Here is a 72,089-nt window from a genome sequence, read left to right on the forward strand (position 1 = left end):
ATATATGCAGGCCCAGGAGGGTGCCTCTGCTTTTGTATTCTATCTGGGCATTATTGGTTACTAATAGATGGGTTTTCCTTCTGCATAAGGGTATCACTGTGAATTTGTGGAGACTGGTTTGGATTTTCCATTGTTTTTCGTAATTATTTACCCTTTCTAATTCCCGCCTGGTGTTGTCGACCTGTAACGCTCGCGATTTTCCTTGATGTGTTGTTATTTGAGTGATGTCATCTGCATACATAATATCTTCGTTACCTATGCTAGTGGGAGGCGGGGTGTCACTTGTGTAGATATATATTATATAGGGTGGGGGAGAGGACCTTTGCCTGAGTGGGAAGGTCTCTTCCCCCCTCCCCTCCCTCCCCTCCCACCCTCCTCTCCCCTCCCCACCCCTCCCCTCGTCCTCATACTCGCATCCTCTCTCCAACTTTCCATCTTAATGGTTGCTCCACTTTCCTTTTACTTGGTTTGAGAGACAAAGTGAGAGAGGTAGCAGGGACAGAGTCTAGTCTTCAACATACCTCCTTCCTTCCTCATTGTCTGCATAATGTTTCATCGGCTGTGAACACTTGCAGGCTTATTATTTACTTTTTCATGTTCATAATCAGTTTGTAACTTACAGTATATATTTGCTCGGTGTGTGTGTGTGTGTGAGAGAGAGAGATCATTAACGCGCTTGTCAACATTACTTTGCAACACAGGTGGTTGCATAATATATGTCATATGGACAAAATATGATTGAGTAAGCCATAGTTCTCACACACATTCATTTATCAAATAAATAAACTTAGTTGTAACAGAAGTGCTTGTGGTCATATTTCGTGAGTAAAGGAACGTGACCAATTGACGCTGTTGACATGGAGCTACCTGTGATCTCACTGATGATTAGACTTGACTGGTCAGCAAACTTGTCTTGTATCTCCCAGTTAGTTCTATTAAAACAAAACAAAACTCATGTACAGGTGGAGTAATCCTCTCAACCAATAATCACCATAACTCCTACTTTTGTGTTCACAGTGAGTCGTGGTATTTTTATTCGATATATTTCCTCAGATATGTGACACAGATAACTGAGTTTGTCAATCACTGGGAATGAGTTGTATTGAGAGGGTCGTGAATCAGTAGGTGTGGGAGTGTGTGGGAGTGTGAGGTAGTGTGGGAGTGTGGGGTAGTGTGGGAGTGTGGGAATGTGTGGGAGTGTGAGGTAGTGTGGGAGTGTGAGGTAGTGTGGGAGTGTGAGGTAAGTTGGGGTAGTGTAGAGTGTGACCACGACAGGTGAGGTACTGCTGCTGTGGTGTTGTGACAGGCTGTGTGATATATAGACAGATAAATAAAGGTCTAGAGGGAGGAGTAGGGTGTGGTGGAGAGGTGTAGGGTGTGGTAGGGTGTAGTGGAGAGGTGTAGGGTGTGGTAGGGTGTAGTGGAGAGGTGTAGGGTGTGGCATGATATATAGAGAGCTGTAGGTTTTGGCAGGGTGGAGAGGGATGTGTCAAAGTGTAGAATGATGTATGGGGTGACAGGATATTGAGATAGGTGTTGGTTATGGCAGGTTGAAGGTGTAGCTGGGTGTAGAGAGAGAGAGAGTTGTGGTGGGTGTAAGGTGTGGCTGGGTGTAGGGTGCGGCTGGGTAGGTGGGAGGGGTGGTGGAGCTGCGGGCAGAGACTGGGGTGTATCACTTGTGGCCAGGTAACACCGTTGGTTCCATCTGCCTCATCACACCAGCCTGGCAACCCATGCTCTCTCTCTCTCTATCACAATATCTGTCTGTCTGTCATCTATCTTTATCTGTCTGTCATCATGATAAATGTCGTTCCGCTCGATAACTTTCCGCCTGTCGATTATATACAGTTGGGATTAGGTCAGGTAAAGGGATAGGTTAGGATTAGGTCAGGTCAGGTCAGGTCAGGTTAGAGTTAAATTGGGGTTGTGTGTTAACCTATTGGAATGCCATTGAGGAATAATGTCAGCGGTGGATTCTCAACAAGCGCAGTTCGGTGCCATATTTATCTTCTACGTCCTTAGGTTAGGTCAGGTCAGGTCAGGTCAGGTCAGGTTAGGTTAGGTTGTTGTGTGTTAACCTGTGGAATGCTGCATCGAGGAATAATGTCAGCGGTGGATTCTGTAACAAGCGCAGTTCCGGTACACCATTTATCCTCACACGGTCACTCTCATCTACAAAACACACACCAAGTTCAGATTGCTTGTGTTTACTTGTCTTAACACTGACCAAATACATTGAACTTTTTATAGATAGCGTGTCAAGGTCCAGGTAATGTCTTGTGTAGTATGGGAATGCAAAGGGAAATGCTGGACTGTGGTTTTAGACTATGGAATGTTGCGCGAATTTTTATCCTGAACGCGAAAGTTATGGCTGCGTTAAAATTGTTTTGTTTGTTTGGTTGGGGTTGTGTTGTCATGTGGCCTCTGTTTGTGTTGTTGTATGGGTGTTGTGTGTGTGTTTTTTTCCTTGTGGGTTTATTTACATGTGGCCTCTGTTTGTGTTGTTGTATGGGTGTTGTGTGTGTGTTTTTTTCCTTGTGGGTTTATTTACACGATTTATCAGGCTGACTTCTTCCTGTTATCACGTTCCCTAACACACACACACACACACACATACTATAATCACCTTTTCTACATTACTCTGAAAAATAGTGTAAAAATTACACGTTTGTTTGTTTGTTCAGTAAAAATAATAATAAGTGTGTGTGTGTGTGTGTGTGTGTGTGTGTGTGTGTGTGTGTGTGTGTGTGTGTGTGTGTGTGTGTGTGTGTGTGTGTGTGGAGTGAGGGAGGGACTGTGGCGGGTGTCTGGCATCTAGGTTGATGGATGAGGGAACGCTGCTTTTGGCTCACCTACACTTGGGTCTTCCATACAGCCCACCACCACACCCTCCACATCTCTCCCCCCTCCCCACACCTCCCCTCCCCACACCCCCCCTCCTCCCCACACCTCCCTCCCTCCCCACACCTCCTCCTTCCCCACACCCCCTCCCCACACCCCCTCCCCACACCCTCCTCCCCACACCTTCCTCCCCACACCACAGCCTCACATGTTGCTTTTTGTCGCCACCTGTTGGGCTGTTCAACTTGGGCAATGTTTATCTATTTATTTTTTATTTATGCTGAGTTTTGGGTGATGTCCAATCTAGAATCTGTGTGTTTGGGTGTTTGTCGTTGTTTTCCCTCTCTCTGTGTTGATGATATTTTGATAAGACTGATAAGAATACGTGTCATAGAACATCAATTTAAAATGCTGTTATCTCAAAGGTCATATCTGTTCTTGTTTGGTTTGTACTGTACGTGTTGGGATGACTGATGCTTCCTTTACTTGTCATATGATTTTTTTCTTTGTTGTTATATTAAGGGTTTGTTTGTTTGTTTGTTTGGCTGGTTGTATTTGTTATTGATCATTGTCTTAATTTTGTCCTTCTCTCTCTCTCTCTCTTGTTTGTTGTTCTGTTGTCGTGTTTCTTAATTGTGTTTTGTCATTGTTTTCTTTCATGTCCAGGTGTTTGTTGTGGTGCTCTGATTGGCCTCCTACTGATCCTCATTCTTCTGATTGGCTTCCTACTGACCTTAACTATTCTGATTGGCTTACTACTGACCCTCACTATTCTGATTGGCCTCCTACTGACCCTCACTATTATAAGCTACGTCGAACAGTGGGACATCCAGCTCACAAAAGAGTATACGCAAATATACGCACATTCCGCCCTTGATAAACGCTGATTAGGGGCGGGAACACAGTGTCAGTCAGCAGCCAGTGATGAAATGGTTCAACCTCGCAATTTATCGTCGGTAGAAGATAAGAGACTTTAGCTACCACGGTGTAACAAGGTGTGTGTGTGGTGGGGTAGGGGGGTCACTAGGATGGTGGGCTCAGGTGTGGTGGGTAGGGGGGTCACTAGGATGGTGGGCTCAGGGGTGTGGGTGGGCTCAGGGTGTGGCAGGGGCCTGGGGAGGTTAGGGTATCAGACGTAACTTGGACAAGAAAGTGCAGGTGCATCAGGTGTATGGTTACCTGTAAGGATGACCGTGGGGAGATAGTGGTGACTGTTATGTATTTCTTTTGTATATAGAGGTAGCGGATGATGATTTACCGATTTTTTTTTTTTTTTTTACTCCGCTGTAGAGGTTTGTTTTACCTATTGATACTTTCTATAGTTATCCTGGAATGTGTAGTCTAATTATAGGTTATCTTGGGACTGCAGGAAGAAGGACACGACTGTTTTTGAAGGGGATTGGCCGAACATAGAATGGGAATGTTAGATCTCGTGTGAACACCAACACTTGTATATATCGCTATTGTGTATGGGAAGCGTGTGGGGAGAGCGAGAGTCTGGTAGATGATTGGGTGGTGGAGGACTGCTGTGTCAGTGGCCGAGCCCTGGGGTACTAACCCACCCAAGTGAACCGGGTCGCCAGTCAAACGGGCCCACGTCCTAATAGGCCCTAACGTAGTAGACCCCGAACTATTAGGATTCAGGCCGCAGTAGGACTGAGGCACCATTACAACTGTGTCCAGGTCATCGTTAACCGCAGGTGTTGCTTATTATACTTGCCTTCCCTGCGCCATGGCTTATGTTTACTTAATAATGTTGCTCGCCAGGATGTACTCTGTAAATATATCATCGTTGGGTGATTTAATATCATAACTACCTCCGAGGTCTGTATCTGGCTGTTAGAAAACTTGTACATTGTGTAATATGTACCTCAGTGACCCGTGACAAATTTAGAAAGTCTGTTTATCACTCCATATGATCTCAAGACACAGGTGAGATAGTGAAGGATTCAGGAGGCGTCGGAACACCATGTCTTGTGATAATGATTCTCTCTCGCCTGTGTCGCTCCTTCTGCCCTTAATATCATGGCGAGGAAGGGTGCAGACTTAAAACATTGTGTAGACGCTATCAAGTGGCACTTAAAGAGTAGGAGATGAGTCATTATTTGGCCTAGAAACATGAGCCAGAGAACACACACAGACAGCCTTGCGACGGGGTACAAATACACTCCCAGTTACTGACGCAGCCACGCTCCTACTGATCGAGGTTATGTGGCACGCCGGTCGTCACCTCACTGTTTACGTCGTACATGAACACGTGCACCAGGTGGAGGAGGCACGTGCAGGAACGCTGGGGAGAAACATCCACTGTGTTAATGATGGGAACACCCCACCACAGGAACACGCCCTCCCTCCCTCCCTCCATATTTGTGTCTCTTAGTTTTCACACGTGGGGACTGGTCTTCCTGTCCCTCCCCTCCTCCGCCCTTCTTCCTCTTTTATCCGTCTCTTTGTGCCTCCCACATGGGTCTATTCTTCTCTCTCCCTCCCCCTCCCCTCCACCTCTTCCTGTTCTTCCTCCATCTCATCTCTGGGTGTCACTGGTGTGAATATTTTTCCCTGGCCCAAAGGAAACTAAATTATCACAGGTCAGATTTATGTTCATCAAAGTCACACTGGTGAGAGAACCAACTTGTGTTTGGAAAGATCATTATTGACAACTTTCGTCAGCTGTACAGGCAATAACTGACTTAATTTGTTACATCTATTGATACTTTTAATTGCTATTGCCTTACCTGTGAAATTAATTGGATGCCCCACTTCTCACAAGAGTGATTTATGGAGACATCTGGCGTAAAGTTTCGGGAGTGAGTGTGTGTGGCCGCGGCAACAGCAGGAGTGGCCAGTAGGGAGGAGGTACCGAAGCGTGTCCCTTTGACGTGTGCAGAAACATTTAGCTGAAGTAGTGGCGACGGTGGTCTAGTTCCCAGACTTCTCTTACTCTACTATTATCATCATCATAACGGCTACACTCTGGCTCCTTCCTCTACTGTTGTTGTTTTTTCTTGTTGTTTCTATTAGTACTCTAACTCTGGACATGCACTTCCCGTTCACCGCCTGACTTAGGTGGTAGAAGTGACGGCAGGGTTGGTGGTAGTAGAGGTAGTAATGGTGGTGGTCCCATCTGTTCACCTGGCGTGTTTTAGGCAGGATAATGGTAGTTAATTTCTCCCATCTAGCACACCTGGGAGGGACACTATTACCTAAGAGTCGTGTGCTCTTTACCCCCCCTCCCTTTTGACTGTAGGTGTAGGAACGCATCTAATCAACTCACTTTTATTACACGACAGATGACAGTAACATTTCGCTGGTATGGTTCAGTAACTTAGGTGAGCTGTTTCATCTCTAGCTGTTGGGGAGAAAGACAAAGCGTTCGACTCTTGAGAATATAAACCCCGACCTGTTCACTATGTTGGTCTGCTGTTTATTTGAGAGAGAGAGAGAGAGAGAGAGAGAGAGAGAGAGAGAGAGAGAGAGAGAGAGAGAGAGAGAGACTATATACTTTCATGTCAGATTGCCTTTGAGTGTGTACCCGCGGGTGTCCATCTGTGCGCTCGTGATCAGATATGGTTTGTGACACGTGTGTGTGTGTGTGTGTGTGAGGAAGGAATGAGGAGTGAGTAGGTGGTGGAGAGACTAGGACAAAGGAGGTTATCCAGATGTTCACTCAGAAAAGCAAAAAGAGAGAAAGAAAGAGAGAGATCCGCCTAAACCCAAATCTTCGTCTAAAAAGAGTGTTTGATGGGGCTTCTGTCATTCCCGAGAGAGAAGACAGACGAGGGTGTATTTTCACGTCGCTTCACCAGCAGTTGTCGCGTTTTGGCAGAGTCTCCCATCCCTGACAACACGACTACGAAGACCAGCAAATTGAAGGAATGTACCAGCAGTCTTGGCGAGCGAATTGATATTTTTAGCGTGCGAAGTATCCAGCGTATAGAGAAGAAACACTATTGAACGATTTATTTACCTTTAGTAAGAAATATAGCTTCTGTGCGACAGTTTTTGTGAGCGAATTATTAATTTTAACTTGAAAAAAATATCCAATTTATAGCATATTTTGTGAATTATTGTATAATTATAAGTATTGAACCATTGTGTCGTTACTTCGTGTGGATACCTGACAATAGCAATGATTCGTGTTTACCACCTTGACGTCTTGTGCTCTCTGGGTGCTGCTGCTGTGATAGGAGGCGGGGGGGTGGGTGGGGCTATGGGTCCAGATGGCCCCATAGAAGGTGACTGAAGTAATGAGTAAGGTTTAATTGGTGAATGATGAGTATTGAAAGGCTGGTATAAACATAGGGATGAGTAATGAACATGTGGTGATAGACTGATACGCTGAGTAAGCCTTAATAGGTGAGGAATAGTAGTTGTGATAGACCCATGAAGGTAGACTGAAGTAATAGGTTGAAATGGGTAGGTACTGTACGTATAGAAAGTAGTGAGTGACAGGACTGATAGATGAATATTGTGGTTGTAATGAGTGAGGGGGAGGGTAAGGACAGTCGTAGCAATAATATAATAGTGATAAAAGCAGGAGTATACAGTATATGCAATAAGTACAGGGTAGGTTAGGTTAGGTTTAGGTTAGGTTAGGTTAGGTTAGGTTAGGTTAGGTGAGGTGAGGTGAAGTGAATATATTATTTACTATTTCTTTTACTGTTCCTCATGTCTCGAGTTATTACTTCTCTTCTCTTATGACTCGTGGCTGGAGAACAATAAACTCAGGTTGGTGAAGGTGTGGAGGCCGGTGTAAGGGAGGGTGTAATTATTATGCAGGGATGAGTTTCCTTGTCGGGACGAACAATCGCGGGAGATTCATCCGTGTCATCGATTTTCAACACTAGCCGTAGTAGGGAGGGGGACCCGGCCCACCTCCAGTCTTGGCTGTGTCCAAGAGGCGGTGGTGCTGCCTGCCGCTGCTATTAAATTAGGAGTGGCTATCAATGGGTGAGGGAGGCGGGTGGTGCAGCGATGGCTCGAGGGTTAAATAGGGTGTTACAGATAAGATAATGGTGGGCGTGGCTCTTCGTTGACGTAAACACGAGGGGGCGTGACTCCCCGTGACGTAAACACTATGGGCGTGGCTCTTCGTTGACGTAAACACGAGTGGGCGTGATTCCCCATGACGTAAACACTATGGGCGTGGCTACCCTGGTGTAAGATATGGGGGCGTGGCTCCTGACCTAAACACAAGGGGGCGTTGAATGGCAGTAAATCGCCTTTTATTAATGGTCGTTCATACTCTATCGACAAGTGACACCCGTTCGTTTATTATGATTGACTGACTCGAGGCATTGTTTACACACTGTCAACACCTGTGACTGTGAGGTGGTCAAGAATAACCAAACTGGCAACTTTACAGCAGGAAGAACAGATTGCGAGGTCATCTTGTTACAGTAACTTCTAGAATATGTGATTACATTTCACTGGATTATAAAGCCACTGCGCATTAAACACTTCTTAATATAATTTATTTATTTGTATTAAATTCTGCGCATCTATACTTATTACAAAATTGCGCATATTAATACTTTACACCTGACTATTGTATTCTCTTCAATATGATGACTAAAACTTTAAATTATATACTTAGGTTGCAGTTTTCAATTTGATTTATTTGTTGATAATTGATTTTTTTCACTAAATCACAGAGTTACAAATTCCGTCATTATTTTTTGTTCATTATTATCTGAGATCATAATTATTATGGTGATAAAAATCCAAATTCTCGGTAATAAATATTAATTAACGTGTTTGTTATTACTGTGTTTTACTTCATGTCACGAGTTGCTTAATTATGGTGAGGCAGAGTGCGTGTGTTTACGAGGCAGTGTTTGAGGGTGCGCGTGTGAAGAAGTAGGTGTGGGTAATGTTACCACCCTCGAGGTACAACTTGACACAATGATAGGTCTACTTAATGGCGTGGGAGAGGGCGTGAGGTTGACTCCAGGTTGTCGTGTGGGTGTGAGAGGTGGCTGGGTGAGTTTCGGTGGTAGTGGTTGGTTGAGTTTTGTTTATGGTGGTGGGGATGTTGCTTATGGTGATGGTGGGGAAGGGGTGGGTTAGTTGGTGGGGGAGGAGAGGTAAGTAAGACACAATGGTCGTTGCTGTTGTGAACTTTCAATTTGCCGTCTCATCTCCCATCAATCTTGGCCTGAATGATATGTATTGGTGATTATATCTGTGAAATTATCTCCTGTTAGTGAGTTGTGTGGTCAGGAATGTCTTTGTTTAGTGTCTTTGTTATACACGCGTTAAAAGATAATCTGTAGTTGATCCTTGACGTAGTTTTTAACGTATTTGGGTGCGTTGTTGTGGAGAGGTTATTGAGGAGAGGTAAACGAGGAGTGTTTATGCCAGTCTGTGCTTCTGAGCCTCGAATATGTTGTGTGTTTATATATATAGATGTGATATATTCCACACAGGTAAGAGTTACAGGTGTTCCGAGCCAATGTCAACACAGGAAATATGCCACAATATTTCATTACTATTTATTTAGTGTTTCCTTGAGTTTGTTTCTGGACAACAACATCGTGCTAGGAAGTGGTTGAAGGGGTCGCTGACTGTCTGTATGGCGTTTTAGTTTATGTAGTAGAAAAAGTAGTAATGCACGGGGCTTTCACATGGGGGCCGATACTTGCCAGGACTGGTCACTGGCCCCGGGTGAAATGCGATATCTTAACCCACACACCTTCAGGTAAGCTTGAGCAGTACCTCTTGATTACCACCAAGGACAGGTACAGTCGTCTTCACATCTACCTGGTACAGTGACTGGCGCGTTTTGTGAAATGTGGCACCTCTGTGGAAGGCTTCTCTAGTATCATTAGTCGGGCTATTATTGTGAGGTTTCTTAGGGCCATTCCGGGAATCTTAATACGATGTAAACAAACACAGAGTTGCCACATATCACAAAACGCACCAGCCACTGTACCAGGTGTAAATGCAAGGGACTGTACCTCCTAAAAAAAATACAAAGATTGTAAACATGAGGTATAAGGTAGCTGGGTACACAAGTTGGCATTGGTGCAAAGACGAAGTCGTCTGGTGTGAGGTCAGGTCCAGGCGTGTTGGCTCGATAAACTAAGTGTCTTTTCTCCTCTAAACCATATTTGGCCCGTTTTTTTATTTATCTCTGATGGTCGATTATAGTGCCAGTTGAGAGGTGGTTTATTAATTGTATGTTAATTTCTTAATAATAGTTTAAATTATGCTTCAACGTGATAAACTATTGCTGGAGTATTATTTGATATATCAATAGGTTAAGTGAAAGACAACATGGCTGCCTTCCTCAAATAAGAGTTATTTTTTAGGCCATCCAGTTGTACCCATGTTAGTGTACCCCCTGTGCGGACGGTAGCAACACACACACACACACACACACACAGGTAGGACTGTACAGAGGAGAACAGCGTTATACCAGGTAGAACTGTACAGAGGAGAACAGCGTTATACCAGGTAGAACTGTACAGAGGAGAACAGCGTTATGCCGGGAAATACTCGACTGAGAATCCAAGCGACACACCCACCTGTAACTGAGAATTTTCCCCTTGATAATGTAGAGATAAGATAAGCCCTCAGGAATGTTATCTATCTCACCAGTTGTGCAGGACGTCAGGTAATACTTGATAAAGTTATAAAGATTAAAGTATAAATAATGTGTCAGATATATAGACAAGTATTCTAATTGCAATAAAAATATAATTGAGCTTCAACTTTAATAGAATATACAGTATAGTGTAGTGATATAAGTGATGTGACCGTAAGTGGGAGATGTTAGTACAGTACTTGTAACCAACTGTAATGTTCTCTACTGTAAGCGCGTGGTGGTAGTGTTCGAGCAGCAGACAGGCAGTATTCCCAGGACTGGCCACAAAATAGCTGGGTGGAGCTGGCCACTTTTTTATGAGTTTTTCCACAGTTCAGCCGTCAGCCGGTGACAGACTGATGGTCGTGTTGACTTTTTTGTGGTGGTGGCTGGAGGCTGACCTGTTAGCCCGCCCAGGGAAGGAGATGACAGATGCTGGCTAGAATTCTTATCATTAACATATATTATATATATATATATATATATATATATATATATATATATATTTTCTTCATATATTGAGTTGTATATTCATATTTCAGTCGGCTGCAGTAAATTATAGCTTAACCTGTATTGTGACCATTAGTGTTATATTCTTGAGGTAAAACTACATTGTTCGTCTGGGATGTGTTGCTTACCATATAGATAACCAGTGTTTTTCAGTGTTATGGATACACTGGGATATGGGGTTGGTTGGTTTCACTTTATCTGTTTATATGGTTCAGTGTACTCTGCGGTGGTGGTTGATGGTGGTGGTGGAAGATGTCCAATAACAGGTGGTCTGTCAGTATTCTGCATTTCCCTGCGTCCGAGTGGTCTAAGGGTACCAGGTGGTGGCTCTGTTAGGTCAGCGGGTGGTGCTTCACCATCCAGGTGTGGCTCTGTTAGGGTCAGCGAGTGCTTCACTCATCCAGTTGTGGCTCTGCAAGGGTCAGCCAGGTGGTACTTCACTACCCAGGTGTGGCTCTATTAGGGGCTGAGGTGGTGCTTCACTCATCCAGGTGTGGCTCTGTTAGGGTCAAAGGTGCTTCACTATCCAGGTGTGGCTCTGTTAGGGTCAGGAGGTGGTGCTTCACTATCCAGTTGTGGCTCTGTTAGGTCATGAGGTGGTGCTTCATACCCAGGTGTGGCTCTGCAAGGGTCAGCCAGGTGGTGCTTCACTATCCAGGTGTGGCTCTGTTAGGGTCATGAGGTGGTGCTTCACTATCCAGGTGTGGCTCTGTTAGGTCAGGAGTGTGCTTCACTACCCAGGTGTGGCTCTGCAAGGGTCCAGCCAGGTGGTGCTTCACTACCCAGGTGGCTCTGTTAGGGTCAGCGAGGTGGTGCTTCACTATCCAGGTGTGGCTCTGTTAGGGTCAGGAGGTGCTTCACTATCCAGTTGTGCTCTGTTAGAGCCAGGTGGTGCTTCACCATCCAGTTGTGGCTCTAGGGTCAGCCAGGTGGTGCTTCACTTCCAGTTGTGGCTCTGTTAGGGGTCAGCCAGGTGGTGCTTCACTATCTAGTTGTGGCTCTGTTAGGGCAGCCAGGTGGTGCTTCACTATCCAGTTGTGGCTCTGTTAGGGTCAGCCAGGTGGTGCTTCACTATCCAGTTGTGGCTCTGTTAGGTTACTTCTATATAATTCCCATCAGTGGTCAGGCTGGTTATGAGAGAGAAGAGAGATTCAGGAATTATGAAAGTGAGGATGAAAAATAAATTAAGGTGGACGACAGAATAACATGGAATTGAAAGACCAAATGGAGCAGATAGACAAGTACATATAATAAAAGATACGATTATCAGTATTTTTGTATTTTTTCCCGGTAGTGTATTTTGCCTGTAGCTTCCCTCGGAGAATGTGTCGGGGCTGGATACTCTTCCTTGGCCTCGTCATTCTTTTTTTTTTCCTCCTTTCCTTTCCACCCCCCTACATCCCTGCGTAAGGTGAAGCGCAGAAGCGTTTATAGCGCCCAACAGGGAAGCATGCTAAGTTCATGCTTGCCGTTGTGTAGATAATAAAATAGGTTATTCTGTCTTATCGGGACCAAAAGGGCTGGCATGGTATCCGTTTTCGGGAGGACGCAAAAACATGTCAGGCTATTTATAGTGTTATCTGGAGAGGGGGTGGGGGCGTGGCCTGTATGACGTGACGCAACCGCTCAGCTGACTTGTGACGTCACTTCCCACCGCCGCCGCTACTTACCAAAACATATTTAATGCTCTTTGCTATCGGAGGTGAGGGAAATGTTGCACCAGTGTTGCTCTCTCGTGAATCTGCAACTTTAGAGAGAGTAACTAGAGGGGAATACGTTTACATACATGGCTTACTGGTTCACCTGAATATTAAACACCCTGGTTATTTTTTCTTGTGATAGATTAAACATTCTAATGCTAACCTAACCTAACCTAACCTAACCTAACCTAACCTAACCTAACCCAGCCTAGCCTATCCCCCCCACTAAGTAGCTTTATTGTGTTAAATCATCATGTGCATTAAGCTGGGGTGTCTAATGTTCAGCTGATCCAGATTATTGTTAAATGAAGGAACTTGACACCCGCCACAGCCCCTCACCCACCACAGCCCCTTACCCACCACAGTCCTTTACCCACCACAGTCCTTTACCCACCACAGTCCTTCACCCACCACAGCCCCTTACCCACCACAGCCCCTCACCCACACAGCCCCTCACCCACCACAGCCCCTTCACCCACCACAGTCCTTTCCCACCACAGTCCACCCACCACAGCCCCTCACCCACCACAGCCCCTCACCCCACCACAGTCCTTCACCCACCACAGCCCTTCACCCCACAGTCCTTCACCCACCACCCCTCACCCCTCACCCACCACAGCCCCTCACCCACCACAGTCCTTCACCCATCACAGCCCTCACCCCCAGCCCCCCCCACCCCCTTACCCACCACAGCCCCTACCCACCACAGTCCTTCACCCACCACAGCCCCTCACCCCACAGTCCTTCACCCACCACAGCCCCTTACCCACCACAGCCCCTTACCCACCCCACCACCCTTCACCCACCACAGCCCCTTCACCCACCACAGTTCACCCACCACAGTCCTTCACCCACCACAGCCCCTTACCCACCACAGTCCTTCACCCACCACAGCCCCTCACCCACCACAGCCCCTTACCCACCACAGTCCTTCACCCACCACAGTCCTTCACCCACCACAGTCCTTCACCCACCACAGTCCTTCACCCACCACAGTCCTTCACCCACACCCACCCACCACAGCCCCTACCCACCACAGCCCCACCCACCACAGTCCTTCACCCACCACAGCCCCTCACCCCCCAGTCCTTCACCCACCACAGCCCCACCCACCACAGCCCCACCACCACAGTCCTTCACCCACCACAGTCCTTCACACCACAGCCCCTTCACCCACCACAGTCCTTCACCCACCACAGTCCTTCACCCACCACAGCCACTTACCCACCACAGTCCTTCACCCACCACAGCCCTTACCCACCACAGCCCTCACCCACCACAGCCCTTACCCACCACAGTCCTTCACCCACCACAGTCCTTCACCCACCACAGTCCTTCACCCACCACAGTCCTCACCCACCACAGTCCTTCACCCACCACAGTCCTTCACCCACCACAGCCCCACCCACCACAGTCCTTCACCCACCACAGCCCCTCACCCACACAGCCCCTCACCCCCACAGCCCCTCACCCCCACAGCCCCTCACCCACCACAGTCCTTCACCCACCACAGCCCTCACCCCCACAGTCCTTCACCCACCACAGCCCCTCACCACAGCCCCTACCCACCACAGCCCCTTACCCACCACAGTCCACCCACCCACCCACCCACCACAGCCCCTTCACCCACCACAGCCCCTTCACCCACCACAGCCCCTTCACCCAACACAGTCCTTCACCCACCACAGTCCTTCACCCACCACAGCCCCTTACCCACCAGTCCTTCACCCACCACAGCCCTTACCTACCACACCCCTCACCCACCACAGCCCCTCACCCACCACAGCCCCTTACCCACACAGTCCTTCACCCACCACAGTCCTTCACCCACCACAGTCCTTCACCCCACCACAGCCCCACCCACCACAGCCTTCACCCACCACAGCCCCTCACCCACCAGCCCTCAGCCCCTCACCCACCACCCCCCCCACCCCCACACCCACCACAGCCCCTCACCCACCACAGCCCCTCACCCACCACAGCCCCTCACCCACCACAGCCCTCACCCACCCTCCTTCACCCACCACAGCCCTCACTCACCACAGCCCCTCACCCACCACAGTCCTTCACCCACCACAGCCCCCACCCACCACAGCCCCTCACCCCACCACAGCCCCTCACCCACCACAGCCCTCACCCACCACAGCCCCCACCCACCACAGTCCCTCACCCACCACAGTCCTTCACCCACACAGTCCTTCACCCACCAGCCCCTCACCCACCACAGTCCCTCACCCACCACGGCCCTCACCCACCACAGCCCCTCACCCACCACAGCCCCTCACCCACCACAGCCCTCACCCACCACAGCCCCTCACCCACCACAGTCCTTCACCCACCACGGCCCCTTACCCACCACAGCCCTCACCCACCACAGCCCCTCACCCACCACAGCCCCTCATCCACCACAGCCCCTCACCCACCACAGCCCCTCACCCACCACAGCCCTCACCCACCACAGCCCCTCACCCACCACAGCCCCTCACCCACCACAGCCCCTCACCCACCACAGTCCCTCACCCACCACAGCCCTCACCCACCACAGCCCACCACCCACCACACCCCCTCACCCACCACAGCCCCACCACAGCCCCTACCCCACCACAGCCCCTCACCCACCCCTGCACCTGTACTGATATACCTGAATAAACCTTTTGGAGCTGACTCTGTGTATAACGTTCTGACTCTGATTTAGTATATTAGATTATGGTTGAGACACCGTCCGGCCTTGTGTGTTGGCTCTTATTGCCTGGTCTCGCGGGGACGGTCCACCAAACTTGATTGATATCTGATAATTTTCACGATGAATTCTCGGAGAAATTTTAGTCTTTAGAACGTAACCCGAGTGTACTGGGAACACCCAGACCAGTATTGTCTCTGTTGGGTGAAGGTGCTGGTGACTGTCAGGGGGAGGTGTTCTGAACAGGTGGCAATACTGCACCTGCCCCAACATTCCTGTCACACCAGTGCTGGTAACACTGTACTTGCTCCCACGTACCTTCCCCTCTTCCTGCAGTTTTGGTAACACTGATTTTACTCCAACATTATTCCTCCTCATCCAGTGCTGGCAACACTGAACCTGCGCCAACATACCACCACCTCCTGCGGTGCTGGTAACACTGAACCTGGTCCTACGTGCCTCCTCCTCCAGCGCTGGTAACACTGCTCCACCATACCTCCCCATCCAGCATTAATATCATTCATGTCTTGGTGTGTCGAAACAAGACGTAGTGTCTGGTCCCCAAGTGTTAGTGGCTGGTCCCCAAGTGTTAGTGGCTGGTCCCCAAGTGTTAGTGTCTGGTCCCCAAGTGTTAGTGTCTGGTCCCCAAGTGTTAGTGGCTGGTCCCCAAGTGTTAATTAGCTGATTCTGAAGTGTTGGTGTCTGGTCCCCAAGTGTTAGTGGCTGGTCCCCAAGTGTTAGTGGCTGGTCCCCAAGTGTTAGTGTCTGGTCCCCAAGTGTTAGTGTCTGGTCCCCAAGTGTTAGTGGCTGGTCCCCAAGTGTTAGTGGCTGGTCCCCAAGTGTTAGTGTCTGGTCCCCAAGTGTTAGTGGCTGGTCCCCAAGTGTTAGTGTCTGGTCCCCAAGTGTTAGTGGCTGGTCCCCAAGTGTTAGTGGCTGGTCCCCAAGTGTTAGTGGCTGGTCCCCAAGTGTTAGTGGCTGGTCCCCAGGTGTTAGTGGCTGGTCCCAGTAATAGTAATACTGGTCCCCAAGTGTTAGTGGCTGGTCCCCAAGTGTTAGTGTCTGGTCCCCAAGTGTTAGTGGCTGGTCCCCAAGTGTTAGTGGCTGGTCCCCAAGTGTTAGTGGCTGGTCCCCAAGTGTTAGTGGCTGGTCCCCAAGTCCTTGTATAGTTCAGCTCTCGGTGACCACCAAGCCGACCCTACCTGCCTTCTACCTGGAGGTCAATTACCTTCCATTTTACCACAGTTGATGTATGTTGACGGGGACTTGGGCAGTGTGGCTGTAGAGATGTGTGGGTCCTGTCATGTATGGGTCCTGTCATGTGTGGGTCCTGTCATGTATGGGTCCTGTCATGTATGGGTCCTGTCATGTATGGGTCCTGTCATGTGTGAGTCCTGCTATGTGCAGTCCCTGCTGTGGTCCTGTGCTTATGTGGTCTGTCGCCCTGTGGGTCCTGCCATGTGTGGGTCCTGCCATGTGTGGGTCCTGCCATGTATGGGTCCTGCCATGTATGTGTCCTACCATGTATGGGTCCTGTCTTATGTGGGTCCTACCATGTGTGGGTCCTGCCATGTACTGTATGTATCCTGCCTTGTGTGGGTCCTACCATGTGTAGGTCCTACCATGTGTAGGTCCTACCATGTGTAGGTCCTACCATGTATGGTTCCTACCAAATACAGATGTTACCGAAATGTTCCGAAAACCTAGTGATCGTCGCCACACAGAAGTTGTCAAGGAATTACATCGTGTTTTATGGTAATCTGGAGCACAAAGAATACACAATGCTCACGTGATCTCCCCCAAGAGCTGTGGTGTTGAGGGAAGCAGTAGTGGGGCTTATAGATGTGGTGACAGCGCCCTTTGGTTAACCACAGTCTTGTAGTCAAGAGGATACTTCGTGGTCTATGGGATCAGCAGGTGTCGGGCGTCGGTGGCTGGGAGGAATGAGACTGGGTAGATGTAAAGGTTAAAGGAATGAGCATAAATGCCTAGCAGATGGAAGAAGCGAATGCGGGGGTGACGATAGGTGGGCAGTGGGTGGCTGCTGCTGGAGGGGAAGAGGGAGGTAAGGTGACACGTGTGGTTAAGGTGACCCTCTACCTGCTCCACCACAGTGTTTACCTGCTCCTGCCTTCGTCCTTCTCTCCCTCATCCATACTCCTCTCTCTCTCACCCATATTCCTCTCTCTCTCACCCATATTCCTCTCTCCCTCACCCATACCCCTCTCTCCCTCACCCATACCCCTCTCTCCCTCATCCATATTCCTCTCTCCCTCATCCATACTCCTCTCCCTCATCCCTAGTTAGCTCGTCACTACTCCCGGTTATACTGTAGTTAGTTAAGAAGCTCACTATGTGTGATAGGGATCCTTCATATCTCAAATAGCTATTAATTTTATGTATTTTAAATTGACGGCACATTGAGTTTTACACACACACACACACACACACACACACACACACACACACACACACACACACACACACACACACAAAGTTCCCTCCTTTAATGCACTTCAAGATTAATCTGCCATTTTCAGTATTCTTTTAACTGTTATCTCAAGCAGCAAAAACATCACCATGTGCATTATAATGGTCAGAGAAGCTTCCAGTGTGTGTGTGTGTGTGTGGAAAGAGTTAAGGTTATCACACAAATTAATATTCTCAGCCTCACCCCCTCGCACTCTCCCATTTATTAACCTCTGTATACACCCCTTATGCACCCTCACCGTGTACTCTCTACCTGTCACTCATAACACCCAACACTAAATCATGTATACTGTACGTGAAGAAAGCTGATGAATATTATAGTCTTGTGGGGATATGAAAAAGAAACGGGCAGGGTGGTGATTCCCTTCCCTATTGATATTACTGGAGAACATTGGACCAGTCACCCAGGGTAAGCATTTAGGTGTGTATCGCCTTCACCTCGACACAGAGACGCACAGTTAGCTCTGTTACGGGTGTGAACACAAGAGGTACTCCGGATTGTTTATTTATGCTAACACACACACACACACCCACATCCAACATAGGCACGCCCACTCACCTACCTGCATGCTGCCTCTCACACCCCCACATGCTATATTATGTTTCCTCACGCCCGGGAACCCTGATCTACGGAGCTCAAATATTCGGTGCAGGTGAAAGCAAGGGGAAAGGTAAAGGGTGAGGGGGGAGACCCATGGGCGTGCCCCTATTAGAATGCGGGAGAGGTGGGGCGTGGGTAGGTTATGGGCATGTTATGGGCATCAATAGGTTATGAAGGTGGGTAGGGTACAGTTGTGTAGGTTGAGGTGAAAGCTGTAGACTGGGATATGCGTAAAGGCGGCAAAGTGAAGTGTGTGGAAGGTGTACGTACGCGTAGGTTTTTACGGACAACAATCACGCGAGGTTATGTTAAGGTGAAGATTATTTATCACAGGTATGGAAGAGTATAAATTGATTTAGTATGAAATAAGTGAATTGAAGTAGCGGTTCGGGAAGGAAGACGAGAAGCACCGCCACACGAAACCACTGGAGTAGTCTTGCTTAATTACTTCTTACCTGGAACATGAAGGACAACAGGTGTGTGTGTGTGTGTGTGTGTGTGTGTGTGTGTGTGTGTGTGTGTGTGTGTGTGTGTGTGTGTGTGTGTGTGTGTGTGTGTGTGTGTGCGTGCGTGTGTGTGTGTGTGTGTGTGTGTGTGTGTGTGTGCGTGTGTGTGTGTGCGTGCGTGTGTGTGCGTGCGTGTGTGTGTGTGTGTGTTACGTAATTTATGTGGTTAAAAAAGTTTCCTATATAATTATTGAGTTTAAATGGGAATTTCTTGTGTGGATATTTTTTAACCTTGGTGGAAATAAATAAAAAGAGTCGATGGCGTGGAACTTTTTTGGTTTAATGATGTGCCGTGAAACTTTGAGGTTGATGGCGTGAACCTTAGGAGTTTATGGCGTCACATTTCGGGGTCGATAACATAAAACTTTAGGGATTAATGACACGAAACTTGAAAGAGTCGGTGGGTGGCATGGAACTTTGGGGTTTTTGGGCGTGAAACTTGCGGCAGATAATGTAAAAGTTCAGGAGTTGGTTGATGTATTACTCTGGGTTTATGGTGTGGCGATGAGCGAGGGTGGGGAGGGAGAAGAGGTGGAGGAGGTGGGGAGGAGGGGGGAGGAGGGTAGGGGTAGAGGGAATTAACGAGCCTGAGCAACGATATGAAGCGGCTGGGTGTCCTTATTAGGTCACCATAACCTGGGTTCCTTCAAGGCTAAGAGTTGGTGGGGGTCCTCCAAAGCCTCCTCTACCCCTCCTCCGTCCTTCACCCCTTCCTACCCCTCCCTTCACCCCTACTACCCCTTCACCCCTACCCTCCTCACTCCCTCCTTACCCCTCCCTTCACCCCTATCCTCCCTTCACCCCACCCCCTCCCTTACCCCTCCTTCACCCCTACCCCTCCTTCACCCTACCCCTCCCTCTACCTCCCCCTGTGGTCCTTCGTCATCATTCACACGACCACTACTTCCTGGACCTTTCATTAACTCCTGGACCACCGCAAGACCATAATAACGTGGTCCAGCTCTAGTTCATTATCTCCTAGACCAAGCTAAACACCACCACCATGTTTTGGATCGTAGCAAAACACTATTTATTATACCATTACCTCCTAGGCCATATCATGACCATTAATCCAAGACTCTTCTAACCCAAACCACCTCAAGTTCATTACATCTGAGACCATTATCATCTAGACTACCCCAAGACCACTATACCTTAATCACCCCCAAGACCACAATGAACTCAATCCACCTTAAGACCATTTCGTAGTCCAGCACCCCAAAGACCACCCTACCTTGTGCCTCGGTCAGCTAGGTGGGTGAGGACTGGTGGATCCTGGGCTGTACCCGAGGCGCCCTGTGCTCCCTCAAAGGTCACCTAGTCACCTCCCTCTTGTTTGATACGCTGTGTTAGTGGTCACGTTAACACAGCGGCAGCCATCCACTGTGTTGAGATTAAGAGGTCAAACCCTGCCATTATTAGGACTGTTTTGATTGTGTGTGTGTGTGTGTGTGTGTGTGTGTGTGTGTGTGTGTGTCGTTTGTTAGTGGTCTACACGGCTGTACTGAGCTGGAGAAAATGAGGTCATTTTCTCTGCATCACATATCTAACTTAAGGAATCACACGATATTGTTTATGAATTACAGTAAATAATCGACTTTATGAAACATTATTAAACACTCGACATCTTGAGGATATTTACACGACGTCTTGGCTGTGTATTCGAGTAAGTGTCGTCCATTAAACCCCCTCTCTTAGCCTGTGTCTCTATTATCAGGTGTATCTGTATATTTAATAAATCGTCCCTTATAAAGTGTTGTGATTAGACGACGTGCAGACAGTGAGGCGGCGCTTTGGTGGTGGGGGGATGAGAGAATGGGGGGTGGTTGATGAGAGATGAGGAAAGAGAAGAAGAAAGAAAAGGGATTTGGAGGAGAATGGAAGGGAAGAGGTGTAAAAAAAAATGAAAGTTTTTGATGAAGAAGATAGGGAGAAGAGAGGGAAAGTAAATGACAAGAGAGTGTTAAAAGACTCGGGAATAGAAGAAGAAGAAGACAGTGAGATGGAGAAGTTTTTAGGTCTGAAGTTAGGTTTCTTTCTTTGTATGAGTATCCAGTTTCTAGGGAAGTTTTCGTAAGTGTGTGGGAGGAGGACTAGAGACCGGGGCTTTGTGGCGGTGTCAGACAGTACACAGCGGATGTCTCGTGTGTGAGTGTGTGTGTTAAGCTCTTCCTGTCGCAGCTGTGATATTTAGCTGTGACATTTTGCAAAGATTGATAATAGAATAAAACTTTTATTATTATTATCATTATCATTAGTGTTATGGCAGGGTTATGACCTTGGGGTGTTGGAGCTGTTTTGCCATAGTAAACTCGTAATGAAACTTACTATGATAGTAATTAGTGATATATAATATTGTTGTGTGACTAATAACGTTATTCGAGCTGCTGGTGTTGGGTTCTTTGTGGGTCTTCTCCCGGGTGGTAATGCTGTATATGTTTCTTGTTATATAAATACTGTTGTTAAGTTTGTATTGTGTTTGTGAGTTTCTTTAATAGACAATAAAGTAAAACGACTCGTAATCAGCGTCAGACTTGTCGTAGTAACCTAACCTAACCTCACCACACCTAACCTTACCTCACCTCACCTAACCTAACCTACCTCACCTCACCTCACCTCACCTCACCTCACCACCTCAACCCAACTTTTATTTCTAACTATTTCGAGGTTGGTGGTGATGGCATTTTTACTGTATATTATTTTTTTTCCCTACGTGTGGTGTTTTGTCTCGGCGGAAGGAAGCGAAGTCTCGACGGTGTTGCTTGGAATGTTGATGTGTGTGACTGTGTGTGTGTGTGTGTGTGTGTGTGCGTGCGTGTGGCGTGCGTGTGCGTGTGCGTGCGTGCGTGCGTGCGTGTGTGTGTGTGTGTGTGTTACCTTTATTTTATGTTATATCGGGTAGTTAGTAATTGTGGTGTATCGTGTTCCTGATCGGTGTGTCGTGTTGATTGGTGTATCGTGTTCTGATCGGTGTGTCGTGTCCTGATTGGTGTACCATGTTCTGATTGGGTACCATGTTCTGATTACCCGGTCAAGGAAAAACATTACCTTCCCCAGAACCTATTGAAGAAACCACTTAATAACAGTACCGTACATAAGAATATATAGTGAAAGTTTCTTCCATCAGTTCTTGTTACACTTTGTTTACTTATTATACTGTGTGACTTAATGTACTGATATGGGGGTTAACTGCTTGACGAGGGGGGTGTTTTACGTGTTGAAATGACGACTCCAGTTCAAGCGGTATGGAGCAGTCAGGGAGGGTAGGGTGGAGGTACTTAGAAGATGGAGGAGGTCAGGAGGTAGGGTGGAGGTAGGGATGGAGGAGGGTCAGGGGTGGGGGGATGGAGGAGATCAGGGAGGGTAGGGTGGAGGTAGGGATGAAGGAGGGGTCAGGGTGGGGGGATGGAGGTGGTCAGGGAGGGATGGGTGCGAGGGAGGGAGAGGGGGGAGGGGGGAACACCAGAGAAGCACTCACTGCCTTCTTAACAATGGCATTAGCCGCTATTGACATGCCCGTAAGATGGTCGACACGGATCCTGGTGCCGTGTGAATAGTAATCCTGGCGCTGTCAACACGGTGTCCGGCGGGGAGATATAGAGGGTGGCGGCGAGCTGAATGTGTGTGTGTCAAAGAGTACTAGTGTGGTGGGAAGGGAAGTTTATAAGTGTCCATATATATATCGTTATTTGACTTAACTATGTTTTAGTGGCTACTGAGCATGAATCAGGGTAAATTACCATTAAGGGTCGCTTGCGGCCTGGCAGCTGCGGCAGGGGGTCGAGGTAACCGCAGAATCTGCCACTGCACTGTAATTGCGTAACCGCAGGATACACCACTTCTCACGTCTTGTCTTACCGCAGTAACCAAGCTGCATATTTAAAAAAAAATTATATTTCATTAAGCGAAGACAACCGCATTTTAAAGAAGTTTTGCTTCAGTACACATGAACAAGAAACATTTAATTATGTTTATAAAATTTAACGCACACGAGGAAAACTTTATGTCAAAAGAAACCGAGGCGAAAAATGTAATGATATTTTGATATTTGTACAAGACAGCATTATAGTGACCGACAACACATGGCCTGCTCTACAGTACACTACGAGTGGGAGTTTCGCTTCTCTAGCTCTCATAATATTTTATTTATCTTGCGTCGTTTTCCGTTAATTTCATTTTTTCTTTCTTTTCATTATTTTTCATAAAAGTTCTTTCTTTCTGACATTGTTATAATAATTCTCAGTTTCCGTGGATTTTTTTAACAGTCACCTTTGAGTCTGTGATGATTGTGTATATATTTTCCTGTATCGTGAGGACAGATAACACTGGTACACCCCGCGCTGGACTCTGTCGTTATAACCCGGGGCTCAGTTGTGTATCAGGGAGGAATTATCTGTCCGTAGTGATTACCACCTGTCTAACACGTCGTTTGTATTTCTGTCCAAAACTACAAGACCGTCAGCTGGGTTACTTAAAGAAGTCTCTCTCTCTCTCTCTCTCTCTCTCTCTCTCTCTCTCTCCTGGCCTAGTTGAACACCTCGCTTTGTTGAAATTAAATATTTTTTTTATTAGCCATTAAAAACATCCTTTAACCAGATAATTAACTTTTTTTGCTCTAATAACATGTAACGTGAAAAAATATTTGTTATTTAAGGTTAACTTGATGATGAAATAATCTCCGCCCTCAGTAGCAAACAAACGACTTTCAGGAGACGCGCGGAGCTGATCCTCTGGCCAGCGATGCTTTGTAAGCCTGTGTATACAATGCTTTAATGTGTGTGTGTGTGCTCTGTGTATGTTTACATGTGCACGGATCTATGTGTGTGTGTATTTGTATGAGTATGATGTTTACGTATATAAATTTGTGCTTATGCCTGTCTGTGTGTGAGGAATGTAAGTCATCCAGTTTAGCACATTTCCAAAAGGAGGATTTGAGAACAGTACTTACTCTACCGTATATCTTATTGCATTTATTATTATTATTATTATTATTATTATTATTATTATTATTATTATTATTATTATTATTATTACATGTAGTTGTTCCTCTATTCCTTGTAATGCTCAGGATCACACAAGAGAGTTTGAAAACACTCCTCTTGACCACTACAACTCATCAAGCACTGGGCCGGAAGTTAAAATATATGCCTTTGTGATATATCTGAAATATGTTGTAATTATATTGTCGGATAAAACTATTGTAAGTATATGTATGTTTATGTATCCCCTGGGGTGATAGTAAGTAGGTCCTGGGGTGCTGGTAGGTAGGTCCTGGGGTGATAGTAGGTAGGTCCTGGGGTGCTAGTAGGTAGGTCCTGGGGTGCTGGTAGGTAGGTCCTGGGGTGATAGTAGGTAGGTCCTGGGGTGCTAGTAGGTAGGTCCTGGGGTGCTAGTAGGTAGGTCCTGGGGTGCTAGTAGGTAGGCTGGGGGGTAGGTAGGTCCTGGGGTGATAGTAGGTAGGTCCTGGGGTGCTAGTAGTTAGGTCCTGGGGTGCTGGTAGGTGGTGCTGATAGTAGAGGTCCTGGGGTGATAGTAGGTAGGTCCTGGGGTGCTAGTAGGTAGGTCCTGGGGTGCTGGTAGGTAGGTCCTGGGGTGATAGTAGGTGGTCCTGGGTGATAGTAGGTAGGTCCTGGGTGCTAGTAGGTAGGTCCTGGGGTGCTGGTAGGTAGGTCCTGGGGTGATAGTAGGTAGGTCCTGGGGTGATAGTAGGTAGGTAGGTCCTGGGGTGCTGGTAGGTAGGTCCTGGGGTGATAGTAGGTAGGTCCCTGGGGTGCTAGTAGATGGGACAGGCTGTAACTATTTTATACAGGATTTAAGAGACAGTGGGGTTCTTTGTCTGTATGAGGGTTAGGGGGGGGGTCGTTGAGACTGAACGGTAAACCGGAAGGGAACAGAGGTAGATGGAGCGGGAAGACAACTAGACGGGAAGACAATAAGTAATTGAGTGGGTAAAACGGGTAGACTTGTGGTAAGACAGGTTGACGGGAAGGCAGCTAAACATGAGAAGACAGGTATTACTGAGCGGGTAAGACAGGTAGACAGGGGAGACAGAGACAGGTAGAAGGGTGCAGCGTAGGTGTTAGCCAGGGCAGGAGTCAGGGCGGGAGTGGAGCGAGTGGCTGCTGGTTCAGGATTCTGGCGCCGCGCCGAGCTAATATTATTGTGTCATTTTTAGCCGGGTGGCGTTGGCAGCGGTGCCAGGGCGAGGGAGTTGGGAGCAGGAGGAGGCGCAGCAGCGGCCGCCAGACGTGCCCAGTAGTGTGGTGTCCGGAGTCAAGCGTGTGCTTCCTGAGCAGTGATCCTCGCCCCGCAGCCTGGGATGTGCTGGTGCAAGTGTAGTGTTAGTAAGAGCACTGAGAGCACCCGTGAGCAGTGGTGGGCCACAGTGAAGAGTGGTACCAGTAGTGTGTGCTAGTGTAGTGGTGTGTGAGAGGTGCCCTCACACCAGGCACCGGTGATGGCGCGCCCGTGGCGCCCCGGCTATTATGGTTGAGAATGTGCGCGGCCAGTGCGGGCGTGCGGCGGTGACCAGGGTCGCCAGTAGTCGTGTGGAGTTGCGTGCGTGCCGTGTGCGTGCGTGCCGCGGCGTACACGTGGTGGGCGTAAGTTCGTGCGCCGCGCCCGCGCCCTGTCCCGCACACTATGGACTGTGTGTCCCTGTGGTAGTCAATATTACGGATCCAGCAAATGGACTAGGAACTGTCCAGCCCGATAAAGAGGCCATTTTGAAAATAGTGGCAGCCAACCGTAAGAAGTTTGCAGCCAAGAGAAGTGCAGAGTCAGGAGGGGAGGAAGTAAAGAAACAGTCGGTACAGGTGCAGCACCTGTCCTCATCGCCGGCAGCCACCCCCTCGCCCCCGCCTGGTCAGCAGCGGCAGCACCAGCAAAAGGAGGCCCAACCCCTAGGGGTTCATGTAGAACGTATAGCGCGTGCCGTACAGCGGTGGGCGCAAGGCTTAGATAAAGAGGAGAAGGAAGATCATTTCCAGAAGGAAGATCGCCAATACGAGAAGTTAGTGGGCACGCTGGCCGAGCTGGCTGCAGAGAAGCGGGCAGGGCGCGTGGCCCCTGGCCCGGAGCCGCCCAAGGGCGCGCCACGTCATCATGAGGCAGTTCAACTGTTTTCTGAACTCATGCAGACCGACGACGTCTCCACTATAGCGGCACAGATCGCTAATCAAGCCGAACTTATCTACCAGACGTGGAAGACAACCGGCCTGAACCCCAGCGAGCTTATCCGGTACCACAGCGTTACCTCAGAGGGCAGCCTGTTCGACAGGGGCGAGCAGGCTGCTGTGGGAGAGCCAAGCTCCGCCGGGTCGCTTTCAGTCACAGTCAAGCCACGCACACCCGCCAGGAGCATCAGTCCCGCCCCGCCCGGCTCCTCACCAGCAGTACCTAGGAAGCTATTGGAACCCTCACTCCACAACGGCAGGCCCCACGCCGCCTCTCCTGTCCGTACCCTCAACACCTCCCCGCGTCCCTACGTCCCCCCGGGCTCCTCACCCCAGTCGCCCGGTGTCCAGCAACAGCAGCCTCTGTATCCCAACAATAACGTTGCTCAGTCAGCCCCACAGTCTCCCCGTCAGGCTTACTCCTCGCCTACATCTCCCTTGCTGACACAAGTTAGCCCACGACCCTACATAGCCCCCGCGGCTCCCCAGTCTCCTCGGGGTACTCTTACCCAGCCACCGCCGCCCCCGGAGAGGTCCTCTTCTTACTCTGGGGTTGATCCTTCTCAGCAGCAGCAGGATAGTTCCCTTGAATTCCTAGCAGATCCTGATTTAGAAGCGTCTCTGCAAGAACTGGTCAACTCTTTTGTGCTAGAGGATAAGGCGCGTCACCACGCCGCAGCGGTCGCCGCCCTGGCTTCGCAACGTCCAAAAAGCGCGCCCTCGTCCATCCAGGAGGCGCTCCAGAGGTTTGAGCGACAAATGGCCATAACTTCTCGTGCGGCCGCTCACGCTGCTGATCACCTCACCGGCCCCCCATCTACAGTGTCTTCACCCAACACTATGGGCACCATGGGACGGTTTACTCAACAGCAGATGGTCAATATGGCCAGCAGTGGTATGAGTATGAGCAATGCCAATGTAAGTAGCCCAAGCAGTAACGCTAATGTCAGCCCAGCTGGCAGACGTTATGGTGGAGCGAGAAGCGACTCCTCAGTGTCGACGGAGTGGTCGCGAATGCAGACTGAACACGAAAACCGAAGCCGTCGTTCCGCTTCTCCCAACCCACCGGTGTCTCAGCCAGGCTGGAACGAAGGACCTGCACCTAACACCTCTACCTGGCCACTGAAAAATAAACAACCAACTATCGTTGAGAGAAAATCAAAACAAAGTCATGCTTCTTCCTCACACGTCTCCTCGTCTACTTCAACATCCTCCTCATACTCGTCTTCTACCAGTAGTACTTCAACTTCCACCAATTACATCACGACCCTGGAGGCGCGGGTGGAAAGCTCTGGGAGCCAAAAGTACTCGGGAGTGCCGCTTCGCCATAAAGTTGTGACCATGGCTGCCGTCGACCAGGAAGAAGAACGCCTCATGCACGCCCTGCGAACCGGCACACTTATTGATGACGGCGACCACTTAAGACCCATTGGTCAGGTGCGGCCCATGTCTGCACCTTCCCTCCCCGCTTCGCTCCCTGTTAACAACACTATCATCACCAGCGGCACCAACAATAGTACCGCACCACACTCTGAGACCACCGAGCTGCCTGCTCAGAGCAGGAGACCTAAGTATTCCATCAGTGTAACCGTGGATGTTGACAAGCCGACAGAAGTCCACCAACAGCGGGTCCAACAACAACAACAACAACAGGGACAACAACAAAAGATGCAGCTCCAGCCACAGATGCAGCAGCAGCAACAGTCACAACAAAATATACAACACCAAATACAGCAGCAACAAGCACAACAGAATATCTTAAGGCAACAAATGCAACACCAAGAAATGCAACAGACCATCATCAGGCAGGCATCAGGCGGAGGCAGTCCACGAGATTCTCCTGGACGTGTGGTGGGCAAGGCAGTAGAAGGAGACATGTCGGTGGTGGACTTTGCTAAGGTGCGATACCAGGAGTCTCAGCAACACCCACACTCCTCGCAGCGGCTGGACGACTACCGCAACATCTCCTGTAAACAGATCGTTAACGGGGACGGCCGCGTCATGATGGCACGGACCCGTTTTGAGAACGGCAGCACTTCATTATCAGACTCCATGTGGAGGGGGACTCATGGTATCCACGCGGATGAAGTGGGTTCCACTTTGCCTGAGTTTTACCGACGTAAGTTGCGTAAGATGAGGAAAGCAGGGTCACCGGAGCCGTTGGTAGCGGGCAGTATTTCGACTCTGCCTCACCCCGAGCTGACTGACCAACAAAAGGCTCACATCAGAGAGAGGTCTCAGTCTCCTACCACCGGGTATAACAGCGCCGGGGTGGCCATCAGACCCTTCCTCACTCAGGGCAGCGTGGCTGAGCGGGTCCTCATCTTCGAGCGCGCCCCAGCAGAGATGAAGCCCAAGCCTGGAGCGCCCACTACAGCCATCCAGGAGAAGCGCCGTCCAGCTATCTCCACCTGGCGTGACCCTGATGAGGTTCGCTCCCTTGCCCAGGTGAGTTTTCATCACCAGATGTGTTACACAGGTGCACGCACATCCTCACCACACACTCCCCAACCCATTATCATACGTGTCCCCCATACAAACTTTACCCATTACCTGCCCGTCATGTCCACCACAGCAGCTCTTTAATACAAGTTATTAAGAGACATATACCCTGACTTGACCGCCATAGATATTAGTCGAATTTTGTCCATCACAGACTCGTGGTTACGCTCCCTAGTACATATCTGCCACAGAAAGTTCCCAGCACACACACACATTGCCTACGCGAGAGTGACATCCTCTGCAAACTTTGAGAGTATGATTCACTCAGAAGCAACAAACACGACTCACGCTTGCATACAAAAACAGGAATGAATTACACCAGGATAATTGTCAGAAAAAAGTAACACTCGTTGGATAAAACAGGAAACAACATCTGAGATATTTCACTCGTAAAAATCACTGGAGTTGCAACTACCACTTAGAAACACACCCGGGCTACAATTACACGAGTATTTATGATGGGAAGTTTGTATTGACACACACACACACACACACACACACACATACATATATTGATGCCATTGGTAGAGAGAGAGAGAGAGAGAGGTCATATGACCACACACACACTAGGTCAGGGTCATGGCTTGTACTAACACCACCTGAATCACTGACCATAGGATGATTCACTCCACCCAGAGGTTAACAGAGAGAGAGAGTGTTGTTGTGTCGCTCATGATGTGTCTTAAAATAATTCTTCTATTCATATCTGACTAAATAATAACCCCTTCTAATTACCTTCATTTAACTAAAGAATATCACCTCTTGTCATATATAACACCTTCAGGGTAACTCGTGGGGCAGGGAGTCATTCAAACAGGTGTATTGTTGTGGGGCTCAGAGATGCCCATGTGAGGAGAGAGAGTGACCAGGTCTTCTCCTTAGTTTAATGTCAAGTAGGTTTAGTCGACCTTGTTGTGGGCCCCTCCTTCCCAGGTGACACACAACACCCCCCTCCCCCCTTCCTCCCAGACACTGCCAGAATTCCCAATGACACACGACACCTGGCTGGCTGGCTGGAGTGAGTGTCTAGTCTACCTGTTGATGACCGGACCATTCGCGAGTGTTACAGGTGAGCTGGAAAGGTTAGGTGGGTGTAAATTGTAAATATGCTTTGGAGGAGGATTATCATTTTTTGTGGTGTAAGACTCTAGGTGTAAATTGTAAAAAGAAAAATCGTGAGTAATATTTATTGTTAGTGATGTAAGGCTTTTTGTAAAATATTAAACACGTATACGATAATTATTTCCTTTGTGATGTAAGACTGTGGCTGTAAATTGTAAACAACATAATAGGGTAAAATATTTATTTGTGGTAAATAGCAAATTGTTCCGTGTTGTAGGTGATACTTAAGAAACTTGTACAATGAGAGCAGCTGTTAATGGATAGTTATTACTTAAGTTAATTACGTATATAATAGTCTGAATGGTGTGTGTGTGTGGGGGGGGGGGTTATTGGCACAAATGAGTTGGGCCGCAGAAAACGAACATATCCTCTGCGCCAAGTTAATACGATTTGAATTAAATTATGTAATTAAAAATAATGAAATAATTACTAAAATTAAAAACAAAATGGAAACTGACGAGAGATGCAGAAGATGTTGTAAGTTGAACACATCCGGGGGTCGTGAAATTACCTCGGCAGAAATCACTTACAAGGTGCGTTAATTACTCTCTTGCAGGTGGAGTAACGTGTAGTTGTGTCTCGCCAACTACATAACTCGGCCGGTACAAATTAGTATAACTGTGTAATGGCTTAAGTGTGAAATTAGATGAGAGGAAAACCTTGAGACAGTTGAAACAATCACAAGAAGGAAGAGTGAGTGAGAGAGAGGGTAGTCTAGCGTAGATCAAGAAGGACTGACACACGACCTCTTCTCCTGCTTCTCCTCCTCTCCTCTTCTTCCTCTCCCTTGTGTGACATAACTTACAAATTACATCATACTTTCTGGAGATATTTTCGTAGGTGCACTAACAAGGCAGAAACACCCCTTCCCCCTTCCCCAGACTTATAAAGCAGCTGCAAAATGTTGAACTTTTTTCGGCTTATTGTTTTCCTTCCAACACCATATGACTTAAACACAATATAGTTGAAGTGGGAGGAACAGAGAGTGATTGACTAGAGCTGGGTGGTGGTAGTGGTGGTAATGGTGGCAGTGGTGGTAGTAGTTTTGAAGTGTAAACATGTCATTGGTGTAGAAATATAAGTTGTGTATTGCTTTTTGGGGGAAGTGATGGTCGGCAAAGATTAATATGTTGTGAGGTCAATATGACAGTGAATCTACCTTGGGAATTAATGTTTCAGTTATCGGGGTTCTGGTCCTGTGTGAAAATAAGGAAGATGGTGATGGAGGGAGACCTTGGTGAGTCGTGAGTGTGGGTGGTGCTGGATACTCTTCAGTTTGTGATACAAGTTGAACAGAAAACCTGTTAAGTATTTCTGGAATTGCTATGATTGACAAGCAAGTGAATTGTGATGTAAGGAAAATATATAGGATGGAAGAGTTGGTAGAAAGTCGAAAGTTGATTGGGTGAAAGTATATTGAGATGCTGTGGACACGTAGGTGGTGTGATGAATGGCGGGAGCTGATTCATAATGCTGTAGAGATAGTGTCCAGGTGATGGGCATAGTGAGAAGTGAAAGTGGGCCCCATAGGCATGACTGTCCGTTAGGGACAGTGTGGATACAGCACACTGTATACCAAGCCTTCGGTGCACACGGATGCAGCATGGCCGGTACTGCACTCGACTGTATTTACTTCCCGAAGCTGTAAACTTGGGTACCCATTTACAGCTGGGTGAACTGGGGGTGTTGTATTTAGTCAAGGGAACAAAGATGGGAGACCGTAAGAAAATATAAGAGGAAATGGTGAGGCGGCTCTCATAGTCGACTCATTATTATTTAGGAACAGTTCAGGTCCTGTTGACGCTTATTGATTAACTGTTCACTGTTCTGAGTCGAGGAAGTAAACATAAACTTCTAAATTATTGTTGTGTTGTTTGGCTCTCAGTTGTTCTGTTGCAGTTTATTTTGTGCACCTGATTCGCCCAGTATAGACGAGGGAGGAGTACGGTAGATTTAGACAGTAAATAAATTCCGTGATCAGTGCGTGGGCAGGTGTGATGGTGGAGTTAGACCCGGGGGTGTGGGGGGGTGGCAGGGACTGAGCGACGCATATGGAGGAGTGGACGCGTGCCAACTGTTGCTGCCGCTGCTGCAACCTCTGATGTGTAGCTGCCAGGTTGGTGGCCAGCTGCCTCGTCTCCTCTACTCTGTAGCCATGTGGTTCCTCTTGCCTCTACGACCAGTACCTCAGATGGATATTTTAGGGCCTACAGCCAGTGTAGCTATCGTGGTGGTAATGTAAATTTGTCAGTTACCTTTTGTCTCCCCCAGCTGCTGCTGCTTCTGTTAGAGCTTCTAGTAGCCATAAGTGTGTTGTCGAGGCGGTGAGGGAAACTGAAATAGGTTGCCTCCTGTACGTCACCCGGGGAGTTTGTAATGGCTATTTTGCTTTTGGTGTGTTGGCTCAAGGTGAGTTGGTTGAGGGTCTGGATGGGCGAAGAGTCAAGCTAGTGTCTGTTAGAGTGAGCCAAGTGTCTTCTGGTGCGGGGGTGGGAAGCCTCTGTACTTGTGGCACTGTCTGGCTCTGTGTATTGGCACTCTTGCTTCTGTCAGTGTCGCAAGCGACCTCATGCACTCACTTTCCTGTTTACATCCATCGTCTTGGTGTCTGACGTGTCACGCTCACTCCTCTCGTCCTCCGTGTTGACTTGTCCTCACTCCTTTCCTTCCTGTTTCCGGTATCAGTATCGTTTATTACATTAATATTACATCATATTTATTTGTTTACTTTGTTTACTTATATTTATTTGTGATTAAACGTTTTGGATCTTTCATAATGTAGAGTGAAAGGTGACAACAACTATGGTATGTTGACTACAAGGTGTAACACTGGGGGTACCGACACTCAAGATGTACACTACCCCTCACACACACACACACACACACACACACACACTCACATGATTTATTCGCTCACTCGCGGCAGCATTTTCTGTCCTGCCCTTCAACAGATGATGATTTATTTGACGTAACATAAGACAGTGTGACATGGTCTTGTCATGCGCTAGTTAACTTCTGCATTACCAGCCACCACTCGGATTCTTATAAAAATTCGTGCCATGATATTTTCCCCATAACTTGAATGCATGAACACGTCTTACGCTATACCACACACAAAAACAGTATTAAAAATGGAGTCAGAACCACTCCGAGACTCTACCATAATAATTACGCGTCACTGAGGAAGTTGCAAACATCTCACTAATAAATAATATTCCATGTACGATTCTTATCACAAACTACACACTGGATGTTAAATTTCACTTACATAAAAAGTTTCAAGGTTTAGAAACTTAATTTTTAAACGTACGAAGCTTATGAAAACTAGCCCCTGGATGATAAATTTACCATCAGCTTCTAGGATCTCGGGAGTACCTAAGCTTACTTATGGAGTAATAAAAACAGAAAGGGAAATTGGGTGTAAGGTTATGGGTTTATTGAGAGAGAGAGAGAGAGAGAGAGAGAGAGAGAGAGCCTGTCAGGACCATTTGGCTGTGACAAAGAGTGGCTTGGATGTATGGTCCTCTTTGCTTATCTCTGTCTGATGCTTAATTAACTAGCCTTTAATCGCGTTGGTGTACTCATTAGACTTGAGAACTAGCAGTGACAGTTGTTCCTCCTCTAACACGGTCATGCACTCTAACGATGGCCTGGATACTAATAGTTCCTTACTTTAAATTGTCCCAGAACTCTGAAGGACGATGTTAAATCCAGTTCACCCCCCATACCACCCCCACTATACCCTACACCCCCATCATCCCCATAATACCCCCACTATCCCCATACTACCCCCCCACTACCCCCCCCACTATCCCCATACTACCCCCACTATCCCCCACTATCCCCATACTAGCCCCCCACTACCCCCCCACTACCCTCACTACCCCCTAATTATTGCCCCCATGGACCGGACGCTTGTATATAACGACACGTACAGATGTTTGTAAATGAGGATATGGAACACGCACTTGTCCTGTATTTCTCGAAGTTGTGGCTTGTTGTTCACTTGTATTCTCTCGTCCTGTTGCCTCACCAGTCTTGTCTTACTCCTAACCTAACCTAACCTAACCTAACCTAACCAAACCTAACCTAACCTTACCTAACCTAACCTAACCTAACCAAACCTAACCTAACCTAACCTAACCAAACCTAACCAAACCTAACCACGTGTGACTGCCTCTTGTTCTACGTCTGTCTCTTAACTCCGTCTTCTCGTGTGCTTTCTTGGAATCATGTTCGGGTTCATGCTGTCACTTCATGGTAGTTGTTAGAGCTGTCACTTCATGGTAGTTGGTAGAGCTGTCACTTCATGGTAGTTTAAGGTCTCTCTCACTTCATGGTAGTTCTGTTAGAGCTCTTTCACTTAGTATACCCATCTCACTCATGGTAACTATGATAGAGCTCTCGCCCATCATGGTAGTTCCTCGGCTCCCACTTCATGGTAGTCAACGTCACATCAGTCACTCGTGTGTGGCTCCTTGATGACTCGCTCTGTGGGAAGTAGAGCACAGAGAGAGAGAGAGAGAGAGAGAGAGAGAGAGAGAGAGAGAGTTTGTGTATGTGTAAATGCCTTTGTGTGTGTGTGTGTGTGTGTGTGTGTGTGTGTGTGTGTGTGTGTGTGCGCGCGCGCTCGTAACTGGAGGACTAAATCTCTTTCGGTACAGTACAGGGTGATCCAAAAGTCTCTGTACAACCTGTATTATTTATTATTACAGAAGTGCTACAACTTCTCGGTCACCCTGTATTACACCACTATCACCCCGGTACTGTATCATGATGACCCGGTAGCACCATCACTGTATATCAACACCACACCACTATCACCCCGGTACTGTATAATGATGACCCGGTAGCACCATCACTGTATATCAACACCACACCACTATCACCCCGGTACTGTATCATGATGACCCGGTAGCACCATCACTGTATATCAACACCACACCACTATCACCCCGGTACTGTATCATGATGACCCGGTAGCACCATCACTGTATATTAACACCACACCACTATCACCCCGGTACTGTATCATGATGACCCGGTAGCACCATCACTGTATATTAAGACCACACCACTATCACCCCGGTACTGTATCATGATGACCCGGTAGCACCATCACTGTATATCAACACCACACCACTATCACCCCGGTACTGTATCATGATGACCCGGTAGCACCATCACTGTATATCAACACCACACCACTATCACCCCGGTACTGTATCATGATGACCCGGTAGCACCATCACTGTATATCAACACCACACCACTATCACCCCGGTACTGTATCATGATGACCCGGTAGCACCATCACTGTATATCAACACCACACCACTATCACCCCGGTACTGTATCATGATGACCCGGTAGCACCATCACTGTATATCAACACCACACCACTATCACCCCGGTACTGTATCATGATGACCCGGTAGCACCATCACTGTACTTCACCTTTACCCAGTACCACCACCCGTTTACACACCAGTCTCGTGTTATTGTCCCCCGGTAGCTTGGTTGTTCTAGATAGTTCGTTAGATGGAAGCTTCAAGTCTAATGTTATACTCTCGATATAACGGAATTTCCTCTCCTTGTGGTCCGGTAAATAGAGGTTTCACTGTAGTTCCTGTTGTGTAATGACCATGTAATTTAATAACAAGGAGAAGGTTGATATTTCACTGTGTTCATTTGTTCTAGTATTATTGAACAAGAGGGATCACTTGAACAATCTCCACCCCAGCTTAATTTAACTTAAAGATTAACCACCCTGATGTTATTCGGAGGGATGAGGTTAGGTTATCTTAGGTTAGGTTAGGTTACATAGGTTAGGTCAGGTTAGGTTACATAGGTTAGGTCAGGTTAGGTTAGGTTAGGTTAGGTTAGGTTAGGTTAGGTTAGGTCCTTTTAGTGTGTTTCAAAAAAGTTCCTTGGGCTTTGTGGGGCATTGGTCGTCCCGGAGATGTGTTCAGGTGATCTCAGGCAGGTGTCCAGGTAATCTCAGGTGATTCGCAAAATCTCACCTGAAAGATTGAATGACTTAAACACTGTGACGTTTTTATTTTCTCTTATCGGTCTTGACAATACACGTCTCTCCTCCTTCCTCCAACACACCACACGTCTCTCCTCCTTCCTCCAACACACCACACATCTCTCCTCCTTCCTCCAACACACCACACGTCTCTCCTCCTTCCTCCAACACACCACACGTCTCTCCTCCTTCCTCCAACACACCACACATCTCTCCTCCTTCCTCCAACACACCACACGTCTCTCCTCCTTCCTCCAACACACCACACGTCTCTCCTCCTTCCTCCAACACACACACGTCTCCTCCTCCCCTCCAACACACCCTCTCTCTCTCCTCCCTCCAACACACCCCTCTCCTCCTCCCTCCAACACACTCCTCTCCCTCTCCTCCTCCAACACACCCTCTCTCTCTCCTCCTCCTCCAACACACCCTCTCCTCCTCCAACACACCTCTCTCTCTCCTCCAACACACCCCTCTCTCCTCCCTCCAACACTCTCTCTCCTCCCTCCAACACCTCTCTCTCCTCCCTCCAACACACCCTCTCCTCCTCCCTCCCACCCTCCCTCTCCTCTCTCCTCCCTCCAACACACCTCCCTCCTCCTCCAACACACCCTCTCTCCTCCCTCCAACACTCCCCTCCAACACTCTCTCTCCTCCCTCCAACACCCTCTCCTCCTCCAACACCCTCTCTCTCCTCCCTCCAACACACTCCTCCTCCTCTCTCTCTCCTCCAACACACCCCTCTCCTCCTCTCTCCTCCTCCTCCAACCCCTCTCCTCCTCCCTCTCTCCTCCCCTCCAACACACCCCTCTCCTCCCTCCAACACACCCTCTCTCTCCTCCTCCTCTCCCAACCTCCACACCCTCTCCTCCTCCCTCCAACACACCTCCTCTCCTCCTCCTCCAACACCCCTCTCTCCTCCTCCTCCAACACACCCCCTCTCCTCCTCCCCTCCAACACACCCCTCTCCTCCTCACCCTCTCCTCCAACACACCCTCTCCTCCTCCCTCCAACACACCCTCCTCTCCTCCTCAACACCTCTCTCCCCCTCCCTCTTTCCCTCTCCTCCTCTCTCCCTCCAACACACCCTCTCCTCCTCCCTCTCCCTCTCTCCCCTCCAACACACCTCCTCTCTCCTCTCCTCCCTCCAACACACCCTCTCTCCTCCTCCCTCCAACACACCCTCTCTCCTCCCTCCAACACACCCCTCTCTCTCCAACACACCCCTCCTCCCTCCAACACACCTCTCTCCTCCTCCCTCCAACACACCTCCTCTCTCCTCCTCCCTCCAACACACAGCACCCCCTCTCTCTCCCTCCAACACACCCCCTCTCCTCTCCTCCTCTCCAACACACCTCTCTCCCTCCTCCCTCCCACCCCTCTCTCCTCCTCCCTCCAACACACCCTCTCCTCCTCCCACACCTCCTCTCTCTCCCTCTCTCCTCCTCCCTCCCACACCTCTCCTCCCTCTCTCCTCTGCACACACCCTCTCTCTCCTCCCTCCAACACACCCTCTCCTCCTCCCTCCAACACACCCTCTCTCTCCTCCTCCCTTTCTTCCCACCTTCTACATATCTCGTCATACCCTGGCTGCTGCTGCTCCTTCTACTGGTACAATACCCAGGCGACATCACCACATACCATAGACCGCTGACCTTCTCCTGTCTGCCATACTCACAAATAGGTTGGGCACCATTCACTCTTGGCGGTGATTCTTTTAGCCAGTTTTTATATGTTGTTCTAGCGCGATAGTGATAGTAGAGAGTTGAATAGAATTGACAATTAAGTGGTGTAACGATGGTTTAGGGGAGGCAGATCAAAGGGTGTGGAGGGATGTTTTGTATACGATGGTTGACTGTGTTATTGGCCGAGACGTGTGTGTGTGTGGTGGTATTGCAGCTCCAGTTGTTTGGGCCGCCTTGTTTCCTCCATCACGACACACTTACTCCTTTCGGGGTCAAAATCAAAATATGGACCAGGACTTTCTCAACCTACTGCTGTCTTAAGAACCCTAGGGAGAATACTGCACAGATATGAGCCATTAAGCAATATTGTGAGGAAACGAGGAACAAAGGCTGTGGTCCTCTCCTACGGCTTCTAGGTAGGAAAGAGGTAGAGAATAGACTATAAACACACTTGTCTTTATTTCTAATGGAATAAAATAGAATAACTCAAATCTTCCTTTTATGTCTTTATTTTCATATTATAATCACTAACTCGAGTTCTCACTAACTACTGACAGTAATGAACCTATCGTAGATATTAGGAAAAGTTGTACAGTACATAAAAAAAAAAACTCGCTCGTTCTCGGATTATTCCTTAAGATGTTAACTCGAGTAGGGGTTTATGCACCTTTATTTAACATGTCAGTAAAATGCACACATCTTTTTTATAATTCCTTATGTTTGTTTAAGACACCGAGGGTTATTCTTCCGTATCTATGCTAGAGATTTTTTTTTTACCCATAACAAAAACGTTCTTCCTCCATCTTGTTTGGTTACTCCAACATAAGGAATCTGTTCTCAGTCTTTTCTGTTGTTTTATGAAGTACAAAGCAAAGTAATCTTCTTGTCTGCCTCTCTGTGTGCTCTTGAAAAATATGTTCACTATTCTTTGTCTTGTTTCTGTTATTAATGTTAAGTGAAACGTTTCCTGTAACCCTCATCGTTTTTGTTCATTTGTTCACTAAACGTTTCTGGTTCATTTGGTGGAAGTCGAGACCGGAGTCATACGTTTACTGTTTAGGTTAGGGTAGGGTAGGTTAGGTTTGGTTTGGTTAGGTTAGGTTAGGTTAGGTTAGGTTTAGGTTAGGTTTGGTTAGGTTAGGTTTGGTTAGGTTGACTTGGCTTGGCTTGGGTTAGGTTGGCTTGGCTTGGCTTGGCTTGGCTTGGCTTGGCTTGTGTTGGGTTGGTTAGCTTGGCTTGGGTTGGGTTGGATTGGGTTGGGTTAGGGGTTTGTAAAGTATGTAGACTATACTTATATCATGTAAAAACAGCACTGCTACTCCATCTCCCAGAATAATAACAATAGTGGCGGCGGTTCATATGTACAGAGTTATGGCGTTTCAGAGACCTCTAATTGGCAGAAGGAGAGAGAATTTCAAGTAAAGGAGCGTGGTATATATTATGGTTCTTCTCGTGACCAGTGACGCGTGAACTCTTCCTGAAATATCTGCTACACACTCTCTCTCTCTCTGGACTAGACACGATCAGGACACGTACTATTTCACTACAGTAATATCTGCCTTGGACTGTACACGTCAGGCCTTTTGTATTTTCTTGTAATTTATCGTGTACAGTATTATACACACCTTGCTGGTAACATGTTTCCGTAAAACTTATTGTACTTGAATAGTCTGGAAAATTCGACATTAGGTACATTCGTCTGACTCATGTATATTCAGCAATGTATGTATGTTTGTATGTATGTATGTATGTATGTATGTATGTATGTATGTATGTATGTATGTATGTATGTATTCTCGCTTACACCAACTGTAGGAGCATCGAGGCTACCATTATCCATGAACAACTACACTGGACTAGCCATGTGACCCGCATGGACGACAGTAGACTGCCAAAGCAGCTACTTTACAGTCACCTAACGAATAGTAAACGTAACGCTGACGGGCAACTGAAAAGGTATAAGGATAGTCTTATGACAAACCTGAAAAAGTTCCAAATCGACCCCCTCACCTGGGAGACGATTACTCCACACCGTAACGCTTGGAGAGCACCTCACGAGGTGTCAATACTTTCGAGTTAGCCCGACTGCACAACGAGGCAGACAAGCGCCAACGCCGGAAAGACGCTGCCGCCGCCCCTCCCGCACTAGATGTAGCCCTCCACACGTGCTACATTTGTGGACGACTCTGCCGGACCCGTATCGGCCTCTCTAGTCACCTCAGAACTCACCAACGAAGGTGACATCCCTAATAACTCATATCATTGTATCATAGCTGGATGATCGTCATTCTCGATTCCGAGTGACAGCAAAGTAGTAGTTATGTATGTATGTATGTCTCTGGGTCTAGGAAAAGACGTGTGTGTAACCTCCTGTATATATTGTATTGGCATTATGTCATTGTATATTCCAGTAACGTGTCAGGAATATGTGTCTCTAGTTCATGGAAATACACTGTACTCGTGTTGTGATTATTTAACTACCCTACTGAAGAATAAACACTGTCAGGTCGTATATTGTTAACCTAGAATAAAATATACATTTTCAGGCCATGTATATTCTGCTATCCTACCGAGAAATATACGCTACTAGGCTAAAGTATATCCTGCTCTCTTACCATGGAATGTACGCTATATATCATAAGTATATTATGGTGAGGGCTTTAAACACCAACACATCCTTATAAATAACGTGGTAGTTCTTCCTTCGTATTATCAATATGACATAGGTGTGTGTGTGTGTGTGTGTGTGTGTGTGTGTGTGTGTGTGTGTGTGTGTGTGTGTGTGTGTGTGTGTGTGTGTGTGTGTGTGTGTGTGTGTGTGTGTGTGTGTGTGTGTGTGTGTGTGTGTGTGTGTGTGTGTGTGTGTCAGGCACTAGAGGTATCAAGTACACAGGAGGTGAGAGGTACTGTGGCAGGTAGAGGACATGCAGGCACAGTAATTAAGGTGACAGGAGCGTCTAAGGTGTGCCAAGAGGGGAGCGTGGCACTGACTGGGTGAGTGCCAGAGCTATATGGGGCACCACCACCTCGAGTACACTCGGGCCATCTCCTCCCTCAGTATTTACTCCCCGTCATTATGTCTACACTCCCAGGCTAAGAGGAACTACACAGGGGCACTGTACACCCAGCCAGCGGAGAGAATACAGTGCTGCAAGGTTGTGTGCCCAAGAAGGTTGTGTATGTACGCATTGAACCTGTGTACCTGAGCAGAATAAATACTCGTAAAAGCCCAAATGAAGTCGATGAATTATTTTTTTTTTGAAGATCGAGTATATATTTTCTCAGGTCAAGGAGAGAACCTCGTAAACTCATCGTCATCTTCATTTATAGTTTGAAATTGGGTGTATGTCTGGATTAACCACGAGCAGGCGTTGTCTAGAGTATGTTCAAGTATGATAGCTGGTATTAGTGATGGTGGGAGTAGTATGTGATGATGTTGGTGGTGATGAGGATGATGACTATGGTGTCCTCTGCTATGTCTTATTATAGGATATGTCTAATAATGTGAGCTTTTAAGTGCGCCTTACACAGCCATCTTCAAGAAATACTGCGTGGCGGTGATGGTAGATGGCCGTCCGTCTCAGTCCAGCCCGAGTACTCCACCATATGGGTTTGTTTACCTCCTGCCGGGACACCATGTGGGGCAAAACACCCACACACACCTGCGCCAGCCCCTTACCATCGTGTCATTTAGGCGTTGATTAAAAGAGGATAGAATAGCATGACTTTTGATGCCATTAAAGAACCATCACAATAACACTCACAGGTTCATGGTTATTCCCGATGTCGTAATTAACTATCATGGACTTTTTCTGATGGGGTTTATATTCATTCTGTAGCTCCTGTAATGTTTAATCCTTTTATGAATCATAGTCATTGTCCCTTGTGTGTTTATTGCATTGTTCTGATTATGTAGTGCAGGTGTATTTTAAGATAGGCGCCGCGCGGGGGAAATAATTTAATCATAACAGATATCTTTGTGCGGTCGACGGGTTGTGCGGGAAGGGGTCGTTGGTTGGGTTCATCAAGACGGGCTTCAGCTGAGAATCGCTCCACCTTACATTATACCTCTTTTTATTATGTTATCCTCCAGTCCTGTCTTATACTCATAGTACATTGTATTTAGGTAATCTCATCATACAATTTTGGTTCCTTTTTGTTATTTTTTATGCCTATATTAGTTTAGTTAGGGACGTTTATTTGACTCCTGTGGTAGAGCCGGCGACTACCAGGCCAGGAGTCAGGACATATAAACAGGACATTTGCTCTCCACTCGTCTAGGTGTCTGGCGGTCACTGTTGGCAATGTTAGACTTTTCATTTTTAGGAAAGTTGTAGAGGTGGGAGAGTTGAGGCTTTATTAGTTCTCCAACGTAGGCAGGAGTGTTGAAATTTTTTTAATTAACTAATGTATACAGTATAAGTACATAACTTAACCTTGTTTGTGTCAAGTTTATCCTCGTGGCCCATTCAGTCTTTAAAATATTTAAAATAGTTTTAACGTGTTTACTCTAAGGTGTTTCCTGTCTGGCCATTTAATAAGGGAATGATCCGGTGAGTAAATGGTAAGGAGAAGACCAATTAGGGCGGAGGAGCGTCATGTAGGTTATAACTGGCCGTGGCAATAACAGCTGGCCATGTGTGCGTGTGGAGGAGAGGTGATACCTGCTCTCACTGTTAAGAGAGCGCCACTGTTGGCAGTAGGCTGGCCAACGTTCTTTTGAAGTTGCATCCGTAAGTGTGTCATCGTGAGGTAGAGGAAGACCAGGTGCCGTTGCCTGCTTGTACTAGCGCTGTGTTTATTGTCAGGCCCTAGTGACTTTAATCAAGGTTCCACTCTCTACCCAGTACCATCTCCCTGCCATTTTCCCGTTTTACCTTACCTTACCTTACCGTAGAGTGAAGGGAAAAGGAACAATACATTAAGGAGAGAATAAATGTGGTGATATGAGGACTGGGGAGGGCTGGTGTTGAGATAGAGGGTTGGTTATCTGTTGGTGTTTTCATGAGTAGTGCTGCTTCGGTCATCCTGGGATAAGAGAACCAGGTCACGGGTTATTTTGGCTGCTGTACCTGTTGTGTCATCTGGCGACCTGGTCATTAGCCTCACCTGCCTCCGTGTCAACCTGCGCTATGCCTCTCATCCACTGTTTGACACGAGCTGACCAGTGTGTCATTTATTGATGATGATGTTTACTTACAACTTTGTGGAACTGTATCTGTTAGCGAGGGGGCGGCACAGACTGAGGATTGATTTTAGTTCATAAGTACGTGGGCTGTCTAAACTACTGGACACACACCCAACGCACACACCCTGCACACACACACCCCACACACACACACCCAAACACCCCACACACCCACACAAACACCCCCTCTCCCCCACACACACAAAATAGGTATGAAGGCGTAACCTAGGAGCTGGATCTGAATACTAATGAGACTGGTCGTTTGTAAGATATTATGCAAACGTACGTGTGTGTGTGTGTGTGTGTGTGTGTGTGTGTTGATGCAAACGATACCTTGTTCTGGGATGTTTCTCAAAGATTCGTAGGTCAAACTCGCCTGCAAGAAGGATATATGAGAACAGTTAAAGTACCTCAGTTTATCTAGTGCGAAAAAATGGAAGACTTTTTTTTTATAGGATTGCCGTAAGTAGATATATTTGTTCCAGTTAGGAGAAAAAAAATTGCTTCAGACCCCAATAGATATAAGAGTTTAATGGCTCTGTTGCGTCAACTTAAGGTGTAACTGTTCTTTGTATTCGTACAATGTTCACTTACTCGTCCATTGTGAACTTGTATGACGAATATCTCTATCTATCTATCTATCTATCTGTCTGTCTGTCTGTCTGTCTGTCTGTCTGTCTGTCTGTCTGTCTGTCTGTCTGTCTGTCTGTCTGGGGAATGATAATATTTAGTTCTCAAGTGTTGTATCGCTGATGGAATGTCTCGAGTCGATAATTACCCCCCAACACACACGCACCGATTATAATGTTATCGTTTACTGGGCAACACATTTCTTGTCCAGATCGTGGGACCTTGCATCTGTTGTTGTGATGTGTCGTCTTATCTATAATTTTTTTGAGGTGTTTTGAACGATAAACTAAATTTCCCTTACATTTTTCATTTGCTGATTGAGTCAGGAGTCTGTATTCTTTGTTCCATTCGCCGCATGACTAACAAGGTGGCTAGGAAGGAACGTAAAAACCTCTTCTTTTTTTGTCACTTTTTGATTACAGTAACTTTCTGGGAGTCAATAATTGGGGCAAGTTAAGTATCCAGCTTGTCTAATGTTGATAATTACTGGGACCAATTAAGTCATCCAATTAGTGAAGGTGAGATGATTACGGGTACCCTTTTAGGGGAGGGAGTGGAAGAGGCACCCCTGAGGACGTAGTATAAATAAGAGAGCTTCATTTACCCTCTTGTGTTCAGGCGTTTAACTTGTACCCGTTGAAAGCCTCCAGCGTGTGCTGTCATTGGTAAGACTGGGATGGACTCATGAATATATATGTATATTGTGCTGGTACTGATGATGAGGAAGCTTCCTGTCTGGTTACTCGTGACGGCATGGTGATGATACGTATTTACTGATAGTGTGTGTGGTGACAGAAGGGGTGTGGTGATTGTGTGTGGTGACAGAAGGGATGTAGTGACGGTAAAGGGGTGTGGTGACAAGGGGTGCGGCGATTGTGTGTGGTGACAGGTTGTAGTGACGGTGAAGGGGTGTGGTGATTGTGAAGGTGTGGTGACAGAAGGGGTGTGATGATTGTGTGTGGTGACAGAAGGGGTGCGGTGATTGTGTGGTGACAAGGGGTGTAGTGACGGTAAAGGGGTGTGGTGATTGTGTGTGGTGACAAGGGGTGTGGTGAATGTGTGTGGTGACGGTATGACTCTGTATTAGTTCGACCTTTCTTCATAGGTGGGTGATGTGACGGCCAGATTGGTGGGCTGGTCAGGTTGGTGGGCTGGCCAGGTTGGTGGGCTGGCCAGGCTGGTGGTGGAGTGGGTGACAGTAATATCGCCAGTTTTTGTTGTTTGTATTGGAAGGAGAGTGGGCGATGGTGTGGGCAGGATGTTAGATGGCAGTAGTCCAGTAGTGTGACGGCAGATCCACCCTCGTGACGGTAACTACCAGGGTAACGTCCTCCACGATCACATGTTCTAGCCACAGAGGACAAACTGTATAACAAATACCTACCCTAATTCATCCTGTGTGTGTGTGTGTGTGTGTGTGTGTGTGTGTGTGTGTGTGTGTGTGTGTAACACTACACCCTTGTGGTTGACGCCGTTGGTGGACTCGTAAATATTCACAGTTGGGATCCAGATGTAGTCTTGGGACGCCACTTCCAATTTAGTCCTTCATACAAATAATATTTATATGGAAATCGAATTAATGCAATGGCGTCACTAGATATAAATTAGACAAACGTTAATCATCTTAGTCACCATACACACATGACCGTGGGCAAGACAGTGTTACAGACGCTGGTGATCACTCGCTGTTTTTATAACTACATTATTAACCTCACCAAACACAACCGGTCTTTAAAACCTGCACAGGTTCTTAAAGTTATTAAATATAAGAAATAATAGTTTTATTATAAAGATTGTGGACTTAATTGAGTTAATAATATGGTTGTGTGGGCTTCAGGGGTACAGCGCTCAAGAGGCAGTTTGGTCATGTTGTCTGGGTACAGTTGGTCTCGAGGTACAGTACTTCGTCAGGGTTCTCCTCTGGGTGCTGGCTGATGTTTACCCTCACTCATCTATGTCAAAAAAAATATACATGGACTCCAACCCTTTATTTCTCTTGGTTTTTCTTTCCATTTTTATACTCTACTACATGCAACACACAGTACAGTCGGTGGTGGTGTTGAAATGTGTTTGTGGTTTTGTGTTTTTCGTTCAGGACAAATATCTCCCGTAGAGTAAAATGCGTCAAGTAACTCAGGCGCACTATTCCAGTTAATTGTTTGCCATTGTTCTGCTGCAAGACGATGATGATTTGTTTTTGCTATAGAGGACGAGTTACATGCAATTATAGATGACGAGGTACATGTAATTATAGATGACGAGTTACATGCAATTACTGTATACGAGTTATATGCAGTTATAGAGGACGAAGGACACGTAGTTATAGAGAACGAGTTACCCGTAATAATCGATATGTTCTCAAAGGCTTGTGTATAAAGTTGTCATGGGAGCTCATGACTCCTGGCCAAATACTGTGAAATAAACATCATTGGGGATGGAAATGTAACGCGTAGGTGAGTGTGGATGGCTGCAGGCTGGTGGTAGTGTGAGGAGGACCCCCCTGCCCTGCCCTGCCCTGCCCAGCCCAGCCCACCTGCCCTGCCCACCTGCACCGCGCCTTACATAGATGACCAGGTTGTTTGTAGTCAGCTGGTGCTCTCCTCTACTGTCCTTCCACCCACTGACCGCAGCCTATCGTTCGTTCGTGTGTGTGTGTGTGTGTGTGTGTGTGTCAAGTTATCCCTCCCTTCACTAGGTACACACAGACTCTGCTCTCTCTCTCTCTACCACTTACCATAGTTCCTCACCTGTAGGTCATAGACTGACGGTGAGAGCCTCGGTGGATATCAGACTGGTTATACCTACAGGAGTGTTATTGAGTTTTTATTTACCGAATTAATGTTTCCTGTTTCAAGATTCAGTAGATGTATTTAGTCTTGGACGAATAGAAATTACGCATTTGAACAAAGGAGTTTATAATTGATTAAGTATTGATTGTACATAGAAATAGAAAACAATAATACTGGTTAATAATAAAGTCCTGTTGTTAATTTAGTATTGCATGGATAATTTAGATTTTCCTTCTGATTAATTGGATACATATTAAGTGTCGGACAACCTTCACTACGTTATCATTCTCGTCAGCATCCTTAATGAACGTGATCTGGTTGAGTGTGGCTGCGGAAATACCTGGGTGGGGGTGGGGAGGGGCAGGTCGCTCCTGGGTATTGACAGGGACGCTTTGGCTTCTTGTCTTGTGTGTGGGTGCTGGTGTTGACAGGGGAGGAAGTGCTTTGTTACGTGAAATGAAGCTGTTTTTCTTGCTTGTGAAGGAAGTGCGTTGTGTCTTTGAATAAAGTGTGTTTGTTGATTGTGAAGGAAACGTTGGATTAAGATGTGTTTGTTAGTATCCATAGATAATTATACATAATGTACTCCTAACTTTACACTGTTTTATTGGTATATATTTGAATGCCACAAGATTCATAAAAATCACATCCCAACCTAAGCACCATGTAGCCACCACCACCACCACCAACAACAGGTCAGGGTAGTGAAACAGACGTCAGGAGGTCACCAAAACATCACCCTTACACGAGAAAGAGTTGAGAAACTTCCATACGTTGACAGAAACTTGACTTCATGTTGACGTCACTCACACCACCTCCCATCTCCATTTACCTTTAAGATGTATTTTTTTTTCAGGATTTTTTTAGTGTCAGTTACAGTTCATAACATTACTTACTGGTTGGTGCATGAGAAATTTTCTCTTGGCCGTAGTTAAAGAGTTTTCCTTATCCATAACGTGTTCACGGTGAGCTGATTTGTGATTGGTCGACGCTGGACCATCGACTGCCTGCAGGGAGGTCAGTGAAGTCTACATTTTAGATCAGCTGTCGGCAAGGTTCTTTCCCCTATTTAATACGTAGGGAGATTGAGTCTTGGTTATGGCTGCATCTGAACTCCGTGTTGTCTGAACTTGGGCGAGAGGCGCCAATCATAACCCAGCATATCGTGTTTGCTGATGAGTAGCCTATATGAGTTACACCTTATCAAAGCCTTCAGTAGAGGAGAACTCATCATTATTTATTTGGCTTGAGTTAGCATTTATTTAGTTATTGATCCAAAATAATAATAATAAAAAAATATATCCTCTTTTTCTATTATTTTGCCAACATTTTCTCTAATATCTGGAATAATTTGTTTTTTAACGTCACATTATAGTTTAATAATTGTGTTAAATATCCCCTCGTTTCTTTTCTTTGGCTAACCTTTTTTGTAGATGTTGTAGGTGTCTCCACTTACCTGTCCAGAGGGAAGAAGATACTAGCTTCAGGAGAACACTTATTGACAGCCAGTTTATATAAGTTCGCTATTGCACAGATAGAACGGGCTCTCTCAGTCACCCAGTTGATGTAAAGACGAAGGTGGAAGATCACTTATCCTAATTGTAATGGATAATGTTAGTTCCCTCAGATGATGAATTAGGATAATGTTAGTTCCCTCAGATGATGAGTTAGGATAATGTTAGTTCCCTCAGATGATGAGTTAGGATAATGTTAGTTCCCTCAGATGATGAGTTAGGATAATGTTATTTCCCTCAGATGATGAATTAGGATAATGCTAGTTCCCTCAGATGATGAGTTAGGATAATGTTAGTTCCCTCAGATGATGAGTTAGGATAATGTTATTTCCCTCAGATAATGAATTAGGATAATGCTAGTTCCCTCAGATGATGAGTTAGGATTATGTTAGTTCCCTCAGATGATGAGTTAGGATAATGTTAGTTCCCTCAGATGATGAGAGAGGATAATGTTAGTTCCCTCACATGATGATTTAGGATAATGTTAGTTCCCTCACATGATGAGTGAGGATAATGTTAGTTCCCTCACATGATGATTTACGATAATGTTAGTTCCCTCAGATGATGAGTGAGGATGTTAGTTCCCTCACATGATGATTTAGGATAATGTTAGTTCCCTCAGATGATGAGTTAGGATAATGTTAGTTCCCTCAGATGATGAGTTAGGATAATGTTAGTTCCCCCAGATGATGAGTGAGGATAGCTGTTAGTTCTCTTCAGATGATGAGTGAGGATAATGTTAGTTCCCCAGATGATGAGTGAGGATAATGTTAGTTCCCTCAGATGATGAGTTAGGATAATGTTAGTTCCCTCAGATGATGAGTTAGGATAATGTTATTTCCCGCAGATGATGAATTAGGATAATGCTAGTTCCCTCAGATGATGAGTTAGGATAATGTTATTTCCCTCAGATGATGAATTAGGATAATGCTAGTGCCCTCAGATGATGAGTTAGGATAATGTTAGTTCCCTCAGATGATGAGTTAGGATAATGTTAGTTCCCTCAGATGATGAGAGTGGATAATGTTAGTTCCCTCACATGATGATTTAGGATATTGTTAGTTCCCTCAGATGATGAGTGAGGATAATGTTAGTTCCCTCAGATGATGAGTTAGGATAATGTTAGTTCCCTCAGATGATGAGTTAGGATAATGTTATTTCCCGGAGATGATGAATTAGGATAATGTTAGTTCCCTCACATGATGATTTACGATAATGTTAGTTCCCTCAGATGATGAGTGAGGATAATGTTAGTTCCCTCACATGATGAGTGAGGATAATGTTAGTTCCCTCAGATGATGATTTACGATAATGTTAGTTCCCTCAGATGATGAGTGAGGATAATGTTAGTTCTTCAGTTGATAAATTAGGATAATGTTAGTTCCTCAGTGTTAAAAAGTTGACCCCAGAAATATCGTCAAAGGTTTAATCTGACATTGGTTGAGGTAGTTAACTAGTGGGCAATAGCTTAGTAGTTTACATAATGTCTAGTTTGATTATAGGAAGGAGTCCTAAACATGGATTTGGTCTCCCAGTGATTGTTGTATTAGTGTTGGAGACAAATGGACGCTTAGAAGTTTGTTGAAGAAATGTGTGACTCTTTTATATAAACTGAGAGTGTGTAGTGATAGGTTAATGTCGGAGAGAGTTGTGGTAGGGGTGAGATGTGTGTGGATGGGTGGGTGTGGTAGGTAGTGGTGTGGTGGTAGTGGTAGGGGTAGGGTGGTTGTGGTAGGTGGTAGGTGGGTGTGTAGGTGGTTGTGGTAGTGGGTGTGGTGTAGGGTAGTGGGTGTGGGTGTTGAGTCACGGACATACAAGAGATAGGAGAGTTCTTGAGGGGAAAACATCCAGGAGGAAACATTTATGAAAACATGAACAGGGAAAGTTACTACATAGTTTGAAGTTGGTTCATAGTTTCTGTAAGTCAGGAAATTTAGTTAGAATAAAATTGTAGTCTTCAGAGGAGGGGAGGAGGGGGGTTCTCTGTAAGTATTATTGCTTAGTGTTGAAAACTGCTTCTGTTATCCAAGCTGTTATTGGTTCATTAGTCCCACTGTATATGATATTTGATTTAGGGACGATAGTGATGGTATAAGATAGGAGTAACCTTGTTCTACAGTACAGTAGGTTAGCTCCAGTTGGCCCAGCAGTGTCAGGGGCCTTTGAGACGATTTGAAAGCTTATTCATTACTCATTTTTTTCTCTTTTAGTTTTGGAACATCCTGAGCTTTTTGGGGGCGTTAGACGATTTCACGGTAAATATACCTAGTAATCTCTCTGGCTTCGTGACAACCATATCTAAATCTCCATGTTGGTTGCCTATGTCACCGGATAGATTTCTCTCCCCTCCCCCGTCGCCCGCACAGCGGTTGAATAACACAACATCCTCACCTGCTCTTTTGACTTGACTCTCAAAACGAAGACAAGGTGGCTAATTTTGCAGACGTAAATTGTTCCATTTAGGAACTAACATGTTCTCTTGTCGCAGTCCTCCCTTGGTTGGCATGTATTCGTGTTGTGTTGCGAGAGCCGCTGTGTTGGTGACGTCATAACCTGGCTTGACCGACCCCGCCCTGTGTTGCCTCCTTGATGACGGAAGATTATGTTTGCATTTTGTACCTGAAGGTGGCAGAGGAAAAGATCGTCCACGTCGGACACACATTCACCATAGTAATATATTCATTGATTTTAATCATTCTATTTGTAAAGACTTTAATTTGATCTTTGATATGTAGCTGCTAAAGTACTGAAGGTGGCAGAGCAGTCGGAAATTTTAATTTGTACACGACTGTTTTATTAGCAAGACTGCCACTCTGTTTGTGTGAGATTTTATTGTTATTAAAGTTTCAAGTAAGATGATTGGCCTTTTTTCCTACCACGTATGTTAGCGAGACAACTAACACGTAACGAGGTGTGTGTGTCCCTGTTGTGATAGTGGGAGATACTGAGACTGTACTGTAAGTACTTGCAACTTTACTCCAATTCATAGTTTACTGAACGGAATGCATGGTTTAGGATGCTTAATTTGCCTTCATCTCTTTCTTTAATTGACAGGTTGCTACCACCGATTACTTGTTGTATGTAAATTTAACATTACTCTTAGTTTATTTAATAACTTTCTCAACCGAAGCATCTCAAGTCAGTTATGTACCAAGGTGACGGTGAGTTAGTACTTGACTTTTAACACAATAATATATGATAATGATGCAGTGTAACCATGTAAACGCACAACACTACTGTCCACACTAGGGCGGCCAAGACAGTGTGTGAGAGAGGTTGGTCGCCTTGGGGGTGTTGGCAGTAGCGTTGTGATGCTCCGTGTAGAGTGGTGGGGTGTGTTGTTGCTTCTGCTAATACTACTGCTGCTGTGTGTGTGTGTGTGCTGCTTATCTGGCTGTTTATGCTGTTATTGCTGCTGCTGTTATTACATATGTGCAGACTTGTAGTATTAAGTTGTGGCCAGACTGATATCGTTCAACCATCCACCAAATGGGATTAAGATAATGTTCCCTTCAAGAGTGAAATAGTGAGCCAACTGTAAAATTTAGTTCCTTGTCTTACCTTTTGCAATACATTGACATACAAGAATTAAACCCTTAACTCAGTAGGTTTTACCCCTTGTGGTGGCGATTCAGCCGGCCTTGCCACAGGTCCATGTAGTAGGAGGAGGAGAGTAGGAGGAAGAGGAGGAGGAGGAGAAAGGAAGGGAAGGAAGAGGAGAAGGGAAGGAGGAGGGAGAGTTATTCAGACTCACAACTCACACGGTCATTGTTGTGTTTTGCCACCTCGGCGTACGTGTGAGGTGCGCCAAGTAGAGCCAAGCGGTGCAAAGCGGCACTTTACTATACCGCGTGCAACAATTTTTCATCGTTTGCAGTACGTGATCAGTGTGCCGCTGTACGTGATGTTCAATGTGCCGCTGTACTTGTTCAGTGTGTCGCTTATTGTTCAGTGTGTCGCTGTACTTGTTCAGTGTGTCGCTGTACTTGTTCAGTGTGTCGCTGTACTGTTCAGTGTGTCGCTGTTCAGTGTGTCGCTGTACTTGTTCAGTGTGTCGCTGTACTTGAGAATTACACTTTGTTTTGTCTCACTGCTTTCATAAGATCATCAGGCACCCCCACTCACCTTGCAAAAAAATATATATATATAAGAAGAGTGTCCTTTATATACCCAAGAACTAGTATGCAGTCAAATACTTGTACATTAAATTGTTGCTATAGTTTTAATATTTACGCTATGATAAACAAAGCTGAAGTACCGTAGCGTTGTGTTGGACGTGGTGCATCATTAGTTGCGAACCTCAGTCGGATCCTCAAAGGATTATACCATGAATATTTCCCGTAGCTGAAGATAAAGGATGAACTCAACTCTCACCCAAATTAGATATGATGGCATCAAAACTACACAGACAGTAGCAACAAAAAGGCGATAAATTTTAGGTAGAACGTTTTTGTTAGACATGTTCCCTTAACTTATTTTATCTCTTAACATTCGCTTATGAGGTTTCTAGTTCAAGTAATCTCAGTATAATTGTGATATATTGTGAGTTGCTTTAAATTAACTATTTAGACGTTTTCATGTATATGTACTTGAGTAAGACAATTGAACATCAGGACCATGGAGAAGGGTGATACCTGAGCCACGACTAACACCTTGACGCCTCTCTGTAATATGAAACAAGGAACGTGGTGTGAGGGTGTCAGAGGAGCAGTCTTCATCGGCCACCTTCATCAGATGGTGTACCTCGCTGGCTGTTAACATTACTTCACAGTGACTCACTTGTTGTAGCTTGCGTTAAGATGACAACGATATCATATGTTATTATACCTGGGAAGACGTTTGTGTTCCTCCTCACACCACAGGAAAAGTTTGATATTATACGCGGCGTCGTAGAAGAGGTGTGCGTCATGATAGTGTTACACCTGACGTACAGCCTCAGTAGACACTGTGTAGCTCTGAGTAAAACATTCAGTATACATTAATTAGTTGAGTTAAAGGTAGCTATGATGTAACGAGATACAGTTTAGTTATTATCGGTATTAGAGACTTAAGTTTCTTTATTTGTCCATTAATGAAGTTTGTGTTTATTGAAGCCAGACAGTCGATCAATTCTGTACTTAGATGCTAATTAATTTGCTTTATTATATTGATTCTGCCGTTTGTAATGGTTGACTCTGGCACATTATTATTTACCCAATATAAGAAGCAGACTAAAGATAAAAGTATACTGATACAATATTATAAAGTGAACAACATAATTGCATTTTGTCGCTTTTATATAACAAAAGTAAAGTTTTGAATCTACTCTATTAATCCTAAAGCCAATCCCACCTTCCTAAATACACACCTTGTGTTTACAGTACTTGGGAACAGTCATCCAGGTGCAGACTGGTTTGTCAACAAGTAGGCCGTGCTAGCCACACCTGGCCACATTATGTGAAGCCTCACCTCATAAGAGGAGAGGGTGGTGCTGTCTCTGAGGCAGCAGCTTGGCCAGGAAGAGGTGGAGGTAGGATGTGTGCAGGAGTGGGGTGTTAGGAGGGTGGAGTCAGGATGAAGGGATTTATGAGGCCAGGTGGTGCAACTTGCTAATCTCTTGCTTCTCCCTGCTGCAGGATGGCCTCCAGTCGATCCCGTCACCGATCTCGCCGCCCTCACCGGGACGACAGATAGAGGCGCCCCCGCCGTGCACGCAGGAAACGAAAGCTCTGGTAAGTCTTTATGCCTCTCTTCAGGATGGTGTTGTGTTGACAGAATCCCGTGTCCTCTTGCCATAGGGATAGCGCCATTGTAGCTTCCATTGTCATTATGGATTGGAAGGGAACGTCAGTCGCTCTTGACTACTATATTGGCGCTGTTCTTATGACACAGACCAGACATCTTATTTTTAACTAGTCGTCAGGATGCATTACCCAAGTGATGATGACATTATTTATGATGAACCGTTTATATCAAGCCAGGCGGTACAGAAGAACCAAGACTGGCGGCGTCACTCACTGACTTGGGGCCGAGTGTAATTTTAGATATCCGGGGGTCGTCTGGTTAATAGATTTGTATATTTATGTTCCCAGTCGGTATATGACCGGTGGATATGTGGTGTTAAACTAAGCGACCTGCTTCTGAAAGAGGAGGAAAATCCCTCATCCGAGTCGCAGTTTGTGGCAGTAGGGTTCATCACCGCCCTACCCAGCACCACTCACCATAGGACGGTCACCTTAACCAAGGACGATAAGCTCTAGATTAATGTCAGATCAAATGACTGTCTTGTGAAGGAGTGAATCCATTCATCTGACAGGACATTACCTGGGACTTGTGAAAATGGTGGAATGATCTCGCCGTCAGGAGGAGGGAGAACTCACTAACTGGGTCATGATATTAAACAGCCCCCTTGCACGCAGGGGGCAGATGGTGTAGTGTCCTCCCGACGTAGTGAGACTTAGACGCTGTTCATTGCTCGTGTTGGCGTTGTTTTAATGTTGTGGGTCTATAGTCATTTACTGTCTGGGATAATTTGCTGGGGAAACCTTCATCCCAAATAGGAAACAGCTGATGTAAATGACAGGTGTTGTATAATAGTGATGCTGGAATTCATCTGGACAGGATCAAGGAATTCCTAACAACATTTTAGTGGTGATGAAGTGGCCACGCTCTCAATTTGAAGAGTAATGGAACTAGATGATGATTCTTGACCTAACGTGACGTCAGCGCCGGCAGAAGTATGTAGTGTTATCAAAAATTTAATGATAGTCTTTGTTTCCAGCCTTTATGGCCGGCTTTGCTTATTGCCAGGGTTTATTCCTACTAGTTTTTCGTTATTTTTCCTGCTTTAAATACAATACTCACATCTTTTCCGCAAAAATGTAAACATATAGTAGATGATAGTGAAAGAGGGCGAGGAGAATTTTTTAAGTTTGTCAAATGAGGCTCTCAAGACCAGCGCCTAATAAGCCGCTGGGAGGTGAGGTGCCAGTAGGTTGATCATCAGTGGTTGTAAAGTGCAGTTCATTGGATCATTTTAGTGAGAGGTGATGTCGTTCACCTCTCGCGGTCACCGTTGTAATAACCTGTGAGGTACTAGACGAGGTTACACCTTTATCATGGTAGAGTAAGTACTTCATCCTGCCTCGCTGCTGCCACAACCCGTCTACTTCCACAACCCGTGTACTGTCCACACCCATGTACTGCCACTGCCGTCGTACACTCCCCCACCCTCATTTCAGCACTCTTTTTCCGCTAACGTGCGCCAAGTGGCAACGACCTACAGCCTCCGTCACTACCTTCCTCTCTCTTCCCCACGACCCCGACCACTGCCCACGACCTTGATGGTGAACTATCATCTGCGTCCATCGCGAGAACCAGTTGTAATATACCACTGCAGCATCATCCACCACTGCTCCACCTAGCATCATCCACCACTGCACCACCTAGTATCATCCACCACTGCACCACCCAGCATCATCCACCACTGCCACCCCGCATCATCCACCACTGCTCCACAGCATCATCACACACCCCGTCATCACCTACCACCTATCATCACCACTACGCATCATCCACCACTGCACCTAGCATCATCCACCACTCACCTAGCATCTCCACCACTGCTCCACCTGTATCATCCACTTCATCCACCACTGCACCTATCATCACCATCATCCACCACTGCACCACCCATCATCCACCACTGCACCACAGCATCCTCCACTGCTCACCTATCTGACCCATGGGAAGTGACCCAAGTGAAATTTGAATCATGAGTGTGAGTGAGAATGTGGCAACCTCCTCGCCATAGTGCCTCGTGTCATTGGAGCGTGCTAGAGGCAGTGAGAGCACTATAGTGCAGTGAGGTAGGGTAAAGGTACCAGACAGGAGTCGACCCTCCACCCCAGCTATGACCATACCTGTAGCTGTCCGTTCTGAGGAGTATTTAGTGCTTGGCTGTGCTGGGTCCTTTGAGTTCCCTGTGGCGACGCCTTACGAAACACACTGGTGCAGAGGTGAGAAGCGGGCCTTAAGATTTAGCCGAGATATAATTTATGAACTGATCATTTGTGTTAAGTATCTACCACTGCCTTCCTTCATGACTTAAAAAATGTAGTAATACTTGACCTAATTTAACGTGTTGAGTAGTTAACCACCACCTGGACACACAGTTAGTTAATACATTACTGTTCACTTACCAGAATTTCGTGTTGATCATGTGGGTGTAAAGGTAATATGTACTGCACAAAACCCTATCACTTAACCTTACTATTGAAGTATATTGTTTATTCCCGTTTTTGTGCTTCAGTTTACACGATATATTTGTATGAGTCAGGTCCTATGATATTAGTGTCTGTGTTTCTTAAAGCCAGCTGTCGAAAGAAGTCCGATAATAAGTTGGTCTCTTTCGTCCCCTCTTGTACCTTGTGGAGAGAGAGAGAGAGAGAGAGAGAGAGAGAGAGAGAGAGAGAGAGAGAGAGAGCTGTGTGTGTGTGTTTCAAGAGACTAACTAAAGGCTCACCTAGTCAGTCCACCAACTAATACTTAATATAACTTGATACATAACCTTGGAGGGCACAATCACTCATCACTCCCAGGTGTATGATAGAGGTTAATTAGCGACTGTTGTGGCAGGATGGTGGCATTGGTCTTCAGAGGTTCTAGTGATTGCTGATGACCGACTAATGAAGAGCCTGAAATTTTACAGCTGTTTACCGGAATGTGGTGATGAGTAACAATAGCTTTATTTTAATTGTTTTGGCCTCATGCTACGTAAAACAAAAGTTAATAAACAAATAATGGTCAAAATACGTTATATATTTCATTGTCTCTCTTTAAACCATGAAAATATATCACAAAAACTGAAAATCTATCAATCTCTTCAATTTTACTTCAGCTCTTTGTTATTATTACTGTTCGGTATTTCCCTCTCCATCAATTTTACGTCAGTGTACATAGTGAACTTTTGTCTTGTTCTAAAACACACGTCGATCACTCATCTTTTATTTGATCGCTGAACCGCTACCTCAGTGTGTAAACTTGTGGTGGAGGTACGGGCTTAACCACCTTTTGACAGCTTTCTCTTATGGACCCTGGCAATACAGTGTGTACACCTTCTATGTGTTGACAAGGAGCTCTTAACTGTATGGGAAATTGTAGACTTGGTTAAAAGGTATTTCTCATGGTACCTGTGTAACGTAAGTTGTCTCATCCTTACTGTATTCAGGTTGGGGTGTACTGTACGTCATACTATAGAGGTGTATAACGTGTATAGTTGTTTATGAAGGAGTATATAATGTAATTGATAATAAATGAGGTGTATTTAATTTGTGTAAACGGGAGATGTATAAAACGCCAGTAGAGGAATAAGTAGGATGTGGCATCATTAGTGTTTACCCTGAAGAGTGTGAGTTAGGGCGAGGTGGTGACGTGATAGCCTCCTGGTATGTTGATTCGCGTAGATGGTGTTGACTCAGGCCAGGTGGTGTGAGGTCATGGTGTTTACCCTCTTGGTTCTTTGACTCAGCTGTACTCGTGGTGTCTAGTGGTGGTGGGTACTCGTGGTGTTGATGGCACCAGTCTCTCTCTCTCTCTCTCATTAGTGATCGTCACACGCTTTACAAACTCCTATTTCATCCCCCACACCTGCTGGCACCACTCACAACATGCAACACAGTCCCTCCCTCTTGTCTAACTGTTAAAGAACCTCTGTTTACTCTCTGAGATTTGTGGCAATTAACGTGAGGCAGCAATGTGTGTGTGTGGGGTTTTTTTTTTCGTAAGTCTTTTCATATTAATATTCATATGTATTTATTCATAGTGTATTATTTATTTGTTGATTTTTTATCGGATTGCTTTTGACGCCTTAGAGAGAGAGAGAGAGAGAGAGAGAGAGAGAGAGAGAGAGAGAGAGAGAGAGAGGAGAGAGAGAGAGAGAGAGAGAGAGAGGAGAGAGAGAGAGAGAGAGAGAGAGAGCAGGTGCAGGTAGCAGGATAGCGCGACTGATTCATCGTCCTGGGTGGGAACCTTTCGACTGACTGGGGTGGTGGATGGACTTAAAGTAGTATTTAGGGGAGATGATCTTTGGTTTTCATGACCGAATAAATGGTGGCTGTGGTGACTTATTATTATTATTATTATTATTATTATTATTATAGCTGTTGTGTATATTTTTTAAGTGCTTTTTGATATATTTGATTATTATTTTAGTCCTATACTAATGCATCTCTCACAAAGAAAGTAGATACTTTATTACTATATTGTTGTCAATTGTATTACATGCGGACAGAGAAGGTGGGAGAGACAGCGAGAAGGGGGGGGGAGAGGGGGGGAGATAGATAATCATTATCAATTTGCTCAAGACCATTGGGAGATGAGAGCGCATGTGGTGGTGCGAGATCCTCATTTAGCGATAGTTAAAAGATCGTCACTCCGGATATCCTGACATGCGTGCAGCCCGCCTCTTGCTCTCAGATAACAGACGCCGATGAGTCTCTTACCGGTCACGCGAACTCTCTAGTCTTCAATATTTGTGACTCAAACCCCAAGGTCTACCAGCCATGACGGTCTGGCCGTATGTGTGTCGGGCTGGTAAAGATGATGTAGGTGTGTGTCCCATTTTTATATAGATGTTTATTGTGGAGTTTGTGTGTTTTTGCGGATGTTCTCATAGTCTGTTATTAAGTTTGTGTTGTTATCACTAAGGTGGATATGTTTCTCCGTTGTGGCTAACTTTTGACACACACTGTAGTTGTATCCATGGTGTGTTTTTTGCCGTGTTGTATTTGTTTTCATTTTGTCTCCCATTCCAAGAACCTTAGAAGGGATAAGGGGGGGGGCTTGGATCAATAGGTTTATGCTTATAGTCACGGATTTGTTAAATCGATTCGTCCTCTAAATTTTCAAAGAAATTTCACATCATTTTGGTGTAAAATTAGTGATTAATGGTAGAGTCGCCCTCACAAGTCTAGCCATCTCCTGAATCACGAACCTCAGACTCGTGAACCCGAAGCATTTATGGACGGAATAATGCACTAGTGTCTGCTGCTTCGGGTTCACGAGTCTGAATCACGGGGATCGTGGAACATCAGGAGAGGCGACAGGACTTGGTGGGTGACTACAAGGCCAGGTGATGTATCCAGACAGTCAGCTTCGACGATCGATGGGAGATTTTTCTGCCCTACAGTAACACAGAGTAATAAGAGTATCAAATCGTACAGTTGTTTAAATCTGTCTTCTTCCCACCTCATCTTACTGTACATTATGATTCATGTGTGCTGATGCTTCCAGTGTTGTAGACATCATGATACACCACTGATAACATATACCACTAGATTTCCTGTTTATGATGCTCTTGTTATCTGAGTCCTCCCCAACATTGACACCATTATGGGGGAATATGAGTCTCTGTTGATTATTAAGACACTGTCGGGGATACGCTATCTTCATGTGGCTAATGTTATCACGACAAAGACACCTCACGTAGCGAACTGGATACAAACGCGTTCGAACCTAAACGAAATACAAGAAAATTATCTATTGGGCTGCAGAAAACTGAGACTAACCATCGAATTGGCCATTAGCTGATTTGGTTGTTGGATCATCTCGTGTGTGTGGGGTGAGTCTCGTCAGTAAATCAAGTGAGTCTTTCATTGGGCTGACTAATGCAGACGAAAGAGTAGTTGAGGTTTATTGATTTAGTGGCTTTTGATGTTGCTTTTGGCCTGACAACTGTAATGTTAAGGCCCGTCCACAAGATCGAGCAGTGCCCGGCGGGCACGCGCTAAATGCCCGTTATCGGGCAAAATTGGTGGGCAAACCAGCGTAGTGTCCGTCGTTGAGCGAAATCATGGTCAGCCTGCCTGGTGGTTTGCTGCTGGATATGGAGCGACGACTCTGCCTGAGAAACGAGTTGACCCTGGGACCCCTTCACAAATATTAATATGTTTTAATATCATTTTCATTATTAATTATTTCGATAAAACCGGAAAACCGACATTCCTATAATATTGTCATTAATATTCAACATTACACAAGCCTGCAATACAAGACACGTGTTATTATTGGAACCCCACGTGACTGTCAAAAACAGCTGATCACTACGCCACCGCTGACCTCGGGGGTCGGGGTCCTCAAGTCGGTGAGGTATGAACAGAGATACTGACAGAACATATGCTAACACTTTGTAAAACCTGAGTTAAGTCCTGCAAATGTGATATGTATATGTTCCCAGCTCGGTCCAGATGTCCAGTGTATAACCAAATAAGCTTATGCAATGTACATTATTGGCGTGACAATAAACAGGAGAGTGTTTGTATTATGTAATGAGAACATTCGTGTGTGTTCTTCGTTCCTGCCGCTCTCCTCACTCTAGTCCCATAGCTTCCTGTCTATGTATATCATAATTCTAACATCATTCAATGAATTTTTATGTACTACAAAACTCACCTGCAAGTAATCTTCCTTGAGTACTTCACACATGGCTTGACAAGTTGCAGGTATTATGCCAGACAAACTTTGTTTTGATATCCTCGTTCTATACTGAAGTGACGTGTAGGTGCACCCGGTTGAAAGATATATGAGCATTGACACTCTAGACGAGCCTCTGCAGATATACTCTCCCTCATATTGGTATCCTGTTTTTTTATATATGGTTCCACTTTCGCTAGAAGTTTGTAAAATGTGTTGGGTCCATTCTCATGTAATTGGTGAAGTCTTGCTCATGTCCGTCTTGTCCATCTTGCAGTTCACGTAAAATCGTGGCATGACTTCCATGCTTTTCTTCGACCTAACCACTCTTTGCACCATTCCCTTTTCTGCATTTTCTTCTTTTTGCACATAGCAGCAATTATTATAGTACACAACGCTATGCTCTTCGCTTTAACTGTTCGGCGATTATTCCTGCAACACCATGGTGATCGTACCGCACCCGCCACTGCCGACCACCTACTAGCTACCGGCGCCAGACTATGACTGCCGCCAACCACCCCCGTGTGTACAACAACAACACAGGCTTTGCCTGGTAAACGGGCAAGGCCCGCCGGGCACTGCTCGATCGTGTGGACGGGGCTTTAGGTAGTTCTGTTGTTAGGGTCCCTGGGTGGTTGTGGTGCGGGGTTTCACTTGATTGTTACGAAGGTATTGAGAAAAATCTTAGCAGGCGTTCATTCAGCGTCATATTTCTGTATCGAGTTTCTGCCGTGTAACCAGACGATGGTTATACCGTGAGAAAATCGTGTACTAGAAATTATATTTATTTTGGATTAGATATAAAGCGTATTTAATGTGTGTGTTGTTCAGTATTTTCGACTCTCTCTCTCTCTCTCTCTCTCTCTCTCTCCTTGGCAGCCGTCGTACGATTGAGGGCCAAACCACCTTGAAATGGTCACATGGAAGGTTGCCCAACTGTACCTGACGATTAACAAGAAAATACCTTTATTCTCTCAGGTGTGGTGTGACCCATTACCTCAGCAGGAAAGCTCTTGTATACTCCCATATCGACTCCATACTAAAAACAATCGGTTCATATTTTCTTTTTCAATTACAACAGTTAGATACAGTGAAAAATTGTCCTTGTTAAGAAGTAATAAGGACAAAGACAACTAAATCATATATTTTATTGTATTTTGCCAAACTACCTTAACTACGTTATGGTCGTTAGGTAATATTTAATATAGTTACATTAGATTTAAATACACCATGTTTGTCTTACATAAAATTAACTACTTTTCCGTCGGGCTTGATAAACACAAAGTAGGAGTAGAGGGTTAAAATATAGGAATACCTTGTAGTAGTAATTTAAGTAGTTCTCCGTCAGCGTTCGACCGTTTTCTCTAGTTGTGATCCATGGCTCCCGCGCGAGGATGGGTTCAGCGCTAACTCTAACGCTGGCAAATGGTCGACATTGAGTTACATTTACCAAAACTCCAAATTATTTAAATATATATATATGTGTGTGTGATGGGTAGGTTTCTATGTATATAAAATAATACTTAAACTGCAATCATGAATTACTAGTGTTTTTATAGCTGGAGAGTATCGCTGATTATGGGATAGAGATTAAGTTAAACGGTAAATTATGAAATATATTGGGTTTTTGTGGTAATATTCTTAACCCACAAATATTTGTGATAATTTGGAATAGATATTGTGTCATTGATGGAATTTCCATTATTATTGTTGAAGGAAAGGGAAGCAGCATTTAGTACTTTTAATTTCGCTATGTGACTTTGCATTTGCAGTATATTAATAATTCTATCGTTTATAATACTAGTCAGGTCGCGGGAAGATTACTTATAACGAGTAATATCTGTATTACATCAGCTTGTATTGGTTGTGGCGGTAATAACAGGTAAAGGCTGTTAGTACGTGATGTTATGAGGTTAGGTTAAGTTGGGTTAGCGTTAGGGTGGTTAGGTTAGTGTTAGGGTGGTTAGGTTAGGTTATCCTTAGGGTGGTTGTTAGTCTTGAGGTGAAATAGACTGGGGTGGACCCTCTTCAGGTGATCCCAAATGTCTACCTTCGTCACCGTAATAATTAACACCAGTTTAAAACCAGTCCTGCGATAAAGTTGTTTGCTTAATGTATTTCCCGGGTAACAGTTGACCTTTTATTGAATTTTATGAGGCAGTTAGTGGCTGGTGTTATCCAATACAGCAGTTAGGGCGGTCAGGGGGACAAATTCCACGAGATAACGTTGCCTTTTTACCACCTAACGAACTGGACGCCGCGACTCGTTGAAAGAAAATGGGAAAACGATGTACATATTTGGGGGGAAACTGTTGAGAATGGCGGGCGATAGGCGAGGGTCGTGTTTAGGTCGACAAGGCAGACGGGAGGCAAGTTTTAGCCATTAGTGTGTCCAGGGCGAGGAGGAGTCGACTGCGGGGCGTATCATGTTCCGGGTTTTGTATCCTTGTGTCCCGTGATTTTAGGATGTGTTGGGGTTTGTTTATTTCCCTAAGTCTTTGTATTTTTCCTCCCAGTAGTTATGGAAATATTTATATTGACTGGTATATATAAACTTGATCTTTAATTCCATATTATATTTTTCCCGCAAATCCGTCACTTGTTATGATTCCCATTTTAGACTCGAGGAAAGAAAACAATTAAGTACTGTACCTTACACTTTGCTACACAGGAGACCAACACCTGCCTGGAATAACATTAACCTGAAGATGAGACACTCCAGCTTATTTAACTTGAGGAACCACTCTAACTATATCTGAAGGGGTTTAGGTTAGGTTAGGTTAGGTTAGCGTCTGGAATCACCTGAAGAATCTCTACCCCCAGCTTATTTCACCTGAAGATTAACCACCCTAACACTATTTGGGTGAGGGGGTTAGCATTAGGTTGGTTAGGTTAGGTAAGCATGGGGGTGGTGTGTCTTATCTTGAGGTGAACCAAACCAAATATTACCACCTCGTGTTGTGGCTCCGGGTGTGGCGCCGTGAAGAAGGGGGAGGGGGGGGCAGGGTGGTGGTGGTCGTGTGCTAATGCTTGGTGCTTAAAGAGAAAACTGCTGAGGTTAGGAAATAGTGATGGGCAGCTAGTGGTGCCTTGGTGACGGGGAGGGAGACGGGTTAAGGAGACGGGTAATGAGAGAGAGAGAGAGAGCATGGTGGTGACGGGAAAAGGTGTGTGTGTGTGTGTGTGTGTGTGTGTGTGTGTGTGTGTGTGTGTGTGTGTGTGTGTGTGTGTGTGTGTGTGTGTGTGTGTGTGTGTGTGTGTGTGTGTGTGTGTGTGTGTGTGTGTGTGTGTGTGTGTTTGCAAAAGAAGAAAACCCATAAAATTATAAATCAGAGATAAATCTTGACTGTATTTTCTTCTGAATAAACAATAAATTCTCTCCGTCAATCAAATCACTTTAAAAAAAATCTCAACATAAATAAATATCAAGAGCAAAAAAAGAAGAAACTAAAATTATTAGAAAAATCTAAATTATCTCAATACATTTCGTTATTCTTGAAGTAACTAATGTGTATGTTAATGACTATAGCCCGCCAGTGTGTATGGCATAGAGCCCACAGAGAAGAGACAACGAAATGAGACTTACTATTTAACACGGAAGAGAAGCAAAGGTCAATTTACCCGCTGGATTGAACCGTCATGAGAGGATTTACTATACATAAAAAAAATGTTTCTTGAGTCACTGTTGAATAGATCTGAAGACGCTTTGAGTTTCTATTGGATTTTGTGCTATGGGTTTCTTTCGTGTTTATGTGGTGGACTTGAGAAATACCTAACCTAACCTAACCAAGGTTTTGAAAAGCAAGAGAATGGTAAGTTGAGAGAGTAACAGTGGAGGTAAAACATGGAGTAAATTGAGAGAGAAACAGAGAGGAGACAGTAAATTGAGAGAGAAACAGAGAGGAGACAGTAAATTGAGAGAGAAACAGAGGAGACAGTAAATTGAGAGAGAAACAGAGAGGAGACAGTAAATTGAGAGAGAAACAGAGAAGATAGAGTAAATTGAGAGAGAAACAGAGAAGATAGAGTAAATTGAGAGAGAAACAGAGAAGATAGAGTAAATTGAGAGAGAAACAATAGATAGGTGAAACAGAGTCACTGGGGGTGGAGGTAACCTGGGAGAGTAGGGAGACGAGTGGACACTTGAGAGTGGCAGGTAAATATTGGGGAGACCAGGTGAGTGTCGGCTACCTGCCTTACCTCAGCGGGCCGACACATACCAGAATTACTCGAATGGCTATAACAAACAGAAGCTTTACTGGTGACCCCCCAAAATTCCATTAGAATGTATCAGGTTTATAATATCTGACGAGGGAATGTTTATGGCAGTTGTCATGAGTGATCATTCCCCAATTGGGTGTTAGTTATATTGAGCATTATATTCATTTGACCCTCCAGCCGGAAGTTTCATCCGTTCTTACTGTAAGTAGACAACAGTTTCAGCAAGAGCACCAGGTAGTAGTTCCTGTGTAGCACCTTCAGTAGCTCCAGTGGTATTGTACCAGACAGTATCCCCCGTCACCAGACCACCTTCAGAAGCACCAACTTACATCTCCTGTGGCAGCAGACACACCTCTAAGACTGAGACCTTGTGACGGCGACACTTGGTGAGCACCCCATGACCCTGTCGCCTCCTGGCCGTGTCGGTGCCGGTGGGCGGACGTCTCCCAGGGGTCGTAACTGTCGTGTGACCCAACTGGCCGCCACCGTGATGGTCCCCCACGGCGGCAGGGGGGCGCCACGCTCACATCCCGCCTACCTCATTACCCTGCTGGCTTACCACTCCCCGTTATCAGTCTGGTGCTGTGCCTCTGTCGGGGCTCAAGATGTAATGTTGGGGGTGATATTGGGAGGTGTTCCAGGAGACTAGATATAATTTTCCGAATAAAATCATTTGTCGTTAATCAATTGAAATATTATAAATGGCGTCCCAGTAGTGAAGGCGTTAAAACAATGACAGTGATTCTTAAGGACCCGTCACACAGATTCTAGGGGGACTGACGTTGGGATTTTTTCGAGGGATGATACCGACTCTCCTGAGGTCCACACACTACTCTGTTATTTAACATTGTGGCCCTCTGGGGGACTGACACTTCACTCTCTGTGGGCGAGACACTGTGGTGGTTAACCAAGAAGCTGACACTGGTCTCGGAGCTGAGATTATTGTTCTCTTGGGACTGACATTAATGCCTTGAGAGACTGGCTCGGTTATTCTCTCTCGGGACTGTGGCTGACATTCAGTTGTTCGGAAGGCTTGACTGTCTATTTGTTACCCAAGTTGAAGAAGCCTTATTGGTCACCTGGAGAGACTGGCATTATGGCACTGGCACTCTGGCAATAAAAAGTCAATACCAATACAGTAGTCCATTCCTTTGTGTAGTTGGTCAGACATAAACACGTTGAGGACCTGTGTACACGACTCAACAAGGTATTTACACAATATTAGCGCAAGTATCAGAAGTCTGTCATTTAACTGAGGAAAACTTTACGTGGATGTTGTGGTTATGAGTGACAGTAGAGGGAGAGTTGACGTGGATGTGTAGTTAGGAGTGACCGTAGAGGGAGAGTTGACGTGGATGTGTAGTTAGGAGTGACTGTAGAGGGAGAGTTGACGTGGATGTGTAGTTAGGAGTGACAGTAGAGGGAGAGTTGACGTGGATGTGTAGTTAGGAGTGACAGTTGAGGGAGAGTTGACGTGGATGTGTAATTAGGAGTGACAGTAGAGGGAGAGTTGACGTGGATGTGTAGTTAGGAGTGACAGTTGAGGGAGAGTTGACGTGGATGTATAGTTAGGAGTGACAGTTGAGGGAGAGGTACTGACCTAACGTAGTCTGGAGCAGAAAGTACACACAGTAACGATACAGAGTTACAGTACTGATTTGGTGTACAGTCTTAGAAGGTAAATACAGTTAGAGTAATAGGGAAGTACACAGAGTAATAGGGAAGTACAGAGTTAAGAGTAATAGGGAAGCACACAGAATAATAGGGAAGTATACAGAGTAATTGGGAAGTACAGAGTTAAGAGTAATAAGGAAGTACACAGAGTAAATGGGAAGTACACATAATAATAGGGAAGTACACAGAATAATATGGAAGTACACAGAGTAATAGGGAAGTACAGAGTTAAGAGTAATAAGGAAGTATACAGAGTAATAGGGAAGTACAGAGTTAAGAGTAATAAGGAAGTATACAGAGTAATAGGGAAGTACAGAGTTAGGAATAATAGGGAAGTACACAGAATAATATGGAAGTACACAGAGTAATAGGGAAGTACAGAGTTAAGAGTAATAAGGAAGTATACAGAGTAATAGGGAAGTACAGAGTTAGGAATAATAGGGAAGTACACAGAATAATATGGAAGTACACAGAGTAATAGGGAAGTACAGAGTTAAGAGTAATGGGGAAGTACACAGTAATAGGGAAGTACAGAGTTAGGGACAATAGGGAAGTACACAGAGTAATAGGGAAGTACAGAGTTAGGGAATAATAGGGAAGTACTTAGAGTAATAGTGAAGTACAGAGTTAAGAGTAATAGGGAAGTGCACAGAGTAACAGGGAAGTACACAGAGTAACAGGGCACACAGAGAACAGGAAGTACAGAGTTAAGAGTAATACGTGAAGACACAGAGTAAATGGAAGTACAGAGTTAAGAGTAATAGGGAAGTATGAGTTAAGAGTAATAGGGAAGTAAGGTAATATGGGAAGCATACAGAGTAATAGGGAAGTACAGAGTTAAGAGTAACATGGAAGTACACAGAGTAAAATGGGAAGTACAGAGTTAAGAGTATAGGGAAGCACAGAGTTAGAGTAATAGGGAAGTACACAGAGTAACAGGGAAGTAACAGAGTAACAGGAAGTACAGAGTTAAGAGTAATGGGGAAGTACACAGTAATAGGGAAGTACAGAGTTAGGAATAATATGGAAGTACTTAGAGTATTGAAGTGAAGTACAGAGTTAAGAGTAATAGGGAAGTGCACAGAGTAACAAGGAAGTACAGAGTTAAGAGTAATGGGGAAGTACACAGTAATAGGGAAGTACAGAGTTAGGAATAATGGAAGTACACAGAGTAATAGGGAAGTACAGAGTTAAGAGTAATAGGAAGTGCACAGAGTAACAGGAAGTACAGAGTTAAGAGTAATGGGAAGTACAGTAATAGGAAGCAGAGTTAGAATAATAGGAAGTACACAGAGTAATAGGGAAGTCAGAGTTAGAGACTAGAGTATACCTATAATAGAGAGGTGGTGAGTGAGTGTGGGTCAAATAGGGATGTTGTGTGTAGTGTAGTGTGTTGTAATGTAGTGTGTTAATGTAGTGTGTTGTAGTGTAGTGTGTTGTAGTGTAGTGTGTGTAGTGTGTTGTAGTGTGTTGTAGTGAGTGTGTTGTGTGTTGTGTTGGTGTAGTGTAGTGTGTGGTGTGTTGTAGGTAGTGTGTTGTAGTGTAGTAGTGTGTTGTAGTGTAGTGTGTGTGTAGTGTGGTGTGTTGTGTGAGTGTGTTAGTGTAGTGTGTTGTGTTGTAGTGTAGTGTAGTGTAGTGTGGTGTGTTGTAGTGTAGTGTGTTGTAGTGTAGTAGTGTGGTGTGTTGTAGTGTAGTGTGTTGTAGTATAGTAGTGTGGTGTGTTGTAGTGTGTAGTGTGTTGTAGTGTAGTGTGATGTTGTGTGTAGTGTGTTGTAGTGTAGTGTGTGTTGTATTGTAGATTAGGGGGCTAAAGGTCGGGGTGGATGAGCGCCCTTGTGGAGATGCCAGTCATGTGTGTGTGTGTGTGGGGGTGAACTGTGAGGGCGCCCTGACAACAACCTTGATGCCCTGACTTCCTTCCTTCCTTCCTCCCCTCTCTTTTTTTCTCCTCACCTCCCTCCTCCTCACCTCTCCCTCCTCACCCCTCACCTCTGCTCACCTCCCTCCCCTCACACCTCCTCACCTGCCTGTGTATTACTACCTGTATCACCCGTCATATCAATTCAGTACATAATACCCTCTGTGTGGCTTGACTCGTTTCCGCCATCCTACCTATCAACACCTCTCTTCTACATTCTCTTGACGTGGTTTTATTTAGTTCTCTACCGCCAAGCTCACCCTTGCATCATCTTCCATTCTTCTTGGTTCTCCTCCTCCCTCTCCCTCCTCCCTCCTCACCCCTCTCCTCCCTCCTCACCCCCACCCCCTCACCTCTCTCCCTCCATCCCACCCTCACCCCTCTCTCCCTCCTCACCTCTCCTGCATCCGCACCCCCACCTCTCTCCTCCATCCCGCACCCCTCACCCCTCCCTCCCTCCCTCACCCCCTCTCTCCCTCCTCACCCCTCTCCTGCATCCCACCCTCCCCTCCATCCCCACCCTCCCCTCATCTCCCTCCGTTACTACCTGTTTACTGCTTCCTTATCACGTTTATTTCCCTCGTCCCAGCGTCACACCAGCATCTGTGCTACTCTCCCTCACCATTGTCATTCTTCAATTCTTCATTTACTCTGTCGTTTTTATCTCCTTCCTCCTCTGCCTCTCTTCCTTCCTCCCCCCCTCTCTCTTCCTCCCTCTCCCTGTCTTTCCCTACCCCCTCCCTCCCTGCCTCCCTCTCGCCTCGGTGTTAGCACTAGCAATGGCGTCTATTTGTAGAGGAAGTGTGTTGGTGCCGCCTCCTCGCTCGTGCTATCCGGTTGTCGCAGTCAGTCAGTGCACCTGGTGGGTATGATGCTCAAGTGCTCGTAAGATTATTATTTTTACTCTTGACTGAATATGAGAGACGCCATTATAAGTAGAGTCTTAATGCTGTTTCGGTGCCTTGGGTGCCATCTCTACGTTATAGCTTATAAGAGACAGTTGAATGTGTTGTTGAATCGTAAATATCACAAAGCTTTGAAAATCATCATCTTGTTGTTGAAGTCGAGGAGAGAACTTACTTATTGTTATTATCATGTAAACACCATAATTAAGTTAGGTCTCTACACACCTCGTACCGGAAGAGGCGTAGATTGACCCTACGGCCCAGGGGGACCCTCGTGACCTGACCTCGTAGCGGAAGTTGGGTCGGCGGTGGCCAGGGTCACGGGCCAGATGGTGTCTTACTGGTTGGGTTATAGGCTTAATTATACACCCAGTAGGAGGGAAGGTCGATGGGGGTCATGAGGGTGTAATATATCTCCCCTCACCTCTGACCTTCACCTGGCTTCACCCTGACCTCACTCTGACCTCACCCTGACCTCCCCCTGACCTTCCCCTGACCTCCCCCTGACCTTCACCTAACCTACTCCTTATCTCACCCTGACCTCACCCGTTATGACCCCAGAAGGTTAATTACTTGTTTTGTAATTTGTGTTAGTGAAGGGAGAAGGCATAGGGGGGTGCAGTGGGGAGACGAGGCGCGGGGGTGAGGGAAGTTTGGAGGTTTCCGGAAGATATTATTGTCCCTTGGAGTCACCACCCATGACCCTTGTCCACCACTCACCATCATCACCTCCTATCATCACACACACACCTTCACCCTCCCCTACTCCATCACCCACTCCACCACTACAACACCTTTTCATCTCGCTCTAGCACCGTCTTTCATCACCCTCTCCTTCACCTCACGACACTACTGAACAAACACAGTTGAGACTACCCCCCGCTACGGCAGACAGTCGATATTATACCCGAAGAAGGAGACAAGTCACTCCCTTGGCAGTAACGAGTCGAGGCGAAGTTCGAGCAAAACACCAGACTTGACAACTCTCACGTTCTCAACCTCCCCAGCAGGTTCTGTAGCCTTCATCTCTCCCCGTGTTACTGGAGACCAACACGGAAGAACCTGGTACCTTGAGACCAACACGGAGGAACCTGGTACCTTGAGACCAACACGGAGGAACCTGATACCTTGAGACCAACACGGAGGAATCTGGTACCTTGAGACCAACACGGAGGAACCTGGTACCTTGAGACCAACACGGAGGAACCTGGTACCTTGAGACCAACATGGAGGAACCTGGTACCTTGAGACCAACACGGAGGAACCTGGTACCTTGAGACCAACATACTGGGCACCGTTCTCCTGGGAGTGATGGAGGGGGGTTAGAGGGGGGGGGGACCAAAAGTCAAGGTTGAGAATTCACAATAGAAAGCATTGTTTTGGTCGTCTTTGTATAATAATTCCTTGGTTAGGTTAGGTTTGGTTAGACTGGGGTAGGGGCAGCACAAGAAGCACTCTTAAACGATATTAGGAACCGGATTTTCAGGTTTGAATTGACTTGTGATGAAAACTTGGATTTGGGAGGACAAGTATTTCAACGTGAGGGCAAAAGTGACGTGTGTTTGGCGCCAGTGTGATAAATCAGCTGCTAAGGTTAGGGGGAAGACGATGATTGTGTTGGTGTGAGGAGTCAGGAGGTGAGAGTGAGAGGTTATGTACGGAACAGGTAGTGCAAGAGTCAGGTGGTGGGGAGTGATGTAAGGAACAGATGGTGGAAGGGTGAGAGTGGGATGTTATGTAAGGAACAGATGGTGGGGAGTGGGATGTTATGTACGGAACAGGTGGTGGGAGGTGATGTAAGGAACAGATGGTGGGAGGGTGAGTGGGATTTTATGTGAGGAACAGGTGGTGGGAGGGTGAGAGTGGGGTGTTATGTTCGGAACAGGTGGTGGGAGGGTGAGAGTGGGGTGTTATGTACGGAACAGGTGGTGGAGGGAGGGTGACGAATGGTGCAAGACTCAGATGGTGGTGTTAGGGAAGGATAGATGATACACGTCAAATAATGGTGTGAATGGGAGAGAAGAAGATATACTAGATACAGGTGGTGGTGGTGTTAAAGGAAGGGAGATGGTGGTGGTGCAAGAGATAGGTTGTGGGGTGGGGCGGAGTGAGGCCCAGGGCAGGGTCACACACCTGGCACCGGTGAGAGTGGGGAGCCTCCTGGTGGGGTGTGGAGGCTGCTGTCTCACGCTGGATCATGACGCCTCGCACACCCCTCGCGTTCCTCAGTCCACGTTCATCACATGCACGTTCTCACAGGCCACGTTCCATACAGCCCACGTTCCTCCTGGCCCACGTTCATCACAAGCCACGTTCCTCAGTCCACGTTCATCACATGCCACGTTCCTCACAGGCCACGTTCCTCACAGGCCACGTTCCTCACAGCCCATGTTCATCACAAGCCACGTTCCTCACAGCCCACGTTCCTCACAGGCCACGTTCCTCACAGCCCACGTTCATCACATGCCACGTTCCTCACAGGCCACGTTCCTCACAGGCCACGTTCCTCACAGGCCACGTTCCTCACAGGCCACGTTCCTCACAGGCCACGTTCCTCACAGCCCACGTTCCTTACAGGCCACGTTCCTCACTCGCAAAGACCAGTGTGTGTAAAGGGGCCCTTCTCTGCTGAATAAAATCGTCGACTTTAGCCAAATAAAAGTGGCGTCCCCGTATCGAAGGCGTTTAATTAGTGAATGGAGAACCAATGCAAGGACTTGATCATTTTGGCAATTATGATTTGTTTTAACTTATGTGGAAGTTAAATGTATCACCTGTATGGGAAATTTAGTTTTACGTGTCTCTTTTGTTCACCTGTTGTATTTTGTTCAGTGTACGTGTGAATGGATGTCTTAGACGCCATTACAAGAAGAAAATAATATAACAAATTATGGTTTTCTCTGTTTTAGTTTGAAGAAGAAAAAACAAACATAATGAAAGTAAAATGAAATGTTTTCGTTGAATGTTTATTTTTTTTTTGTGAAGGTTATCTGTTATCTTGAGTAAGGCAACAAGGGTCACCAAGAACAGGCCTTTGGGTGGGTTAAACTGCTCTTGAAGACACGTATCTCACTCACTGGCGAAAAACATCCATTAGTCAGGTCAGGTGCACATCCAGATTAATGAGCTCGGACAAAATTTATGAACCTGGCGATATGGCAAACCTGGAACGAAAGACATAAGACATATTTTACAGTTGAGCGATGGAGCATGAGCAGGTGTGTGTGAAGTGAGAGTGGTGAAGTAACAGGTGTGTGTGAAGTGAGAGTGGTGAAGTAACAGGTGTGTGTGAAGTGAGAGTAGTGAAGTAACAGGTGTGTGTGAAGTGAGAGTAGTGAAGTAACAGGTGTGTGTGAAGTGAGAGTGGTGAAG

At 46.0% G+C, this 72,089-nt stretch overlaps 1 protein-coding gene across 1 annotated transcript; it reads left to right on the forward strand.

Moving 5' to 3' along the window:
• Window positions 1-25,074: 25,074 nt before the first annotated feature.
• Window positions 25,075-53,788, forward strand: LOC121855441. Its single transcript, XM_042350378.1, has 4 exons — window positions 25,075-28,536; window positions 49,760-49,804; window positions 53,165-53,260; window positions 53,621-53,788. Exons 1-4 carry the CDS (start codon window positions 25,399-25,401, stop codon window positions 53,786-53,788), a joined length of 3,447 nt encoding a protein of 1,148 aa, XP_042206312.1. The 5' UTR covers window positions 25,075-25,398.
• Window positions 53,789-72,089: the final 18,301 nt, after the last annotated feature.

Source organism: Homarus americanus, unplaced genomic scaffold, assembly GCF_018991925.1.
Source record: "Homarus americanus isolate GMGI-L3 unplaced genomic scaffold, GMGI_Hamer_2.0 scaffold13714, whole genome shotgun sequence".
Classification (NCBI taxonomy): domain Eukaryota; kingdom Metazoa; phylum Arthropoda; class Malacostraca; order Decapoda; family Nephropidae; genus Homarus; species Homarus americanus.

Coding starts and splice junctions, on each gene's coding strand:
- LOC121855441 (XM_042350378.1), top strand. CDS start 25,399: ATGGTTGAGAATGTGCGCGGCCAGTGCGGGCGTGCGGCGGTGACCAGG. Junction 28,537..49,759: donor AGGTTCGCTCCCTTGCCCAG/GTGAGTTTTCAT, acceptor TTTCTCTTTTAG/TTTTGGAACATCCTGAGCTT. Junction 53,261..53,620: donor CGCAGGAAACGAAAGCTCTG/GTAAGTCTTTAT, acceptor TTATGTTCCCAG/TCGGTATATGACCGGTGGAT.